Genomic DNA, 70,338 nt, shown 5'->3' with positions numbered 1-70,338 from the left:
CGTCTCTGTGTTGCACTGGGCCCCACAGATTATGTAGCCCGTCTTGGATGGTGTTAATGTGTCAGCATGAATATCCAGATTTTGATGGTTGCACCATGGTTTTGTAAGAAAACGTCCTTGTTTGTAGGAAATACACATTTTAAAATACACGTCAGCAGTGGTCCCGGGCATCAGTTCGCAATCGGCTCGCAAACAGTTCAGAAGAAAAGTGTTTTGTACTGAACTTGCAGCTTTTCTGTGAGTTGGGGAACGTTTCAAAGCGAAATTTTATTTTTAAAAAAGGTACGTGCATCATGGTGCCATTTTGTAAATACTTTCATAGAAAGAAGACTGGAAAGAGATATACCAGAATGTTCCCAGTGGTCACCTCCGGAGCTGGGGCACTGGAGCTTGTTTCCTTCCTTGGTTAGAATGTATTTCCTCCAGTGTCGGTAGGCAGGTGATGGGAGGGACGTTGCGTTTATGTTCACTGGGCCCACAGTGGTAGAGCAGAAATGGAGATGCCCTCCTCCCCACAAGGCGCCCACCCCAGCTCTTCACTCCTCCTGTTTCCTCGTCTCCTCCCACAATTTCCAACCAGCCCAGGAAGTCTGCTCCCTTACCCTGACCAGGCGTGGGCTTCTGCCCATCCTTCCCTGAATTTGTTCTCATGATCCTGCATCTCTGGCCCCTTCTTCCCACCCTTGTCCAAGGTAGGTGCCCTCATTCGTCCCCATAACTACACCCATGCCCTTTCTCCTTCAAGAGAGCAGGCAGCTTTGCAAAAGACCTGAAGTTGCTCATCTAAAACCTGGACTTTTGTTCCTATAATTGGAGTGGGTTGAAAGACTCGACTTCTGTTCCCTTGAGTGGGTCCAGGGCCTTAGGGGAGCCAGAGGGTCTGTGCAAGGTGACATTGGAAGACTCAGCCAGGGGACACCCCTCACAGAGCAGGGGTTCTCCACACAGGCCTCTCACTAGGGCCACCAGGGCCCCGACCCCAGCCCGGCCGCACCCTGGAGACGCAGATGCAGTTGGTGTGGGAGAGGCCCAGGAGAGGAGTCTTCAAAGAACCGTGGGGGCTTCTGATGTGCAGCTGAAAATCACCAAGCTGTGTCGATTCCCTTCAGGGGGGCTCCAGGGGATGATTAAGCTCCCTTCCCCACCACAAAATGTCCTGGGGTTTGCAGAGTGTGCTTCTTGGGCCAGGGGCAGCAGTGTCATCAGGGAACCCAATAGAAATTCAGATGCTCCTGGACTGTGAGTCAGGAGGGCTGGAGTTGGCCCAGTGTCTGCTTCTACGAGCCCCCCAGGGGAGGCAGGCTAAAGCCTGAGAACCACTGACCTACACCAACAAAACAAGAGACATGATGCAGGAGAGTCTATCAGCTGAATGTGTGCAGTCCTCTCACACTCAGCAGCAATGCCACACTGAAAGGTATTGTAGGACATAAGAATGTGGAGAATGAACTCACTAACCTGCTCGCAGGCACCTGGGGGCTTCCCTAGGTCAGGGTCTCGCACTGCTCACGTTGAGTGTGGAAGTGGGGCACCTGGGGAGCCGGGAAAGCCCCGGTGTGGCCTCTCCCTTAGGACGGTGAGTGCCTCAGCAGTTCTCACTGGCCCCTGTTAATAGTGAGGGTTTGCTGGCTTCTCAGAGGCACTGAGCATCCACTGTCATGAGTGTGGGCTCTGACCCAGGCACCTGGTTAGCTCCCCCAGCTGCCACTTCACCTCTGCCTAGGCTTCAGTTTCCCTATTTGTAGGATGAAGACCGATCTTGCAAGCCTGCGCCCAGCAGTGGTCAGGGCGGCCTGGGGCTGGCTCTCCAGGCTGTCTTTCTGCCTTCCTCTCCCTCCACCCATCCTCTCTGCCTTTTTCCATCCCTGAATTTCCTCAGCGTGCTGCCCTCACGACTCTGAGACACGCTGGGCCTGACACAAACTGGACCTCAGAGAAAAAGAGAGAGCAACAACCTCTTTGGTAACAAGAAAATTGCCAGAAAGTAGCCCACCCGTCCATGGGGCATCTGCACATCAGACGTGTGCCAAGGATGCCATCAGATGCCATGTCCAGGCCATTGCCCGCATCCGTCCCTGCTGGGCGCCTTTCCCAAGGGCTGGCGCAGCGGCCAAGGGCTGTAGGAGGCAGATGTGTGAGCCACAGCCCCTACTAGAAGGGGAGGCAGAGTGCCCTCTCGTCATAAGGGGGCTCCTCCACCCACAGATAGGGAGCTGCAGCAGAGAGGTGGGGACTGCAGGCTGACTCTGGCTCTGTGACCTGGGATGGTCTACATGGCCTCTACTGTGTCCTCACCTGTAAAATAAAGATAATAATGGCATTTACCGTCCAGGATTAGGTGCCTAGAGCAATGCTGTGAGCACTTGGTGAGTGTCCGACTTGGTTATTACCATTCCTGTGGCACCATATGTGCTTGCTCTAGTCTCTGCTTTCCAAGATGATAGGTGGTTGTCTGATAAACTCATTACCACTGAGGTGTTAATGGCTAATAGTGAGTTAGGCTAGACCCCTCCCTGCCACACTTGGATTTCAGTGGGGGAATTCTCAGTGATTATATCTGTCAGGATGCTTTTGGATGCAATTAACAGGAGGAAGTGAATTTGTTTTAACAACCCAGATCTTCATCATCTCACCTAACAGGAGAAAAGGGGCAGGAGATGTGAAGGATGTAGCTCAAAGACACTCAGGCCATGGTTTTCTGTGCTGTCTCATATTTGCCTGGCACATCTTCAAGCCGGAGGCAGGAAACGGGGCGTCTCCTCTCATGCCCTCACTTCTCCTTGGCCAGAGGCCCATTCCTAAACCAGTGCTGGCAAGACAAGCTGCCTGGATGCCTTGTTGGATGTTGGCAAGCAAGGAAGAAGTGGGGGCCTCCTTCAGCCCCACACACTGTAACGCCTCAACCCTAAGGAACGCGCCAAGATCAGAGGAATGTCAGCCACCCTGGCGGACAGCACCTGACCTGCCAGTTCTCTGCAGGGGGCCTGGGGCCAGTTGCCGAACCTCTCAGAGCCTCGGGAGCGTCACCTGTGACAGGGGCTGCCAGGACCTGCATGACAGGGTCGCTGCGAGGAGCAGGAGCTTGTCTGTGGAGGGCACTCACGACAGTGGTGGGCACTCAGCCAGTGTGTGGTATGACCACCACCACCTCCTGTTTTCCCAAGGGCCTTCCTCTAGTTGAGCTACTCAGTGTGAATATTTACATGTTTAACTGAACAAATATTAATGTTTTTGATACAGTGGTGCTGCCTTGGACCCTAAGGATTGCAGATAAGGGATTGTAGACCTATGCATATTTTCCAAAAGTGTTATAAGTATAAATAAGATAAAATTTTATGTCTTTCTTGAGTCTTTGTATGAGAGCTATTTGTACCTTTTCCAATTTTTTATTGTGGTAAAATACACATAAAATTTACCATCTAAACCATTTTTAAGTGTACAGTTCATAGTATTAAAGACATTCATACTGTTATGCAACCATCAACCACCAAACATCTCCATAATTCTCTTCACCCTGTAAAACTGAAATTTTACACCTGTTAAATACTAACTCTCCATTTATGCGTCCCCCAGCCCCTGGCACCCACCTTTCTACTTTCTGTCTCCATGATTTTGATGAGTCTAAGTATCACACGGAATCATACGGTAGTTGTGTATTTGTCACTGGCTTATTTCATTTTGCATAAGGTCCTCCAGGTTCATCCATGTTGTAGCACGTTGCAGAACTTCCTTCCCCTGTAAGGCCTAAGAACATGTCGTTGTATGGCTAGAACACGTTTTGCTTATCCTTTCATCCGTCAATGGAAACTTGGGTTGCTTCTACATTTTAGATGTTGTGAATAGTGCTGTTATGACTTTGAGACCTTGCTTTCAGTTCTTTTGGATATATACCCAAAATTGGAATTGCTGCATCATTTGGTAACTCTATTTTTAATTTTCTGAGGAACTGCTATACTGTTTTCCCCATTGGTGCTACCATTTGCATTCCCACCAACAGTGTGCAGGGGTCAAATTTCTCCACATCCTCCCCGACACTTGTTATTTTCTTTTTTTTTAATAGTAGCCATCCTGCTGGCTGTGAGGTGGAATCTCATTGTAGTTTTGATTTGCATTTCCCTAGTGATTAGTGATGTTGAGCATCTTTTCATGCAATTATTGGCCATTTGTATATCGTCTTTGGAGAGATTTCTATTCAAGAGCTTTGCCTGTTTTTTGTTTTTTGGATTTTTTTGAGAAAGATTTGTGAGCTAACATCTGTTGCCAATCTTCCTCTTTTTTTTCTTTTTCAGTTGAGGAAGATTTACACTGAGCAACATCCGTGCCAATCTTCCTCTATTTTGTAGGTGAGTCGCCACCACAGCATGGCTGCCAACAAGTGGTGTAGGTCCATGCCCGGGAACTGAACCTGGGATGCCAAAGTGGAGTGTGCTGAACTTAATCACTGGGTTTTTGTTGTTGTTGTTGTTGAGGCATTCTTTATATATTCTGGATATTGATTCCTTATCACATATGATTTGCAAATGTTTTCTCCCATTCGGTGGGCTGCCTTTTTACTCTATTGATAGTGTACTTGCACAAAGTTTAAAATTTTTCATAAAGTCTAATTTGTCTTCTTTTTCTTTTGTTCCCTGTGCCTTTGGTGTTACATCCAAGAAATCATTGCCAAATCCAATGTCCTGAAGCTTTTGTCCTATGTTTGCTTCTAAGAGTTTGACATTTACAATTTTTTTTTATTGTGAAATTTTTGTTATACATCATTGTCAGTCACCATGTAAGGGCATCTCTTTACCCTCTTCCCTCTGGTAACCATCAAACTGTTCTTTCTGTCCGTGTGTTGGTTTATCTTCCACCTATGAGTGAAATCATGTGGTGTTTGTATTTCTCTTTCTGGCTTATTTCGCTTAACATCATACCCTCAAGGTCCATCCATGTTGTTGCAAATGAGACGATTTTCTCTTTTATGGCTGAGTAGTATTCCATTGTATATATATACCACATCTTCTTGATCTAGTCATCAGTTGAGGGACACTTGGGTTGCTTCCACTTCTTGGCTATAGTGAATAATGCTGCGATGAACATAGGGGTGCATAAGCTTCTTTGGATTGTTGATTTCAGTTTCTTTGGGTAGATACCCAGTAGTGGGATAGCTGGCTCATAGGATAGTTCTATTTTTAATTTTTTGAGAACTCTGCATACTGTTTTCCATAGTGGCTGCACCAGTTTGCATTCCCACCAGCAGTGAATGAGGGTTCCCATTTCTCCACAACCTCTCCAGCATTTGTTGTTTTTTGTCTTGGTGATTATAGCCATTCTAATGGGTGTAAGATAATATCTTGGTGTAGTTTTGATTTGCATTTCCCTGATGATTAGTGATGCTGAATATCTTTTCATGTGCCTATTAGCCATTTGTATATCTTGTTTGGAGAAGTGTCTGTTCATATCTTCTGCCCATTTTTCGATCGGGTTTTTTGTTGTTCAGTTGTGTGGGTTCTTTATATATTATGGAGCTTAGTCCCTTGTCAGATACACAGTTTGCAAATATGTTTCCCAGCTGGTGGGTTGTCTATTCATTTTGATCCTAGTTTCATTTGCCTTGTAGAAGCTCTTTAATCTGATGAAGTCCTATTTATTTATCTTTTCCTTTGTTTCCCTTGTCTGAGTAGACATAGAATTTGAAAAGATCCTTTTATGACTGATGTCCAATAGCGTACTGCCTATATTTTCTTCCAGGAATTTTATAGTTTCAGGTCTCACCTTCAAGTCTTTGATCCATTTTGAGTTAACTTTTGTGTATGGCAAAAGAATATGGTCTACTTTCATTCTTTTGCATATGGCTGTCCAGTTTTCCCAGCACCATTTATTGAAGAGACTTTCCTTTCTCCATTGTATGTTTTTAGCTCATCTGTCAAAAATTAGCTGACCATAGATGTGAGGTTTTATTTCTGGGCTTTCAATTCTATTCCATTGATCTGTGTGTCTGTTTTTGTACCAGTACCATGCTGTTTTAATTATTGTATTTTTGTAGTATGTTTTGAAGTCAGGGATTGTGATGCCTCCAGCTTTGTTCTTTTTCTCAGGATTGCTTTAGCTATTCGGAGTCTTTTGTTGCCACACATGAATGTTAGTATTCTTTGTTCTATTTCTGTGAAGAATGTCCTTTGGATTCTGATTGGGATTGCATCGAATCTGTAGATTGCTTTAGGTAATATGGACATTTTAACTATGTTTATTCTTCCAACCCATGTGCATGCGATATTTTCCCATTACTTTATATCATCGATTTCACTCAATAATGTCTTATAGTTTTCATTGTATAGGTCTTTCACTTCGTTGGTTAAATTTATTCCTAGATATTTTATTCTTTCTGTTGCAATTGTAAATGGAATTGTCTTCTTGAGTTCTGTTAGTTCATTGTTGGCATATAAAATGCAACTGATTTCTGTAAGTTATTTTGTACCCTGCAACTTGGCTGCAGTTGTTGATTATTTCTAATAGTTTTCCAATGGATTCTTTAGGGTTTTCTATATATAATATCATGTCACCTGCAAACAGTGCGAGTTTCACTTCTTCATTGCCTACTTGGATTTATTTTATTTCTTTTTCTTGCCTAATTGCTCTGGCCAGAACCTCCAGTACTATGTTGAATAAGGTTGGCAAGAGTGGGCACCCTTGTCTTTTTCCTCTTCTCAGAGGGATGGCTTTCAGTTTTCCCCAGTTGAGTATGATCTTGGATGTAGGTTTGTCATATATGGCCGTTGTTATGTTAAAGTACTTTCCTTCTACACCCATTTTGAGAGTTTTTTTTTTTTAATCATAAATGGATGTTGGATCTTGTCAAATGCCTTCTCTGAATCAATTGAGATGATCATGTGGTTTTTATTCCTCGCTTTGTTAATATGGTGTATCACATTGATGGATGTTGAACCATCCCTGTGTCCATTATAAATCGCACTTGATCATGGTGTATGATCTTTTTAATGTATTGCTGTATTTGGGTTGCCAATATTTTGTTGAGGATTTTTGCATCTATGTTCATCAAGGATATCAGTCTGTAGTTTGCCTTCTTAGTATTGTCTGTCTGGCTTTGGTATCAGGGTGATGCTGGCATCGCAGAATGTGTTGGGAAGTGTTCCATCTTCCTCTATTTTTTGGAATAGTTTGAGAAGGACAAGTATTAAATCTTCTTTGAATGTTTGGTAAAATTCTCCAGAGAAGCCATCTGGTCCTGGACTTTTGTTTTTGGGGAGGTTTTTGATTACTGTTTCAATCTCTTGTGATTGGTCTATTCAGGTTCTCTATTTCTCCTTGATTCAGTTTCAGGAGGTTGTATAAGTCTAAGAATTTACCTATTTCTTATAGATTGCCCAATTTGTTGGCGTATAGTTTTCCATAATATTCTAATCTTTTGTATTTCTGTGGTAGCTGTTGTAATTTCTCCTTTTTCATTTCTAATTTTATTTGAGCCTTCTTTTTTTCTTGGTGAGTCTGGCTAAAGGGTTGTCAATTGTTTATCTTCTCAAAGAACCAGCTCTTTCTTTCATTGATCCTTTCTACTGGTTTTTGGTTTCAATTTCATTTATTTCTGCTCTGATTTTTATTATTTCCCTCCTTCTGCTGACTTTGGGCTTTGTTTGTTCTTTTTCTAATTCTGTTAGGTGTAGTTTCAGGTTGTTTATTTGGGCTTTTTCTTGTTTGTTAAGGTGGGCCTGTATTGCTATGAGTTTTCCTCTCAGGACTGCTTTTGCTGCATCCCATATGAGTTGTTATGGCGTATTTTCATTTGTCTACAGATTTGATTTGATTTCTTTTTTTAATTTCATCAATGATCCATTGGTTGTTCAGTAGCATGTTGTTTAGTCTCCACCTCTTTGTCACTTTCCTGGATTTTTTCTTGTTGTTGATTTCTAGCTTCCTGGAAAACGTGCCTGTTATGATTTCAATCTTCTTAAATTTATAGAGGCATGCTTTGTTTCCGAGCATATGGTCTATTCTTGAGAATGTTCCATGCGTGCTTGAAAAGAATGTGTAATTTGCTGTGTTTGGATGGAGTGCTCTCTCTATATATATTAAGTCCATCTTGCTAAGTTTGCCATTTAAGTCCGTTATTTCCTTATTGACTTTCTGCCTGGATGATCTATCCATTGATGTAAAGAGGGTGTTAAGATCCCCTCCTATTATTGTGTTGTTGTTAATATCTCCTTTTACATCTGTTAATAGTTGCTTTATGTACTTTGCTGCTCCTGTGTTGGGTGCATATATATTTATAAGTGATATGTCTTCTTGGTGGAGTGTTTCTTTTATCATTATATATTACCCCTCTTTGTGCCTCATTACCCACTTTATCTTGAAGTCAACTTTGTCTGATGTAAGTATGGAAACACTTGCTTTCTTTTGTTTGTCATTAGCTTGGAGTATTGTCTTCCATCCTTTCACTCTGAGCCTCTTTGTCTTTAGAGCTGAGATGTGCTTCCCTGAGACAGCATATTGTTGGGTCTTGTTTTTTAAATCCATCCCACTACTCTGTGTCTTTTGGAGAGTTCAGGCCATTTACATTTACAGTAATTATGGAAATATAAGGGCTTGATGTTGCTATTTTATCGCTCATTTTCCAGTTCTTTTGTATTGCTTTTGTTTCTCGTTCCATGTATTTCAGACTACCAATTCAGTTTGGTAGTCCTGTATGAAGGTTCTCTTAGTTTTCTCTTTATTTATCATGTGTGACTCTGTTCCAATTATTTGGTTAGTGGTTACACTGAGGTTTGTATAAAAAATCTCGTGGATGTGATAGTCCATTTTTTTTGATGGCCTCTTATTCCCTTAGGCTAAGTCCATTCGATCCTTTTTCTCTTCCCCTTCTAAGTTATTGGTGTCATATCTCATTCCATCTTGTGTTGTGAGTTTGTGTTTAAAGTGATGAGGTTATATTTATTTTTGCTGTTTTCCTTACTTTGATATTTGGTTTTATAATTAACTGTTTGCTAATCTATTCTGACAGAGAACTATAATTTTTCTGGATTTGTTGACCTATTTTCCTTCTTGTTCAAAACGTTGTATCTCCTTTCTTTTTTTTCTTCAGGCATTAAGGCCTTCTTGAGGACTTCTGGCAGTGGGGGTCTTGTGGCAATACACTCCCTTAGCTTTTGTTTATCAGGTATAGTTATTATTTATCCAACATATCTGAAGAATATTTTCACTGGATATTCTTAGCTGAAAGGTTTAGTCTTTCAGAATTCTGAATACATCGTTCCACTTTCTCCTAGCCTGTAAAGTTTCTGTTGAGAAATCGGCTGAGAGCTTGATAGGAATTCCTTTGTACATTTTTTTTTTTTTTTTTGTCTAGCTGCTCTTAATATTTTTTCTTTGTCGGTGACTTTTGCCAGCTTTACTACTATATGCCTTGGAAAGGGTCTTTTCATGTTGATATATTTAGATCTCTTTATTTCATTCACTGGTATTTCCAGCTCGTTCCCCAGGTTTGGGAAGTTCTCAGCTATTATTTCTTTGAACAAGTTCTCTGCTCCTTTTTCCCTCTCTTCTCACTCTGGAATACCTATAACTGTTAAGTTGGATTTGTTAATTGAGTCGGATATTTCTCGGAGAGTTTCGTCATTTCTTTTTAGCCTTAGTTCTCTTTCCTCCTCCATCTGGAGCATTTCTGCATTGCTGTCCTCAATATTGCTAATTCTTTCCTTCATATTGTGAGTTCTGTTGCTTAAGATTTCCAGATTTGTCTTTATCTCCTCTATTGTTTTTCATCTCTAAGATTTCTGATTGGTTTTTCTTTACAGTTTCAACCTGTTTTATGAAGAAACTCCTGATTTCATTGTCTATGTCTTCTTGTATTTTGTTGACCTTTTTTATGATAGCTATTTTTAATTCTCTGTCATTAATGTTATACATTACTGTGCTTTCTGGGTTGACTTCTGAGAGCTTGTCATTTTCCTTTTGCTCTGGAGATTTAGTATATTTTTGCATAGTGCCTGTTGGTGTTGGCTTATTTTTCATCATAGTGAAAATATCTGGTCGCAGTTCCTCTTGCTATCGCTGGGTGGGGGTCAAGAGCTGTGTCCGCCTTGATCTGCGGGTGCTCTGCTGAGCCCGTGGCTGAGCTGGGGTGTGGCTGAGCTGAAGAACAGCTGAGCGGAGGCTGTTGGGGCTGGAACACGGGAACAGCTGAGACCGGAGTGTGGCTAGGCCAAAGCAGCTGGGGCTCTGGTGCAGGCCAAAGAAGCCGGAGCTGGAGGGTGGCCAAGCTTCAGCGTGGCTGAGCAGAAGCAGCTGGAGCTGGAGCACAAGAACCACTGGAGCACCCTGAATTGGCACAGCTGGAGCTGGAGCATGGCTGGGCTGAAGAAGCAGGAGCTGGAGCGCCGCTGGGCTGAAGAAGCTGGAACTGGAGCACTGCTGAGCAAAAGTAGCTGGCGCCAAGTCAGTGGGAGCCTGAGTGTGGCCAAGCCAAACCAGATGGAGCCGGGGGTGAGGGGGAGTGTCAAGCTGAAGGAGCTGTGGCAGGGGTGCAGTCGAGCTGACGCAGTAGATGCCACTGTTACCCAACGACAGACAAGGAAACAGCAGACAGGTCACTCAGCTACCCAGTGGCAGATCCAAGTATTAAACCCAGAGCACAGATTTGAGCCAAATCACTGAAAAGCCCTCTGCAGCATGAGGTCACTGCTTCCTCCTTAGTCGGGATCTAATGATCCAGTGCTCCTATCCTGCTTGGGTCGGGATCTGATGATACAGCACCCACATCCTCTCTGTATCCACAAAACCTGCTTTTGCCTCCTTTCTCTCTCTTCCTTTCATTCATCCTCAAGCCCCAATTTTCTCCAATGTTCCCAACGACCGAATGCTTTTTCAGTCGACTTCTTTTTGGCTCCATGTTTCCGCTTCACCTCAGCTTTTCTCAGACACAGGTTGAGGAGCCTTGGAGCCACTTCTGCATTTGCTGTTCATGTCCTCCTACCTCTGAGCCAGCAGGAATGTTTGCCCTTGATCTTGGGGAAAACCTGAATATTCCATTAATCAGTTGATCAACAGGTACCTTACTTTGGCTTGGGAAGCCTTGAGGACCGTGGTCTCTCTCCTGTGGAAGATGCAGGCGAGAACTTGACTCTCACCTCCCAGTGTGGTAAGGTCTGGGCTACAGGTATTAGGGGGAGTCTGCAACCAAGACCTGGGGGTTCACAGAAGGCTCCCTGGAGGACATGGCACCCTGGGTGAGGCAGAAATTAGTGGGAAGAGCACGTGCCACAAAGCCACAGGAACAGAAGTGGCAGTGAGGCACCCCATGAGGCTGTGCATGAGTCTGGGCTCTATCCAAGAGACCATGGCTCCAGGGACATCATCAGATGAGTGTCCCGAGGGTTCTTGGAGAAAGCGAGCCTGGAGGCAGGTGCCAGGTGAGGGGGCTGGGGCTCGCCTCTGCTAGGAGAAAGAGGGGAAGACGTGGAAGGCAAATAGTATTTAGCAATGAAACTTTGACTCTAATAGAATGAACAACTCAAGACAAATGCAGATTCAAAGCTGACTTGGACTGGCAGGTGTCCCGGTCCACAGCTGATGACCGCCTGAGTCGGCCTCATTCTTGGCATCTCCTGCAGGTCCTGGTCTCAGCTCCTCTCTACTGTGGAATGACCTCACGGATTTGATAGGCCCTGACTCCTCCTCCCTGTGTATCTTAGCAGACTGTTTCCAGGACCAAACTTTCCTACTGGCAAAGCCCTGTTTAAATGTGGTTGCACAGACCGTCAGATGACAGGTGTGCATGATGAACACAGGTTGCTGGGATGGCCAGCCCACTGCTGACCTGCACAGGCTCAGAACACACACAGTGAAACCACCAAACCTTCCTTCACTTAAGCCACAACCCTATGGTTTAATAATTAATACTTTAAACCCCAAACGTATGAATTTATGTGTATCTCTGTTAAATTTCACCTGATTGGTTTTGGTTCTTTGTCTCCACCTGTTAAAAGGCAACTTTGAGTTGTATTTTGTCATATACAGTGCATTATTCTTTCCAGTGTTACTTTTTACATAATTTTAATAATCTTCAATTAAGTATTGAGCAAGTTCTGGAGCGAGATTTTCAAACACAGGTCTCCATGCCTCTCAACAGGCTGGCGTTGAAAGTGAGGTGAACAAGGCGTGTGGTGCGCAGGCCTTTCTCGACCCTGTGAAATTAGATGGAGCAATGAGATCTTCCATTTCACTCAAGCTTAGATACATCACAGATTTCACTGTGATGGTTTGAATATACTTTTATGATGATGAAAAGTACTTACTCTCTTTATGTAAAAAAAAATTACACGTATTGCAAACTTGCAGAGAAGATTCCATAAGAAACTGAGATGTTTGGACCTTTATTGATGGGACCTAGAAGGCCAAGACAGACAGAACATTGATTTGAAGAACATGACGTTTCCAAAGACTGAAAAAAAAATCTTTTCCCCCCAGGGAAAGATTCACCCTGAGCTAACATCTGTTGCCAATCTTCCTCTCTTTTTTCTTTTCCTTCCCCAAACCCCAGTGCATGGTTGTATATGCTAGCTGTAGGTCCTTCTAGTTCTTCTATGTGAGCCGCCACCACAGTATGGCAACTGACAGACAGGTAGTGTGGTTCCATGCCTGGACACTGAACCTGGGCCGCCAAAGCAGTGAGTGCCCAACTTGAACCATTAGGCCCTCAGAGCTGACGCCCCACTGTCTTTTGCAGGCAGTGCTCCCTGGAAGCCTGTTGATCTTTCTCTCCTATTAAGTGTTTTCATTTGCTCAATATTTGGTTATTTCCAGTTGTGTTTTCTGGCTGCGCAGACAGTCCTAAGATTTCCACGGTCTGTCCTTGGGTCTCGCTGTCTCCACTAAGTTTAGGTGGTGGGACTTGGGGTCGTATCTGAGGCTCCACATGCAGATCACCAATTTATTGTAAACGGATTTCGGGAACAGCCATAGGGAGAGACATACAGGGCGAGTGTGAGAAGGGGCACACCGCTCCCCCCTCCATGTGTTCACAACCTGGAGGCCCCTGAAGATGCTGTGAGTGACTCAGGTTCCAAGTCCTTTCGTGGAAAACAAAGCTGAACAGGAAGCATTCTTTCTGTTTGGGAAGTCCTGTGTTTTGTTTCTTTTCACATCAAAGACAAAATTAGTCCTTAAAAACGTGCCGAGTGCTGCAGCCCAGTTGCTGACATGGGTGCTATTAATATTTCTCTGCCCCAGTCCACATGGCCACACACCCTTTCACCACTTGTCCCAAAGCACTCAGCAGGAAATGGAAACAGATCCACGTGATTGACTTCCCACCTCTTGTGAACACGACTCCAGCAGCAGCAGCTTCAGGGCCCGTGTGGACACCATCCAGGGTCACATCCCAGTCTCTGTTTGACATGTAAACTTACTTTGCTCCTTCTACTCTTGGTCCAAATACTACATCTGTCTGATTCCTGGCCCCTTATTTTCACTCTACTTGAACTATTATGTGGTGTTTTGTCTATCCTGACAAATTGTCTTAACTCCTTCCTGTAAGAGTGTGGAGTATACACAAAATTCCTTGGGTCTGAAAAGAAAATTTTGTTCCTGCCATTTGTTAATTTTATACAGAGCTTAGCCCTGGAGCACAAACGGAAAGAAAGGAGCAAGCCAGCCTCTTGGACCAGGCTCTCCTACAACCCCCATTCCTTTGACACATGGAAGACTGATGGGGACACCCGCATTTTGCTGTGTACCGACATCACAACCCAGGGCCTGCCACCACTTGCCCCCCGCACTTCCTGCAGTGTGGACCCGGAAAGTGGTCAGTAGAGCAGGCTGCTCACTGCTGTGGGGTCAGTATTAACCATGTTTTTTATTTTCTGTATTTACGTTTTGACATCCTGGGGGTGTCGTTCGCTGCAGTGAGACAGCCCCTCTGAGGTCACTAACTCCTAGACACAGTAGATGGCTCCCCTGTGAGCATGCCTCTCATGTGAGACCAGCCAGTCCAGAGCCAGATCCCCGACCACCTCTTTTACCCAGCTCTTACCCTCCCAGGCCGGCATTTCCTCTGCCCCAACGCCCCCGGGGCCAGGTATAGGACAACCAGAGACCATCCCTATGGTCAATGGCCTGCCAAAATTATTCAGATCATCCAACCCTAAGCTTGCCCAAACTTGCCTCCCTGCCTTGCCCATTCCTTCACACAGAAACCACCATCTGTCCTCTCCACTGCCCTGACTCCTGACCAATCTTGGTGCCTCCCTCTGAGGCCTTGCACAGCGTGGAGGCTCCTGACTCTTGCAAACTGAAGGTAATGAACTCTTCTTTCAAAGCAGCTGTCTCCAAGCCTGCCATCTTACCATCCCTGATTAGCACAAATCCCATGTACATTTAAAACACATCCATCCTCCCTCTGGAGGTTTCTTTGGTCAGGAGGGAGGAGGCTGTATGAGCAACCTGTGCTCGCAAGGAAACGCTTCACACACCAGGCTATGCACATCCTCCCAGGCAGGCAGAATCACACAAACACTACCACACATGCACACACCTGGAGCATCGCAGTGGTCTGCCTGTGTCCTGTGAGGCCGTCCCTTAAACAGGGGCTGCTGCTGTGCTGGCAAAGGCTGAGCTTCTCGGTGCCATATCCCTGCTGGGGCACTGCACCCTGTCGCAGATGCCTGCAGAGGAAGCGGCACTGGTGGCCTGCCAGGGAAAAGGGCAATGCTTTCCTTCCTGAAACTTTACAAAAATGGAAATTCACTCCTGAAAAGCCATGTTACAAGTTTCCTTCCTTATCTTAATAGAGCACCTTTCTCTGATTATCTGAACTTTGCTAACGCCATGTTTAGTATTTCAAGGTTGATGATGCTTGGGAAAAGGAGATGTCCCAAGCCCAAAAGAATGTTCCTCTACATCACACTTAAATAACGGTTTGTTTTCTTCCGACATCTCTATAACACATGTGCTTTCTCTGAAAGGCATGTGACAGCCATCTTGTACTTAGGAAAACTACACGGCACTGCAGCACCATGCTAGGGGCTATTTTTAAAGAGTGAAATCACCATCAAAAGGCACAAAAATGTGAAAAATGCGGCACCAAACATACTGTGAAAAGGACAGCTGTTTATAGTATGAGATGAACCAGAAGGCAGAGGGCTGCCGTGTTTGAACTTAACTGGCCATGTGTGCATTGCATGACTCCAATTTTCACCTCTCTGTGCACGTCAGAGAACAACCGTGAAAGTGCCATGAGTACTGACTGGGTGGTTACAAAGAGATTCTAGTCCATAGGCAAACTTGCAAATATGGAACCTGCAAACAATGAGGATTAACTGCGTTGCCATCCACCAAAACGATTCCTGAAGTTTCCACAGGTCCCCCCCCTCCTCCCAAGAACAAAGCAGTGAGGGAGGGAGGCTCAGAGATGATAACGGATGCACCTCACACCAAGGCTTTCCTGTGGAACGCTAGAAACGTATCCTTTCTCACAGCAGAGTTCCTCTCGCACAGACAGGTCAAGTCGGCAGAGCTGATGCCTCGTGATCTCTAACGGTCACCTCACTCCTTTCTGTTGCCGCCTCTCTCCACCTGTAGTTCCTGCTCTGCTTCTGGGAGCTCCCACCCATGTCCCAGGCTATGTTCCTCCAGACAGGCCCCGCTGTCGCCCAGGTCGTCTTCACCTGCCGTCCCCCACAGGTGGTTCTTGGGGGAGAGGTCCTCGTCAATGCGGGGCTTGGTCTTTTTCCTCTTTTTCATTTGCTTTGTCAGCTCAGCCACATGCTCCAGGCTCACACTCCCATGCGCTCTCTCTTTCCTCCTCTTGTACTCCATGATCTGCTTGTTGAGCGCCTCGTGATTGATCCCACACACAGTCGAGTGCATTGCAGGGCCTGGAGTGTCGCACAGCGATGGGGCATTCTGGGCCTCGGGGTCCCTGCTGGGGAGAAGAGGACTCTTCACACTGAGCACAAACGAGCACCGAGAACACTTCCCACACCCCCTTCTCATGAACCGTCCTAATGTCTGTCTAGGGTAAATTGAGGAAGCAGAAGGAAAGTGGGGTGTGGCTGGGCTTTCTCCAGTCTAGAAGCACTCAGCCAGCTCTCCTGGGGCCTGTGTGGCATGGCCCAGCAGGGATCTGATGTAGCCATTCTGTACTGCCATCAAACGCCTTTTCAGTTTTTTTCCATTTAAACACGGCCAGTGCACTAGGTCAGCTAAACAGAATTATGGGTGGGGTCTTTTAAATCTACTCAGGCCACTTGGTGAAGCAAAAGAAAAGAGAAGACAAGAGTCTACGCTGGGAGCAAAACCAAAGAAAGTCTTTCAAAACCCCAATATGGCCATGTCACCCCTTTAAACCCTCTAACGCTCCACTCTGGAAGTCTCCAAGCCCATGGGTCCTGCTCCCCCTGCCTCCTCGCCGATTGGGACATGCGGACTCTACTGCATGGGGCCCCTGCTCTAGCTCAGTGTCCCCAGAGTGCAGCATCCCTCACCTGGAAGGCTGTTGCCACAGCCCTGAGCTCCTGAAAGCACCCGTGTGATGGTGATGGAGCCAGTCAGACCAAGAGCCTGCCTGCTGGCCCCTGGCCTGGAACAGCCCCCTCCACATACACCCCTCAAATCCCCATGTCACTTTCTCAGACAGAGGCCTACCCTGGCCGTCAGATCTAAACCTGCGGTGCTGTCCCCACCCACTGGCCCTCCTGATCCCCGACCATGCTGTACCTCCCCCACCTAACATTCAATTTCCTGCTCAGTGACATCCATTGCTTCCTGTTGGCCTCCCCTAGCCAAGACCCTGCTGTCTGTTCTGTTCAGGGATGTATTCTAAGTGCTGGAACAGGGCCTGGAAAGCAGCAGGCACTCAATAACAACGTGCCGAGTGAATGAAGAGGATGAGGGGAGACACCTGTCCTCACCTGAAAGGTGCCGCAAGGATGGCAGACACCACAGGCCCCGGACCCCTGGGTGGACCACAGAGGTCCTCCCGACAGCTGCGCTAAGGTGCTGGGTGCTTCGCCAGGTTGCCACTGGTGCTGCCGCATGCTCACGCCAGGCTGGGCCCTGGGGGCACGAGGCAGGGCCTGGCCCACACACAGTCCATGGCGTGTAGAACGGCGCAGTGCTGTGGAAACCAGCAATTCCAGGCCTGGTATCTGCCCAAGAGAACCAAAAACCTACGTCCACCCATGTCACCTGAAATCACTGTGCATAAAGTTGTCTTTTTCATTTGGGGGTCCAAAGTCAGCAACTGCCAGTAACCAATCAACCTGAAAAGGAGAAGAGAGAGGGTAAACAGCAGGCCACACCCTGCGCTGCCTGTGGCGAAGTGCGGCTCGATCAGAACATGAGCATCACGCTTCCCCATGCTGGCTCCACCGCAGGCCTCCCGACGGCCCTTCACATCATGCCTTCCAGATGACGAGACCCGCTCAGTAGCAGGTGCTTTCAAACACCTCTAATTTTAGCAATCATGTTTTCTCTGATAATGAACTGTGGCTTTTTTAAAACTACATTTAAAACTTGTGTTAGTCAAATTTATGAAGAAACTAGTTAAGTATTAGCTGAATTAAATAACAGTTACTGGTTTCTAATGTAGTTTTGTAAGATGCTTCAGTTTTGCCACAGAATTTGTGTGTCTGGGGGAAAAAAAGCCTCCCAGCACAGCAACATGAAAGTCACCCATTGGGGGTCCGGCCGTCAAAAGCAGCTCTGCGGAGGCTGAGGGACTATATCGGGAATAAAAAGTGCTCCTCAGCAGGGCACACACAATGCTGCCCACCCACAGCGGGCCCTGCTCCCCAGACACCGCAGGTGGCTCACACCTGTACTGGCCTGTTCTGACGGCCTCTGGGGTCATCCACCGAGGCTGTGCACTGAGATCCTACCTCGCAGCACTGACCCACTTCAGTGCAAGCCCAGGGGAGCCTGTGTCCAAAACCATGGCCTGTCATTCCCTAGGCAACATAAACCATTATCATGATGGCACAGCAATAAAAATCACACACGTGAAAAGCAGCGGAACCAGGAGAAAAATCAGTCCACAGAAGATACCAGAAACAGGGCTGATGATGCTAAGAAACAAGGACAAACTGGACTTTTCCAAAGTTAAAACTGGGAGAAAATATTCACAATGCACATACCTGACAAGGGGCTCATACCAGATAGATAACAAACCCATACAACTCACCAATAAGCAAACCTTACGAAAAATGGGCAGAAGATTTATAGACTTCACAAAAGAAGGAACGACCAATAGACACATGAAGAGATGCTCAATATTGTTTGTCATCCAGAAAATGCACCCTTTTCATCTCCTCTGGGCACGTGTGGGACGTGGTGAGGCAGACACTGGACGAGCTTAAGGTGGCCTCCAACACAAAACCCAACAGCATAATCTCTGGAGAAAAGACCTGTCCCCAGAAACGCTTAAGCATTACATGCATGCCCCCAATGACTTGTCTGGAAAGGAACCTACAGAGCCAGGTAGGACCTTGCCAGCTATTAAGTCTACCTCTCCAGACAGAGGGACAAGCCACGGCGTGGTAAGAGCGGAGGGCTCATCCTCCCCAGAGAGAGGGACAAGTCACAGCATGGTGAAAACAGAGGGCTCAATCTCCCCAGAACGAGGAACAAGCCATGGCGTGGTGAGAACGGAGGGCTCATCCTTCCCAGAAGGAGGGACAAGTCACAGTGTGGTGAAAACGGAGGGCTCAATCTCCCCAGGGAGAGGGACAAGTCACGGGTGGTGAGAACAGATGGCTCATCCTCCCGAGAGAGAGAGACAACTCATGGTGTGGTGAGAACTGAGGGCTCAATCTCCCCAGGGAGAGGGACAAGTCACGGCATGGTGAGAACAGAGGGCTCAATCTCCCCAGAGAGAGGGACAAGTCATGGCATGGTGAGAGCAGAGGGCTCATCCTCCAGGGGAGATGAGGACTGCTTTCTACCATCCCGACCACATGTGCCGGGTGAATTCCCTGCTAAGCACCTTTGTGGCTCACGCCATGACCTAATTTCTACCCGATTCTTTAAAGAAGACTGCAGCTTCACCCCCTTGTTCCCTTTTCTACTAGCAAGTCACATCCGTCAAGGTTGTTATTTGTATAATGTTCTCAGTACCACTTGTGTAACAAATAATAAAAGACAGAAATGTCCAATTAGACTTTTTTTCCTCTGTGGATCGAAATACTACCTAGTCCTCCAGTGAATAATAGCTACCTAATTATAATACTGTAAACGCCACTTACTGGTTTTTTGGGGTAAACTTTTTAAAGGCATAACATACCTTAATAACCACCAGGTAACCACCACCCACATAAAATATAGGTATATATTTACAGGTTTTAACCTTTATAATTATCCTATATCTAAAGGAAGGAAAACAATTGTAAAACAATTATAGCTACAGGACAGAACACAAACCTTGTAAGCCTTGATAGAGTACAATAACCATCCACGGCTGAAATCTAGGGAGCTGTGAGGAGGAAGCACGAGAGGGCAGCTCTGACTGCTGTGCATTTACAATTCAAGAAATGGAGGTTTGGTTTACTAGTTTAAAGCATAGGCATTACAAAAATTAAAGCCAGAAACAGTGGTCACCTCTGGGGAAATCAGGCAGGACAGGAGCACAAGAGACGCACTTTTCATGTGTACCCTTCCAACCGTTACTTTTCTCAACTGTATACACTGTCTTTTGAATATTTAAAAATTAAACTTAAAATCTTACTCATATAAAAGTTTACATTGTAAAAAGTTAATTATTTAAAGCCTTACCTACAGATGGACAACAGGCACATGAAAAGACGTTCAACATCACTAATCCTCAGGGAAACACAAATCAAAACCACACTAAGATATCACCTTACAGCCGTTAGAATGGCTATAATCACCAACACAAAAAACAATGTTGGAGAGGATGCGGAGAAACAGCAACCCTCATACACTGCTGGTGGAAATGCAAAGTGGTGCAGCCACTATGGAAAACAGTATGGAGATCTCTCAAAAAATTAAAAATAGAAACATCACACAACCCAGCTATTCCACTACTGGGTATTTATCCAAAGAACTTGAAATCAACAATGCAGAGATTTACACACCCCTATGTTCATAGTAGCATTATTCACAACACCCAAGACATGGAAGCAACCCAAGTGTCCATCAACTGATTACTGGATAAAGAAAACGTGGTATATATATATAATGGGATACTACTCAGCCATTAAAAAAAAAGACAAAATCATCTCAGCGGCAACAACATGGATGGTCCTTGATGGTAGGATGTTAAGTGAAATAAGCGTGACAGAGAAAGACAAACACTGTATGATTTCACTCATGTGGAAGATAAACAAATACATGGACAAAGAGAACAGATTAGTGGTTACTAATTAGAGGGGAAGGGGCTTGGCGGGTGGGCATAAGGGGTAAAGGTGCACATATATATGGTGACTGACAAATAAAGTAAAACTGAAATTTCACAGTATTATAAACTATTATGACCACAATTAAAAAAAAAAAGAGCCTTACCTCAGCTAGAGCTGCATTTTCTTTGTCCTGAACAAACACTATCGGTGGCACATTCCTCAGGGTCTGCTGGGACATCAAAAGATGCCTGGAGACAGAGACAATGCAGATTTGCGTGGCTGTAGGTGACGCTTAGTGGAGAGGTGTGACAGTGCCAGAAACAAAAATATATGGTAATCTCAAGACGCAGAAATAAGATCTGCTTATCACATCATCCAAAAATGAAAACAGCCGCCAAGCGCCACAGGAGGGACACAAACGCGTCACCACCACCACGGCTCTTAATCCTCTAAACGCGACTTCTGAGATCCTCACCCAGAACCTGATCTGAACTCAGACGCCCTCCTGCACATCACAGTGGCCTCAGGCTCCACGTTTGGGCACCAACAACCTGTTGGTGTTTCGTCCCTCCCTCCATGGACATTCATGGGCAAGGACACCACAGCCCTCCCCACCTGAGTATCAGACACGGAAATGTCTTTGTGGCATTCAGTCAGGCAACCCAAGCAGATACAAGCTAAATCGAGGTGCGACAAGCACCAGTGACAACGCTGCTGTGACATGTGGCATGTCTGCTCAGTGACACAGATCTGGGTACGCAGTTATGGAGAAACCTTTACACTGAACCTTGGGTGATCAGAAGAGTTGGGAAAAGGGACATTCTGTTTAACAGAATTTTCTGATTACCGAAAAATTAATCAGAAAACAATACTGTTATATCAACACTTGGAAAGCTCTTATTTTCTTGTTTCTTTTAAATGTAAAAAATGAAATAAACTGACCATTCTTTGGTACACAACTTCAGAGACTATCAGGGATTACAGTGATGTGTATCAGTGATCATGACGCAGAGGGGCTGAGGTGAAGGCATATGAAAACACAAGTTGCACACATGACTCTGACTTCTCAGCATCTGTCCCCTCCTCCTAGAAATGAAATCTGACATAAAGAGGAGAGGCGAGAGGGACAGAGAGAAAGGACAGGGAAGTGGCTTAGTGCTGGTTAGTTAGGTGTCTGCATTTTTTAAGACTGAGGAGAAAACCAAAGAGCTTTTTTACTATCACCCACCTCAGCAGTTCTCAAAGTTTTTGATCTCAGAACCACTTTATACTCTTAAAAATTACTAAGGACACCAAAGAGCTTGTGTTTATGTGGGTTATATCTATCAATATTTACCATACTAGAAATTAAAACTGAGAGTTTTAAAAATATGCATTTATTCATTTAAAATAGTAAGTCGACCAAATGTTCACATAGACATTTTAAATGAAAAACTATCTTTTCAAAAAAAACTGAGAAGAGTGGCACTGTCCATGTAGTTGCAAATTTCTTTAATGCCTAGCTTAATGGAAGACAGCTAAATTCTCATCTCTGCATCTGCATTCCCTCTGTTCTGATATATGGTTTTCGTTTTAAGAGGAAAATCCAGCCTCACACAGATCTGCAACTGGAAAAAAGAGCATATGAAGAGCCCTTCATGACAGTGTGGATCTTCTTTGATACTACACAAAAACTCAACAAATGGTAGTTTATTAATGGTTAGCTGCAATGTGCAACCTGAAACCAGATCAGTGAGCATCCTCACTCTGTCACACTGAAATCCACTGGTCTATCCTGCACTTTGACCTTTCCCTGTGCGTAACTGTGTAATCTCATGCACTGCTCACTGGAAAATACTGTTCACCAAGTCATGCAGATTCTCAGAATATGAACACATTTTACTACACAACATTGCATTTGTTAATATCACCACCAATCTCATCAAGAGTGTTTACCAGAAAGCTGTCAAACTCACAGCGGTGGATATAAGTTTCTAAAATTTTGATTTTCACTTGAAAGCTTGAATTTTATCCCTAACAAATACCGTAACAAATATGGTCAGTTGTTTCCCCTAAGTAACAGGTTCACTTTGCTTATTTTGGAGAAAATGTCTGTCAAACACCCAAATCTGAATAACCATAGCTGGTTCACTTGTTCTGTCAAGTGAAAAAGTGTCCTCTTTGGCTCATGATTAGCAGCTGCAGCGCTCTTCCTGAGACAACCATCCTACGTCAGCACACAGCAGTGTTTCACGTACACTTTCCACCACACGGAATACTAGGAAGACACGTATCCAAGCGTTGAGATTTAATAAAACGAGTAGCTTCTGCTTCTTCCCCAAATCAGCACTGTGTGTAACTGTGAGCGTATGGCATGAAGCTGCAACCACCACCAGGACATTGGGCCAGCAATTTTACCCACTGTGGCTTCCGTGCAAACGTCACCAGTGAGGAAGGAAAATAACGTCTTATTGTGAAAATAGCTCTAACCTCACGATGCCCCTCAAAAAGACCTCAGAGGTCCCTAGGACCAACTTTGAGAATTGCTGACCTAGATTATGGCTTACATGAAAATGTAAATTATACCCTGAAATTCAAGAAAATGCTTCCAAAATTTTCCTTAAAACCAAAAGTACTTAACGAGACAGGCTGGGAAATTCAACGTGTAAGAAAAGCAAATTCATTTAGGAAGCAAAGCGTCATCACCTCATATGTGCAGCACTCCTCTGTAGGGCAGCCTCTGTGTGCGCGTTCTGCTCAGCAGACAGCGTTGTCTTCCAGTACACGCGGCAGGCTGAGAAGTCTGAAGTCAGAGAGACCTGAGCCCCACCCACCCCAGCCTCACATCACTTTCAGCTTACATGGGTTTTCCGGAGACAGACAACATTCAGGAGATGAAAAGTAACTCATCAGCAGTCTTCAGCTCCAGGCACCCCTGCTGCCCCAAAGCTAGTGCTCCAGCCCTCTGCTCAGGCCAGCACCTCCCACCGCACACTCAAAGATGAGGGAGTGGGGCCCGGAACCCGACACCTCCTCTTCCCTGACCCCAACCCCACAGTGCTCATCGAAAATGCCTGAACTGTCACTTATGCTCCTCACTACTTCAAATGGCTAAATCCACTCTGAGTGGATAGAGAGCAGCAAGTCACCCCCTTTATCTTTACACCAAGATAACGGCAGACACGTCTACTTCTCATCTTTCCCTTAGACCTTCCAGTGCTCCACTTTTCATCACTCACTGGGCATTTGACAATGCGTTCAGCACCGTCTGGTCAAAGGCCCCACCGGTGTGCAGTGAAACGTCTGCTTTCGCACCACATGTGTGCCCTCTGTCTGCCTTTACTACTTAAATGGCCACACTTAGCATGACTTCTGCAGCCCCAACAAAAGAGGTTGTAAGTGACGTGGTGCCTTCTTTTAACTGGTAAGCAAGACCGTGGCGTGTGGAGGAAGGGCGAGGCCTGCTGTCCTCAGCCCCCGTTTCCTCTTGTTCTGGCCCTGCAGTCTACCTTGGAGAGCTCCACGTTCAGGTCACAGATCTCCTGGCTCACTTCAGGGGTGCACAGCAAATCGGTCAGCGCTTTGTACAGGAGGCCATTCAGGGCCCTCAGACGCACATGGTCTTCTTTCTTGGTTTTCTTTGAGGTACTTTTCGTTAGGAATTCCAACTGGGATGGCTTGTAAGCCTCCATCAAAAAGAAGAACAGACACAAAGGCCAACATTACAACTGTAAATTATACTTGTACTAACAATAAAGGGGGCTGGGAGGACTTGAACACCTCGACACACAACAAACAAACGTTACTCTTAGCCATCTTAGCTTTCATTAAGATACAGTTTATTTTACAGACCTGGATCCTTCTAGATTTTACCTAACATCCCTCAAAGATTAAAAGTACTGCCAGTACATATTTTTTCCCCCCGAAATTTTCAGTCAAATGTAATCCAGACACCATAAAATTCTTCTAAAAGTGTACAATTCACTGATTTTTAGTACACAGTGTATTTTTTTCTAACAAGAGCCATTCGTTATATGAACTTTTACAGTCTAGGTATGCAAGTATGTGTATGTTATATACACACACTAAAAACTGAATGGATATTACCATATGGGAACTTGACAATACGTATGACATTCTAGAAGACTTTAGCATAATTTTTTTTTAAAGATCAAAATTCCATGTTACCAATGCATTTGGTCCCACCCACACAGACACTGCCCCTCCAACAGGGAAATGGAAAGACTGCCAGGCTGGAGCTTTGCTGACTTTCGGAATCTCATGCGCATCAAGATTCTAAAGTAGCTCATCGCTGCTACTCTATACTTACCAAGTGAGAGCCCAAGGAAGGACCTTCATACCAAAACTTTTTTCTGTGGGGAGAAAATAAGAACTATGTTGGATGTTAAGGGCGAATTAAAGAAGAAAAAGTTATATAAGATAACCTGAGTCCACAACTGTTTCTAAGGGGCTAAAAAGACACAGAAACGATATGACTGGAGATCTAAAAATTTAGATATCTAATTGACAACAACACGGACTGTGGGGGAGACACAGACACGGTTTAATTCGACCTCATAATTATCACTTAAAGTCTACTTCTGGTCCCAAAGGTAGAGAAAGACATTCTAAAAAATATACCTACCAATCTGCACGGGAGCACTATACCCTACTTGATACAGCTGTTCCCAGGAGGGAACGGTCACCAACTCTGATACCCCCATACATGTATAACAGGACTGAACAACTAAGCGAATGGGTGGAGGATGGGGGAGCCAGGCATCTCACTGCTGCAGTGGGAGGTTACAGATATGCAAGGAAAAGCTAGAATGATCTGTGTGTAGTAGTGGATCAGAGTCGGAGTTCAACATACACTCAAGTTTCACTTAATACCGACACAGACGGTAACACAGAAATGTTCGTTGATGAGTGTATATGCAGGAGTTAAGATGAACACATTATTTTCTGCTCTGTCAGCTGAAAGGCCCTAAAAGACAGATGCCCCAGTAGCAACACACACACCCAGCTCTCAAATGGTGGTTTCCAATGCTGTTCTCCAAAAAGAGGAACCAGAGCTCCTTGGAGAAACGGCTGATTCTAGGGATAAGGCATCTTGTAGTGCCAGAAAGTAAGAAAGTCTCAAAAAAATTTAAAACTACCACAAAATCCCATAATAATGTGGTACGTCAAAGGGATCCAGAAGCCAACTGTAAGAGTTCCCAATGGTCAAAGCTGGAACGATTTGAGCAAAATAAAGGAGTATGAGTCCCTACTGACATGAATCAATTAATAAATGGAAAAGAAACACATCTCCCACGCAGAATTCCAAATAATTCACGAGTATAACTGCCCACTCCTTAGGTGTGGGCTGCACGTGGTGACTCCCCCCAAAGACCACAGTATGGAAGGCAGAGGGGACACAGCTTCATAGCAAATAAACCTGACAAACAGGACCTCAGCAGTGATCAACGCCAACATCAACACTGATAAACCATGTCGACAGCAAGTGCCCTAGCAATGATGTGATGGAAACTGCACTTTACCTCTGGGGGCTTCTTCCCAAAAACCCATAACCCCAGTACTATTATGAGGAAAATATCACACAAGTACAAGTCCCAACAGAATGGCATCCTATAAAATATCTAACCAGTGCTCTTCAAAACCGTCAAGGTCACAAAAAACGGACAGCTTGAGAAACTGCCACAATCAAGAGGAGCCTAAAGAGATGATGACTAAATGTAATGTGGTTCCTGGATAGACTCCAGGGTACAGAAAAGGGACATTAGGTAAAAACTAAGGAAACGTGAATAAAGCATGGACTCTAGTTAATAAAAATGTATCAATATTGGTTCATTAATCATAGCAAACATGCCACACTTAAGTAAGACGTTAATACAGCAGAAACCTGGTGTGATTATATGGGAACTCTACTATCTTCGCCAATTTTTCTATTAAAACAAAAATAATAACATGTATCTACCATAGTCAAAGTTGAAAGTGGTATGGAAATCAACATATTTTATCATACTTAACGTTAAAAAAAATTATTCTGACAAGCTTTCTTTATTCCTCAAATTAAGCCCACATAGAAAGCATTAACATGGAAAGAAAACTCATATTTTTATTCTTTCCCTCTTTATTTGATGAAACTACTCTCCGGAAAAACCCTTCTGGTAAGAAGAAACAACACAAATGTATACATCACTTCGCTTCATACGTTCACACTGTACTGCTAGTTTTTAACAGACTTAAAACTGTGTCATCTCAACTGTGTAAAAGACAAAAGAGACCGAATAGAAAAAACAGTAAATGTTAACAGAGAGAGAGGCGGAACCACCAGTGATCCTTCAATCATCATTAACAAGCAAAGGCTGCGCTTGCTGCCCTGGCGCTGGGAGCCAGGGGTAGCCCCCGCCCTGTGGCCCGCCCCCCGAGGTCCTCCCCTGCCCTGTACGCCCCCTAGAGTGCACTGCCCCCAGCCCCGCGGACCCCCGCCCCGTGGACCCCTTGCCCAGCCCCGTGGACCCCTGCCCTTCTCCGCCCCCTTGCCCCCTGGACCCCGCTCCGTGGACCCCTGCCATCCTTCGCCTCCTCGCCCCGTGGATCCCGCCCTGTGGACACCAGCCCTGTCCCCCTGCGGGTCCCTCCCACTCGGGGCTCATTACTTAGTTTTTGAGGCAAATTTCTTGAGCAGGTTCTTGCCGCAGGGAACCGGGGAGCCGTGCAGGCCTTGGGCGCCGCCCAGACGGAGCGCCGCGTGACGATCGCCGAGCAGCGCCCGGAGTTTCCCGCGGAGACCCCACAGCCGACTAGCCGCCGCCCACATGGCTGCCGAACAAGCGGCGGCGCGGCGTGCGGCGGCGCGACGAGCGTGCGGGTCGGATCGCCGTGCGTGCGGAGCGCGGTGGGGCGGGGCGCCGTGCGTGCGGGGCGATGTGGGGCGGGGCGGCGTGCGTGAGGGACGCGGTGGGGCGGGGCGGCGTGCGTGCGGAGCGCCGTGGGGCGGGGCGGTGTGGGGTGGGGCGACGTGCGTGCGGAGCGTGGTGGAGCGACGCGGGTAAACTGGGCGGTGCGGCAGGGAGGGGCAGGGTCTAGAGAATGGGTTGGCGAGGCGTGAAGCGGCGGGGCGGGCTGGCGACCTGTGGGCAGGACGCAGGGCGGGGACGGACTGGGCGGGGCCGAGTGCGGGGTGGGCGGGCGCCTGTGGGCCGGGCGGGGCCGAATGCAGCGTGGGCGGGGCCGGCCGCGCCGCTTTCCCACGCGTGGCAGGGCTCGGCTAGCGGCCGCCGAGTGGCAAGGTTGGAACTCGCTGGTGGTGAACCCTACAAACTGCCTGCCTGCCCTGAGCGCAGAATGAGGAACACAGTTTATGCAAACGCAGGAAGCTAACAGACGGGTGCCTTGCAACTCCCCTGCCACAAAGTAGCAAATGAAGAAAGCAGGGAGATGAGCTCTTCGCTGGGTGGCTAAATGCATTGCGGGGGTGGGGAGGCTGGAGTAGAGCCCCTGCTGCCTATACAACTACTAAGGACTCAAGTTTCTTCCTGGCTACACTGCCGATTCCTTTGCTCACGCCAGAACCTTTTCTTCCTGTAATGCCTCCTCACCAGTGTTCCTGGAGAAGGACCACACATTCAAAACCACTCCAGAAAGGAGGCGTACTCATCCAAACCTACTGTCATCGTCATCTCTACAGCGGACCCTGCGTCCAGCACTCTCCTCACCTGTCCGTCCCCCACACACGCTCGTCACTGGCTCTCACAGAGACCGGAACTGTTTGGTCTGCTCCCCACTAGTGAGTAATCACCGGACAGCGGGGACTTTGTTTCCCGCAGTCCCAGCACTTAGAACAGGACTTGGCACATAGAAGATGCTCGATAATCATTTTTTAAATGGTTGAAAGAAATGAAAGCAAGCTATACAATCCAAGAAGCTAGCAGAATTTAACAGGATGGAAAGCAACATAGCCCACTAGGAAATCCACAGACCTAGCCCAGAGTTTTAATCCAAATTCAAATATCTGCAGGCTGTGGGACTTTAGACAAGTAATTCTCTGTGCTCAGTTTCATTATGAATGCTAACAATAGAACTTCCCTCAATGAGATGCTTTGGGGATGAAGTGAGAATGGAAGTAAAGCACTTACCAAGATCTCAACAAATGATAACTATTATTACTAAAGTTTTTCAGCCAAAATAATATTAAGCCAATCTATATAATGGACTGTAACATAAAGTACATAAAATAAGAATTTTTTTTCACATTTAATCTGCCATGTTTTTATCCCACTGAATTCTCAGCCCACATAAATCATTTAAGTAGCACTTCATTAGGAATGGGAAGGCCATTGAGAGAAGCCAGGATGCTTTCAACTGAACTTTCCATCATCTGTCTTCTGGCTTGATGAGTTGCACTTCCGATGTGAGGTGTCAGAATGATGTTCTTTAACTTCAACAAAGGATGATCTCTGAAATACAGATTAATTGAAGAAGACTATTCAGAGTTGTTTGGTCTCTTTAACTTCATATTCTGGTTTCATATCCCCACCTTCTGATAGGCAAGGCTATGAGAGGCCTTATGGCATACTCTACCCCTAGGTATGACCACCATTCATCTAACCCTAGTATGGGGGACCCAACATTTTTGGGTGCAAAATACGTATCTTAACTGCACCCAGGCCATTAGTACACAATGGCACAACATGCATGGTGGATTGAACAACACTGGCCCAGAAGACAGAAAAGGGCTTTAGGGGAAATAGGTGCTGGTCTAGGCATCATGGGACAAACTGAATGCGCCTTTAATGAGGAGTGACATTCAGAGGGAAAATATTTATTAACTAGAATTAGCAGATTGGAAGGAGTTCTCTTCCAGGAAGAAAGCAAATGATGGGAGTCAGCCTGGAAAGATAATAAGGTTTTAGTGAAGTGGGTCAGGTAGACTCAAAGGTAATGATGGATAATGGTAAAACACTGCATTGGGAAAGGGCTGTAACCTGACCCAAGAGGGCCTCTTGACCACTTTAATACAGACAGAGGCCAAAGTAGCCATATGGCAATGACACTCCTTCCTAGCTACCAAGGCTCAAGGAGCACACTTTTAGGAATCTTATGGACCCCCAAACCTATGGAAGTTTTCTGGGGGCACTTGTAATTTATATCAATGCACTATGACTGCCCTCGCCCCCAGGATTGATCAAAGTAAGACATATCCTATAGTATGGTTAGCAGGGATAGGAACTATTCTGAAAAACACTCACATCCTCCTCATAGGAAGGAGGTGGGCCCTACTATATAACAGCACATATTTGAAACCAGTCTCAGTCGAGGCTATGAACTGAGGCAGGGTGACTGGCTTTGTGCCAACTGACTTGGAACTCAGAAATAACTGAATCATGACCAACTGTAGCAATACCTGTCCGTAAAAATAACTGGTGTATAGGCAAGAGCCAATTCTGTTGAGAAGCCATAGCAAATACCTCTGTAATTGTCATTGATTTGTTATGTAATGAAACTGAATCGTACCAGATGGTGTAACACTGGCACTGTTGGTAAGATTTAGCTACCTCATGTAAATAAGTCATATGAAAATACTGATATTGATGATTGGGAGATTGGGTATTGGGAGATTGAGTTAAAGCTTCCTCAAGGTCTAATACCAATGAGAAATGACTGGCCTGAGGAAAAACTGGATTTAGCTAAATATCAGCTCATTTATATACTATATCGTGCTGCACAAGTTCATCATAAGGTACAAAGAGTGGTAGATGAAGGGGGAAACAAGTAATCAAACTAGTACAAAAATACAAAAACGTATGCAATGGCTTTATAGGATGGGTTAGTTGTTTCTTTAAATCTATCCCTGCCCCATATTGGCTCCTCCAAATGTTAGGCATAGTCATACTGATACTATTGCTGTATCTGTCATATAAATATTATAACAAATGTAGATGCTCCAATAAATATCGTTTTGCTGTAAGACAGCATAGACCAAGGGCGGGGGGGGGGGGGGGGGGAGGAGAGGATGGCCTGTGTAGTATAGGATTAACTCAGCAGGCAAGCTTGGAGTGCTCAAATCCTGCACATTCCAAAGACAGGACTGGCCCTTGACCGGCCTCTGGGAGATAATCTCTGACCCCTTGAGATATATTGATATCCTGATAAGAGTGTTTCCTTATAATTGGTGTCTGGGCAAAGCTAGATAGTTTATGCTAACAATGTGCTTTGTAGTGAATGCCTGTTTTTGTTCGCCTGGGGCCCTGGGCCACTCAGTATCAGTTTGACCTCTGAAGGGGCTAGAGACTAAGTAGCTAATGTCAGACTTGTGGGCCCTCCATGCCTACATGACTGACCTCTTGAAACCAAGGCTTGGGTGGTTAGAAATCCTCCACGTGTGATGTCACACATCATTGCTGGAAGTAGTAAGTACTATCCATACAATCTACTGGGAGAGGACAACTGAAAACGTGTGCTTGGCTTCTCCTGGACTCCACCCTAAGCATTTTTTGCCTTTGCTGATTTTAATCTGTATCCTTTCACTGTAATAAACTGTAGCTGTGAGTATAAAAGCTTTTCTGAGTTCTGTGAGTCTTTCTAGCAAATCATTAAGCCTGAAGGTGATCTTGCGGACTCCTAGCACTATTGGCAAATGAATTTTTTCTTTTTAAAATAATCTTGTAGTAAATCCTTTTGTAAAGCAAAGAATACTTATGTAGTATGACTAAATAGCTCCAAATTTCCTACTTTTTAAATTATTTTTTTTCACAGTAAGAATCAACAAAATGTCTTCCCAAAAAATCAAGATGAAAACTCAAACATCTGATAAAGATAATATACAGGTTAGAAATTAATATGAATACCTAAAGATTGAGTTATTAATAAAATACTTGCTAAATCTCTTGACCACAAAAATAATTTCACATGGGACACTGGGAGTGCACCACCTATTAGGATAAAATAAACTTTGGGATATAACTCTGGTATTTGCCCTTTGGCTTGTTAGTGAATCTAATAAAAAGCTCATTTTAGCAGAATAGGCAACAAGGATGATCACATGACTTCTAGGTTTCTGAGTAAATTGAAAACTGTCTAAAATGCTCATGTTTCTTAATTTATATTAAAATTATTTTTGGTTCTAGATTAGTGGTTCTCAAACATTTAGTCTCAGGACCTCTTTACACTCTTAAAAATTGAGAACCCCAAAGAATATTTGTTTATGTGGGTTATATCTATCAACAGTTACTGTATTAGAAATTAAAACTGAGAAAAAAATTTAATACATATAATACAGAAGCACACATTTCATTAGCTGTCACAGTGATGATATAATCACATGTCATTGATTATGGAAAACTCCACTGTACACTTGTGAGAAAACATGAGTGGAAAGGTAAATAACATCTGACATTATCATGAAAATAGTTTTGATTTCACGGACCTTCTGAAAGGATCTCCAGATCACATTTTCAGAAACTCTATTCTAAATAAATTGTTGTTCTTCTCAGAAATGTCTGTAAGTTCTATGGTCAATCTTGATGATTTTAGATATTAAATTTGGTTGTAATGTCAAACATTCAGCTGACAGTGATTTGCTTATGGGATAGAAATCAAAGCTGGAGGAATCAAAGCTAGGAATAGCTAGTTTAATGAATGACAGCACCAAGATTCAAAATAAATGACAGAATCAAGACTCTAGTCCTAACAGGCTGGATCACTGGGTCAAAACACATAAGCAAATGAAATTAAATGGAAATAAATGTAAAATTCCACACAGGTACTTAAAATAATTAAGGGAGGGGCCGGCCCAGTGGGGTAATGGTTAAGTTTGCATGCTCCGCTTCGGCGGCCCGGGGTTTGTGGGTTCGGATACCAGGCACAGACCTACATACCACTCATCAAGCCATGCTGTGGCGGCGTCCCATATACAAGGTAGAGGAAGATTGGCATGGATGTTATCTCAGGGCTAATCTTCCTCAAGCAAAAAGAGGAAGATCGGCAGCAGAAGCTCAAGACCAATCTCCCTCACCAAAATTAATAATAATAATAATAATAATAATAATAATAATAAAGGGAATAACAATTTCAATCTTAGCTGACTAAAACTCATTGAGCTAAGGGTGCAATGAGGCTTACAGGAAACACGTGCCACAAACGCAAGCTTTGTGTCATCTCCTACAGCGGTCAGGCCACAGCATGAATATTGTGTTCAATTCTTGAGAGGACATTTTCAAAGGACCTTAAAAACTCAAGTGCTGGAAGACAATAATAATGACAAGCTGTCTGGAAATGCCATCATTTAGGCTACAATTTAAGGATATGGAGATATTTAGCCTCAAAAAAAAAAAAGACTAAGATGAAACGTAGAGATTGTCTTAAAATACATGAAGGTTTGTAAAAGAGGAAAATGATCCAAGTTATCCTCTGATGCTCCAGAGGGCAAACCAGGGCCAACAGGTCAGGGGGCACTATTTTGGCTCAACATGAGGAAGACTATTCTGTGCAGTCTCCATGTATAGGTCTGCTGCCCAAGTGCCCGGAGCTCCGTCCATGGAGGTGCTGATGCAGAGGCCTGATTGTCCACAGACCTGGACAGGTCACCAGAGGCCTGCTCAGGCCCCTCCAAGACCAAGACCCTACAGTTCTGTGACTCAATATGGCTGGAAAAGCCAAAAGCAGCAATTGTCTGAGGACTGCCCCACCTGTATTGAGAGAACTGTAGATTCTGTCTGGCTTTATTACCTGGGCAGGGGCTCTGGGTACGTCACATCCAGCGCTGCCGCTTTAATAACCCCGGTCTGAAGAGCTTCCACCAGGGCATCTTGATCAACTAACAGACCTGAGTTGACAAGACAATTCCTCTGCAGTCACCGGTTAGGCAGGAAGCAGGAAAGGTGCTTTGGTCACACAAGCTGCTGTTCCAAACACATCCTGGTTTTGTCAAAAGTCTGACAGAGAGAACTCCATTCTGCCTATTCATCATCACAGGCTGTGAGCCTGATGTGTGCCAGGCAGTGCAATAAGCCCCTCACAGACGCTGTCTCACTGAGTCCCCCAATAACCCAGCAAAGCCAATACTCATTTTACAGAAGAGGAAACCGAGGCTCCTACGTTATAAACTCACCCAAGGTCACACAGCTGCTAACACACTGACCTGGATCTGAGCCCAGGCTTGTCTGACCCTGAGCCTGGACAGGTCTCACTTCATACCACCTCCTAAAACCACTGCAGGGTTCGAGCTGAGCCCCAGAGTTTTATATACACATTAAAAAACTGAACAATCACAGATACGATCCGTAAGTCTCATTTCAAATACAAATTAGCAGGGCATGCTGAGCAGCAGAAGCTGAGAGAAAACCCTTTCCTTCCAGCAGAGACCTGCAAGGAGCCCACAACGAGGGCGCCTCCTTTCCGCTGACCAGGTGTGAGTGACTGCCCCACAAGCCAGGACCCAGAGCACCCCTGGCTTGTGTGTGCCACTGGTAGAGAAGCCTCGTCCCAGTCCTTCCTGGGCGTTTGTTTTCCCAGAATCTTGGCCATGTTCACCAGCCTCTGACATTACTGAAAGAACATAATGCACTGTCCTTCCTGCTCATCTGGAGGGTCTGAATTTTCAGAGGACACTCAAGCGTACTAGCTCTACCCTGTGAGGTTTTGTGACAAGCACTGTTTCTCTTGTTTTACAGATGAGAGACAGGTGTGGCTGTTGGCAATGCCGGGTCTCACAACTCTGGCCCCCAACCCCGCAAAGGTGAGCCATCTGGACATCTGACGTCAGCACTGATCCTCACGTGTGCTGTCCCTCGCCAGTGTCCAGAGCACTCTGTCTCTCTATAAATCCCACACCAACCCACCACTACCTCCTGTACACAAACACGTAAAGCACCACGTAAATGTCAACCAAACTAACATTAAGTTATTTTTAAAGTAAAGGCTCAGAAAACTCATCCCCGTAAATTTTGCTTAATTACATCTAGGAGAGCAAACTGTGATGCCCCTACCCCAATTAGATGCCCAAACTTGGATTTGAAAACCCCCATATTGTAGCATTCTCATTCTTTTTGCTACTAATTTGAGGTTCAAAATGATATGAAGACAAACATCAGAAATATTTCTAAACAGAAAGTAAAATCTCTTTAACTCACCACCCCACATGTCTAAGTGGATTTTTCAGACTATGCAGCCATTCAGGAAAAGGTTGACTAGACGTGCCGAGAGAACAGCCAGGGGGTTTCTCCCGCGTGACTTTCCAGCCATGCCAGCCCACACACAGACAGTGGAGCAGGTACCTCTGCCAATGTTGACGAGAATCGCGGTGGGCTTCATCAGCCTCAGCTCCCTCCTCCCTATCAGCCTCTGGGTCTGGGGCGTCAGGCTCACAGCCAACATCACGAAGTCCGATCGCTGAAGCAGGTCATCCAGCCTCTCACAGTAAGTGGCCCCAACAGCTTCCTCCTCCTCCAATTTCCTATGAAGGGAACAAGGAAGAAAAATCACATTCTCTAGTCAGAAATTCACCAAGTTGCCCCAGGAAGGAGTTTCTGAGGGGAGCCAGGGACTCGGTCTGTCCCTCCCTGGGCCAGACCCCCACGTGGGTCCAGGAGGCCGCTGGACCCTGTGGCCAGGACTCACCCATGGAAACCCCGTGGGCACCTCTGGGTTCTGAGGTGAGCCCTCGGTGTCTGTAGGGTGTCCGGACAGACTGGGAGCTCCTTGAGGCCAGGAGCCTCCTCTCACTCGTCTTTGAGCCCCCAAAGCCTGATACAAGCCCAATCGTGTGTCAGACACACTTTCAATGGCATCAGGGCATTGCCGAATGTGGGCAAACACAGCCAAGTTTCCACAAAAACAACCAGGAGAGAGCCTGGGAGTGTTGTCTGTTGAACAGAAAGCAAGGATCCAAGGGTGTGATGCAGGCAGGATTTTGTGTTTTGTTTTTGGTCCAATCTTAACTCCTGCTCTGGCCACCCCAGACAGCTGATTATTCAACAGAAATTCCAAGCTCCAGGAGGTCACAGCATTCCTGGTGGCCACAACTGCCATACAAACATGGAATACAAAATTATACACTCTCTCCTAATACGTGTCTCTGCTGGGGGATGGCATGGAAGAAAAATGAACGGAATGGCCAGCACACCCGGCTCCCTCCTGAACACCCTGCCCACATCACAAACCCTGTCCTGGAAGAGCCCTGGCCTCTGTGTTTGCCCTCTCATTGCACTGAAAGTTGACACCTACCTGTCTCTCCACTGTCCACTGTGCAAATACAGTGACTGAAAACGGAGAACAGTTCTGATACAAAATCTCCCGGCTCACCATGCCTCCATGAATTTCTCATCGGCCAGAAATCTACTCCATGTGCAATGAGAAGTCACTAAATGGGTGAACAATGGCCATCATCTGGCTGGTTTGCAGAGGGGGCTGGAAGTTCAAGAGTGGACGTGAGCAGCCCCTTAGGAGGATGTGTGTTTCAGGTGAGAAAGGATGTGGCCTGAGCCTGGTGGCATTGATGAAGAGAGAGAGAACAGGCAGGTTGGAGGGTTGTTCTAGAGACAGAATCAACAGGACTGCGTGTTGGGCTGAATGCTGCTAGTGGTGGACAGAGGAATTGCATGTGAAAGGAAGTGGGTTTCAGATGGAATAACTGAGTCCATGAGCATATACCTCAGTACTAAAGAAGCCAAATTGCTCAGTGGGTGTGGATAGCATATCCCATGATCAAAAAAATCACTTTAGAAATAAAAAAAGAACACAACTGTGAGTTAAAATCTCTTTTCTTTCTGTTGAAATTTTTTCAATAAAAAGAAGTCACATTCTCAGGTAATCATAAAAATACTACGATCTCTTTCTTGACCATGAATCCTACTTTTGGAGAAAAAGAGTAGGGGAGTCTTATGAAAAATGGAGGGATAATATATCCAAGCCCTATTTAAGGAAGTGATAGTATAAGTTCCACTCAGTTAATTTCAAGTCCATTTTCTGAATTTTACCTGCATTTCCGATTGTGATACAGAATCTTCATTTCAAATGCTTTGGCCCTCTGAGCAATCTTATAGCCAATGCTGCCCATGCCGATGATTCCCAGAGTGGCTCCCGTCACTTCTTGACCCATAAAGTTTATATAAAAGTTCTCTGTATCTGGTGAAATAGCCAACTGATAACCTAAAACATACAAGGTGCAGAGAGGGCAGTGGGGACGGCATCACACACAGAAATCCCACAAGCCTCACTGGGACCTTTTGACCAAGTGACGAGATGCCAGGATGCCTGCAGTGGACCATGGGCACTCATGCATCTCGACCTGACAGCAAACAAACGTTCCTGCAAGGGATGAATGAAAGGAGCACACGGCAGTTTCCTCATAACAAAACCAGCCTACCAGCCTCCTGATAGAATGCTTTAAAATAGCAATTTCTTTCACACTGAGGAAAGATTTCTGGTTAAAATTTGTTGGTTTTGGCATGTGTGCATGTGTGACCATCTGTGTGTGTGCTTGTGACCATCTGTGTATATATGTGTGTATGTGTGTGAACCAGGAGCCAGAAACACAAAGAGCCTGTTTCTTGCTACTCTTTCCTCAAGCCCCTTCACACTGAAGCTCTGTCAGGAGGGTGGGCCGAGTGTTGAATTGCTACACTGCCTTTCCTGGAGACGCCCCCTGAGATGTCCAGTGTATAGGAGTCTACCTACTCACTTGTAGGCCTACACCCCAGGGTAGCATGCTGACCGGCCAACGAATGACCCCAAGGGCTTTTCTAAAGTGGTGCTGAAGTTACTTCACAGCACACATTTACCACCTGTTCCATGAGTGGGTGGAATTCGGTGGGGGAGAACATGGCTGCCTTAAGACAGACTGTGGGACCACATGTGCCTGGGGTGCCAGGCTTGGGCACGAAGTAGGCTGCAAATGACCAAGAGCAGCTCCAGTTCCCAAGTGCAATGAAGTCCTGGATGCGGTGTGAAGAAATCAGGGCCAGGAAAAGACTTGGGGTTTGAAGGCAAAATTATTTTATCATGCGTGTTATTAAATACCTGTCATCTGATCTCTCTGGAAAACCAGCGTCTCCAATGGCTGCTTACCTTCCACTACTCTCCGAGCAGCCGCCAGCAGTAAGGCCATCCCCAGGTCTGCCGTGGGGTTGGAAACAGCGTGTGGTGTGTTGGCCACCTTCACACCAAAGCTGGCAATGAGCTTCAGGTCAAGGTGGTCTAGACCTGCTCCTGAACTGGCAATAATCTTCAAGGAGGGCAGGCTCTGCAGGAGCTCCTGGTTAATAGCTGGCTTTCCACCCCAGATATATACAGCTTGGATCCTTGGGCCAAATTGTATTTTATTTTCTAAAAATTCTTGCATGGTAATGAGATTAAAGTGTTTCTGCAGATCTCCAACATGATCCTCACATATACAATATGGCCCTTCAAATCCGGACACCAGAACTCCAGGTAGGTCCTGATCTCCCATGGCCTGCAGAAAGACAAACATGATTTCTGATGTCACAGAGGAGAGTCCTTGAGAGCACAACTCGCATGCTCTTCAGGTTTTCTACATTACAACAAGAGAGGAATTCATTTTATTTCCTGGATAAACTCCTACAAAACCTGAAAGGCAATAGACCCAGAGCCCTGAAGGAACCAATGTCTCCATCACACCCACTCTCCTCTCTGTCTTACCTGGGGCTTCATTTCTGCTCTTCAGCTGTGCTGGCAGCCTGTGTGGTGGCAGCCTGCGAGCCAGCCTCCAATGACCCCCTCCCGGTAATCCCACCTTTGGGTGACCTCAATCCTGGAGTGCACTTCTAGTGACCTGAAACATGGCAGAAGTGATGGGAGGTCACTGCTCTCACTTGCTCTCTGCCCCACTCTCCTGGAGGAAGCCAGGGCCCTGCTGGAGGTGGCCCGGTGCAGAGGCCCAGGCGAGCGAGCCTGGAAGCCAACGCCCGGTGAGCCTGGAGAAAGCAACCCTGGCCGACACCTTGATGAACATTTTGTGAGACAGCCTGAGCCAGAGACACCCAAGTAGCCACTCATGTCCTCCTAACCCTAAGACCTGGGAGATAACAGATGTTTGTTGTTTCCAGCTAAAATTTAGGATAATTTGCTACGCAGCAATAAATAACTAATAAAACTGACCATTTTTTACTAAGTAAAAGATATTTGTTATTATCTGTCAAATGAATTAAAGTTTTATGTTCCTTGTTCCTAATTAAAAATAAGATATTTTAAACATTTTATAACTTTCCTCCAAAAAGAAAACCTGTTGCTTTTCAATAGTTGAGGCTAATGAATACATTTTATTTTTGGGTCAAACTTAGCTAAAAATGTTTAAAAGTTTTTTAAAGCTCAGAGTGTAATTGGTTAAAAAATACTTGTGTTTACTTTTTGGACTTTGAGTAAAAGACTGAGAGCGCTTTATTCAAGATAAGAAGATTTAGTTTATTTTCACAGAGAGGAGGCTCAATTCCTGACTGCTCTATCTTTGACTTTCCTAACACTGGTTATGGAGTGGTGGTACACGCCCATCACCCCATTATTGTCAGTGGTTGTGCGTGGAAAAGACCCAAGATTCTCCAGGTGACTCGTGGCTGCTCCAAATGCCACATGGGAGTAAGATTCCCGGTCAGGAGAGATGCAGGGATAGTGATGGGAGCGCCGGGCGGATTCAGGAGCTTACTCCTTTCTCCATCTCTCTTCACACACACCAGGCTTGGACCATCAGCAATCACAGGCCAGGGGTCCAGCAAAGGAGCATGACACAGGAAGTCAGACCCCATCAACAGCTTCCTGAGAAGGAGCAGAAGGACTCTTTGCTGCTGGTGCTCAGCCCTGTGCTCAGAGGGGTGGACTTTGGCTCGGGCACAGCTCTGTGGCTGGGCCGAGGTCTCCCAGCCTTCCTGAGTTCTTGGTGAACCTGGAGTACTAATAACAGGGAGTGATTTCGAGCTGCACCCTAAGAGCACATTTCCCTCTCTTCCCCTAATTTCTGCATAGACAGAGCTAAGTGGACATGCCTCTGGCAGGTGTCCTTGAATGGACAGTATTAACATGACGGGGAGGCTGGGAACATTCTGACAACGAAGGAACACTCAACCAAGTAGGTGTGTTATTAGGCACCTGCATTTTGTCCAACTCAAAAGAAATTTGGAAAAATCAAAAATTTTACAGCTGTGTTTTTGGCTAACAGAGTGATAGCTCAGATATGTACATCTTCTAACTGCCATGTGCATTTTCCTCATGTTATTCAATTTGAACTGTTAAAATAGATTAAAAATTAGTTATTTTCTTCTTATAAAATGATTGCTTAATTTAAAAAAGAAAAGAATATTACTTTTGTTGAAATTGCCTTCAACAAACCCAAGGCTCTAAATTCAGGATATTCTTTTTTTAAAGTCCCTGTAAAATTGAGACCCAGAAAGAAAAATAAAGTAGAATGAACTTCCAATGGCTTCGTTCAAAGGAAAGTCAGATGACATTTATACAGTACTCAGGAGAGAGAGGTGCGGAGGGAGGCGCGCAGATCCGCTGACCCTGAAGCAATGGGTGCTCGCTTGTGACTGCTGGGGACTCTGGGTACAGTGAAGGATGGAGGCGGGAGGAGGGGGGGCTACACGAGTACAGGCTCAGTCGCTCAACGAGGGCTCTGAGAACTGCGTCGTTAGGCAATTTTCTTATTGTGCTAACATCAGAGTACTTACATAAACCTAGATGGTGTAGGCTACTACACACCTAAGCTATGTAGGGAAGCAGAATTTGCCACCCCAAATACGTCTCTTTGGCATAAAAATTGTTTTAGGCTGGTTATTTTTTAAAGAAACAGCAGACATGGGAGAAGCTCTGAAAACCAAGTAGAAGTCACCCTTTTGTAAGAGACATTTACATTTGTAAGGGAAACCACGTGTACCAGTAAGAGGAGGATGACTCTAAATCTCTAGGAACTCTCTTCATCAATGGAGAAGGCAAGGACTAAAATCTGAATAACAACCTTACCCTTGTTTACTGTGCTTTTCCTGGTCACCTCCCATAACTGACTCCTCACCCCGACATCAGCTTTTGTCTTTAGCTGAAGATGGTATTTAAGGTGATGGCTCCTGCCATCTTGGCAAATTATGGGTCTCTCCCAGGTATACAGGAGGTACACACGTTATTAAACTTTTGATTTTCCCCTGTTATTCTGTCTCATGTCAATTTAATTCTTAGACCAGGCAGAAGAACTTAGAAGGGTAGAAGAAAATTTTTGCTCCCTGACAGCTATATGGTGCTAACCTTATGGGACCACCATCGTACACGTGGTCCGTCACTGACCAAAACGTCACTGACCAAAACGTTGTTATGCGGCACACGACTGTAGAGAGAACTAGTTCAATTCGCAGAAGACAGCGGGGTCAGAATAAAGAATGTATTTTTAATTTAAAGATTTTATTTATGTATTTATTTTCCCCCCAAAGCCCCAGTACATAGTTGTACGTCATAGCTGCACATCCTTCTAGTTGCTGTATGTGGGACGCGGCCTCAGCATGGCCGGAGAAGCAGTGTGTGCCCGGGATCCGAACCCAAGCCCCCAGCAGTGGAGCGCGCACGCTTAACTGCTAAGCCACGGGGCCGGCCCATATTTTTAATTTAAAAAGCAAAAACGAGAAACATAAAAACCAAATGCAACCACTAAAAACATGTTTTAGTTTTTGAGACACAGAGAAAGAGAAACAACAAAGATGGAGTGAGGGCAGGACCAACAGACGAGAACAAAGCTGGAGGAAGTGCAGATGAGGAGCTGGGCTCTGCTTGGCTGTGCTTCTCTCTGAAACTCACTTTCCTCCAACGTAAAATGAGGGTAACAGACAGCCTTGCACGGTGGCCCTGATGGTGACACAACACGCAAAGCCTGGAGAACCAGCTGTAAGCTTTCAAGAATGGGAGTTACTAATGTTTAAACCTGAACAATTTAGATATTTACCCAAGTCTTTAAAAACGAACAATACTACACCAAAGAGGGGGACTGGATTCATAAAACACAGTAAAATTTCTTAAAATTCTATTTCCTCATGCCTCTTCCTCTCTTAATATTTGACAGGTGACTCCAATACCCCCAAATCATCCTTACTTCCCCAATGTGCCAAGACTTGCTTCAAACCAGCACCAGCTGGCTTTTATCTTCCCTTCATGCCAAATCTGTCCTCTTCTCCTTTCTCCAAACCTTTCAAAGTCTATTCTCGTCCCACCTACCAGTTCTCTGCCCGTCCATGAGTATAAAATCAAAGTTGTTTGTTCTCTGCCCTCCACACAGACCCCCGGCCCCGATTCTGCACAAAGGAGGCTCAGAAAACAGGCTGGAAAAAAAGAATTTTCCATAATGAGGGGTAAGCGATGCCATGGTTACCACTCTGCTTTCTTATCATCCTTAGCATGATATTCTAGATTTGACAGAGAATGATCTAATCAGCACATGACTAGATAAGGGGACCTCAAATATTAAGATATGCCAAAGGGCTGACAGAGTCCAAAGGCCTGTTTGCACTTTTACGTGAGGTTTCTCCAGTCACCAGCTATCAACAGACCCAATATAATTTAAAACCAGTACTATCACAATGCATCTCAGCAAAAACAGGGGTTACCCTCCTAAGAAATGGATTGTCAGGGCTTGCTGAAATTAAAGAATGGCAAGCTAAAAAACCAGATTCACGTAAGGGTGTAAAATATGAACTAGAATCTGACTTGGGAACCCGAGCTTAGGAAAATAATACATACCGGTAGACGTTTAGGTTCAGGCAGAGTCCCTGGAGCTGCCTTAAGTCCTCTCTCGCACGAGGCACCTATAAATAATACCGACGTTGGGTTTTTCCTTGTTAAATCCTTTAGGATCATGCAATGCAGGTCTGGACGAGTCTTGGGATTCTAATACGGCCCACCTGTCCCAGGTGAGGTCCGAGGTCACAGCCACACCCACGCGGCAGAGCTCGGCCCAGCCCACGCCGCAACATGTTAGGGGCACACTGACCTTTTAAAAGGACCCCAGATTTAAGGGACGCTCTAGTGGACCGCAGCCTTTTGGGCACGTCCCTGACAGTGAACGCCGGGGTCAAAGAGCGCGGCGACCTCGCGCCTGCCGACCCAGCACCTGATTCCGCCGGCCACGCCCTCTGTCCCGCCCCACCGGGCACGCTCCTGCCCCGCCCAGCCCCCACCCGACGTGACCACTCTCTCTGCCCCGCCGGCCACGCCCTCTACCCCACCCCACCCGCCACGTCCCTACCCCGCCCCAACCCGACTAGACTACACCCTCCGCCCTGCCGGCCACAGCCCCTGCCCCCGCCCAGCCCTCCCCGACTAGACCACGCCCTCCGCCCCCGGCGCCGCCCTCCGCTCCCACCCCGCCGGCCCCGCCCCGCCTCCATCGGCCCCGCCCACACCCCGCACGTTCACGCCCTGCTGGCAGACACGGACGGCGGAAGTCGCGGCGGCGCGCACCGGAAGCGTGCTTGCATGTGGCGGCCCGGAGGAGGTTGGTTGCGGTGGTGGTGGCGACACGGGGCGGTGAGGGGGCCTGAGGTGCAGCCCCCTTCGGGACGTTCGGGAAGCCCTGGGCCGCAGTGGGGTCGTCGGTGTGTGAGGCCTTTGCGGCGGGGAAGGTTGCTGGCCTCCGCCGCAGCGTGACGGGCGTGAGGACGCGCAGACGCGCAGACGCGCGCCCGGGGTGAGGTGGCGGCGGCGGGCTGGCGGGTGGAGGGGGCGGGGCCGCGGCGGCGGCGAAGAGCCTGTCTCCGCGCGGCGGGACCGCCCTCTCCCGGGAGCGCCGCCGCCCTGCGCTGAGTCGCCCGAGGGCTCAGTCTCGCCGCGTCGTCCCGCACCGCCCGCGCCGTTACTGTTGTCTTCTCTCCTGGTTGAACGTGAACTCGTGTGTCCCTGCCCAGGCAAGAGCGCTGCTATCCCGGGAAGGCTCTGGTCTTGGTGTTTTTGATAGGAGGTCGCGGGCCTCTTCGGGACAGCGTCGTCGGGTGTGCCGGCCTCCGCGCGGCCCTGCCTTTCCCGCAGACTCGGGGAGCCAGCGGCTCGCATCACCCCGCGCCTCGTCCCGGCTCTGCTCCCTTGACTGCTCCGTCTGCCGCCCTCCTCCGTACGCCGCAGCGAGGAGCCTGAAATCTACAGGATCCTACCTGCTAATCCCCCGCTTCCGGCGTCCCGGCAGCTGGCCTTGCTCACGTGGTCAAACCACACTCCTGAGCGCAGCCTCCGAGCGCCTGGTCTGGCCTGCCCACTCGGCAAACCCTGTGTGCGCCCATCGCTTGGGCTGCACGTGTTCTGTCAGTAGCCCCACTGCCGAGCCTCAGGCCCTGGACTTCTGCCGGGCTGCCTGGACCGCACCCCAGCCCTTCCCCTAGTTCGCAGTCGTCTTGCAGGTCCTCACTCAAGTATCACACCTTTAGGGAAGCCCTTCCTGAGCTCCTCAGAGTAAGTGTGTCCCCCTGAACTCCCCGCTCAGTCCCAAAGGGCTTCGTCACGAATCCAAGTTATGTCTGTGATTTCCTGGGCAATGCCAGGCCTTCTGCTGGACTGCACTCCACGAGGCAGGAACTTAGTCTCGTTTATCGCTGTTTCCAGCACTTAATATCTCTCTGGCATCTGCTCAATATATGTTTGTTGAATAAAGAATGAATGAAATGCAAATAAGGGGGGGAAGCTTCCCAAAACAACTCTGGAAAGTGTCTGGAAGAAGACATAGAGTTTTACTATTTCTGTCTCAAGACCATAAAAAATCTGTTGAGCAAGCATTGCCTTGCAAGAAGTGAATATTACCCGTAGTCACAAAAGATTATTTGAAGTTTTATTACTACCTACTACCAACTACCTACCGAGAGGGCTCTATCGAATTCAATCCAGCAAAGAGAATCCACAAATTGCCAGAATCCCTGCTGTGTTCAGTTGGAAGTCAATATAATTGAAAAAATAAGAATTTGATAAAACTGGCTTTAACTTTTTAATTAAATGCGCACAGAATATTTGTGACGTGTACATTATAAAAATAGCAATAAAATGAGCCCCTGTTATGCACCACCAACCCTAAGAAATACACCATTACCAGTACTTTTGGCGTTCCTTGTGCCACTGCCTGCTGCTCCAGAGGTAACCCCTATCTTGAATTTTATGACACAGATATAAAATTTGCCTAAGCAATATATTGTTTGCTTTGGCATAGTTTTGCATTTTACGTTAATAGAATTATACCTTATGTAGTTTTTGGTGACCTGCTTTTTTCTAAGCTTTTCAGTATGTGAGCTTCATCCCTGTTTATACACGGAGGTGTAGTCACTCATCTTAACAGCTATATAGTGTCAATGAGTACACCTCAGTTTATCTATTTTTCTGCAGGTGGATATTTGCATTTCTCTTAGTGTAAATAAGGCTGAGCATTGGCCACTTTCAAAGAGAACATACTCTGTAAATTTGAGGGTTTCTCCCAAGAGCTCAACTCTGGTGCCTTTAGCAGGTCTGGACATAGAGATTTCTGCAGCTAAGTAGACTTACAGTCCTGGGTGACAGGGTCTTTCCCTCCTGACCATGCCCCACCCAAATGAGGGGTTCTTTTGGAACTCCTTTGCTTGGCTCGAGATGGGATGGAAACACCTCCTTTCTTCCCCAAAGGGAGGAGAATGAGAATGGGAATGTACATCACTCTACAACTTCCTCCAAGGAAATGACGTCACAAGTTTCTCCAAAGTATTTTCTCACCTCCTCTTATATATCCTCAAGAGTGATGGACAAAGAGTGTAAACTATTCTTTCCTCTGCAAGATCTGGAGAAAGCTGCTCTGGCTTCTTTCTTTGGAAGATGTAGGCATTTTAACATTTATTTTTAATTTGGGGTCTCTGCTGAAATTTGAGAGGAAAGTCTCACTTTAACATCATCCTACATTTAACTTAAAACATTTTTTCTGTTAAAAATGCAAATTCTGGGAGCCAGCCCGGTGGCGTAATGGTTAAGTTCACATGCTCCACTTTGGCAGCCCAGGGTTCACAGGTTCGGATCCTGGGTGCGGACTAACGCACCACTCATCAAGTCATGTTGTGGCGGCATCCCATATACAAAATAGAGGGAGATGGGCATAGATGTTAGCTCAGGGCCACTCTTCCTCAGCAAAAAGAGGAAGATTGGCAACGGATGTTAGCTCATGGCCAATCTTCCTCACCGGGGGGGGGGTGGGGGGGGGTGGAGCAAATTGCTCTGGAAGAGTTACAAGGCTTTCCATTTTTCATTAGTAACAATTAGTTCAGTCAAATTGCTTTCTTCCTCAGCTTAACTCAAGCCAGTTCTGAAGGAATGGGCACTCTGGACATGTGTATCCTTTCCTAATGAGGCCACATAGGGACACCTTCTCCCACCAGACATCTGTCTTGCTCTTGCTTGAGAATTCCAGACTGCGTTATTTGATACTTATGTTTAGTCATATTTTTTAATGAAGAACTCAATTTCTAAAGATAAAATGTAATTCAAGATGTTTGACTCACCCAGAGGTGAGTTAGTCTGTTGCCCTTTTCTGGATGTTCAGATACTTTTTGAGGGAATGGAAGGAGGGATGGGGAGCTTGGCCAAATAATCAATTTCCTTTGGCTATTTTGGTGGTTTTTCACCTCATTCTATGAAGCCACTATTACCCAGATCAGACAAAGGTACCACAAGAAAACTACAGACCAATATGTCTTATGAATAATACACAATCTTCAATAAAATACTAGCAAACAAAATCCAGCAACATATTTTTAAAAATTGCCAGGACCAAGTAGGATTTATCCTAGGAATGCAAGGTTGGTTTATCATATAAAAATCAATGTGGTACACCATATTAAAAGAACAGAAAACAAAACCCACATGATGATCTCAATAGATGTAGAAAAAGCATTTGACAAAACCCAACACCCTTTCATGATAAACTAGGAATAGAAGAGAATTTCCTCAACCTCATGGAGGGCATTTGTGAAAAACCCATAGCAAACACTATTACTTAGTAGTGCAAGTCTGAATGCTTTGCCCCTAAGATCAGGAACAAGACAAGATGTCTGCTCGTGCCACTTGTTTTCAACATTGTACAGTGGTCCCGCCTTATCCATGGTTTTGCTTTCTGAGGTTTCAGTTACCCGAGGTCAACCTTAGTCCAAAAATAGTAAGTGGAAAATTCCAGAAATAAACAATTTATAAGTTTTAAATTGCATGCCATTCTGAGTAGCATGATGAAAACTCACACCATCCTGCTCCATGCTGTCTGGGACATGAATCATCCCTTTCTCTAGCAGATCCACGCTGTATATACTACTTGTCACTTAGCAGCCCTCTTGGTTATCAGACTGACTGTCGTGGTACTGCAGTGCTTATATTCAAGTCACTCTTATTTTACTTAAGAATGGCCCCAAAGTGCAAGAGTAGAGGTGCTGATAATTCAGATATACCAAATGAAGCTGTAAAGTGCTTCCTTTAGGTGAAAAGGTGCAAGTTCTTGACTTAATGAAAGATAAAAAAAATCATATGCTGAGGCTACTAAGATCTACAGTAACTTTTTTTTACAGTATAATTGTTCTGTTTTATTATTATTGTTGTTAATCTCTTACTGTGCCTAATGTATAAATTAAACTTTATCCTAGGTATGTATGTATAGGAAAAAACATAGTATAGATAGAGTTCAGTACTATCTGTGGTTTCAGGCATCCAATGGGGGTCTTTGAATGTATCCCCTGAGGATAGAGGGGGTTACTATACAGGATTTTTTTTTAGCTAGGGCAGTTAGGCAAGAAAAAATAAAAAACATCCAGATTGGAAAGGAAGGAGTAGAACTGTCTCTATCTGCACATGACATGATCTGGTATATAGAAAATGTAAAGGAATCCACTAATTATTACTATTTGAAGTAATAAATAGTTCAGCAAGGTTGCAGAGTGCAAGATTAGCATACAAAAATCAATTGTATTTCTATACACTACTTATGAATAATCTGAATATATTTAAAATAATTCTATTTAAATAGCATCAAAAAGAATAAAATACTTAGGAATAAATTTAACAAAAAAAAAAGTGCAAGATGAGGGGCCAGGCCGGTGGCATAGTGGTTAAATTCGCATGCTGCACTTTGGCGGCCCGGGGTTCGCAGGCTCGGATCTTGGGTGCAGACCTGCACACTGCTTATCAAGCCATGCTGTGGCAGGCGTCCCACATATAACATAGAGGAAGATGGGTACGGATGTTAGCCCGGGGCCAATCTTCCTCGGCAAAAAAAAAAAAAACAAACAAAAACAAACAACAAAAAAACGGAGGATTGGCAACAGATGTTAGCTCAGAGCTAATCTTCCTCGCCAAAAAAAAAAGAAAAAAAAGTGTAAGATGTGAACACTGGGAAATGTAAAAGTCACAGAAATTAAAGAAGACTTAAATAAATGGAAAGACATCCCATATCCATGGATTGGAAGACTTAATATTGTTAAGATGGCAGTACTCTCTAAATTGGTATACAGATTCAACACAATCCCTATCAAAATCTCAGCTGCCTTTTGTGCAGAAACTGAAAAGCTAATCCTAAAGTTTATATGGAAATGCAAGGGACCCAGAATAGCCAAACCAATCTTGAAAAGGAACAAAGAAGACTCACACTTCCTGATTTTAAGACTTACTACAAAGGTACACTAATCAAGATAGTGTGGTACTGACAAATGGCTAGACATACAGATCAATGGAATAGAATTGAAACTACAGAAATACATACTTTAAAGTCAATTGATTTTCAAAAGGCTGCCAAGGCAATTTGATGGGGAAAGAATAATCCTTTCAATAAATGATGCTGGGACAACTGGACATCCACATGCAAAAGAAGGTATATGAAAAAGAAGTACATGGAAAGATGCTGTATATCACTAATCCTTAGGGAAGTGCAAGTCAAAAGCACAATAAGACATCACTTCACGCCCACCAGGATGCTATAATAAAAAAACAAGTGTAGGCAAAGACGTAGAGAAATCAAACCCCTCACATATTGCTGTTGGGAATATAAAATGGTCCAGCCACTTTTGAAAACAGTTTGGAAATTCCTCAAAATGTTAACCATACTCACCATATGATCCAGCCATTCCACTCATATATACCAAGAGAAATGAAAATTAAGTCAATACAAAAACTTGTATACAAATGTTCAAAGCAGCATTATTCACAATAGCGAAACAGTGCAGATGTCAAGTGGTGGATAAATAAGACGCAGTGTATCCATGCAATGGAGTATTAATCAGCAATATAAAGGAACTAAGTACTGATGCCTACTACAATGTGAACCATCCTTGAGAACATGACGTTGTCAGTCACAAAAGACAATGTTACATGCTATGTGTTTCCATCTATATGAAATGTCTAGAATAGGCAAATTATAGAGACAGAAAACAGATTAGTGGGTGCCAGAGACTGAAGGAGTGGGAGGGAAATGGGGGTAACTGCTAATGTATACAGAATTTCTTGGGGGTGATGAAAATTTTCTAAGATTGTAGTGTTGATTCCACAACTCTGAAAAACTACCTCGCTTTAATGGGTGAATCCTATACTACATAAATGACATCTCAACAAAGCTTTTTAACAAAAAGAGGTACCTGGAGATGGTATTAGTGATGGTTGCACAACCATGTGAATGTACTTAATACCACTGAACTATATGCTTAAGTATGGTTAAATGGGTAACTTTTACATATATTTTACGATAAAAAATGTTTTAAAATACTGGTTTCAATAAATTATTTTGGGGCATTTGAGTCTTATGCCTTAGCTTGGAGTACTCTTCCGTTAAAAACTGCTTTTGACAAGTAAAGCAACTGTTTGGAAAGCATGACTGCCAAAATGATTAATTTTAAGGACTTCGTGTGGGAGGGAACAAGACGAGCCCTTCCTCAGCGGTGACTTCCTCTCGGTCCAGCCCTTACTCCTGCCTCCCGGGGTCACGGTGGTCCTCTGTCCACCTCCCCGCCCCTCCTCTGCCCCGGGGTCACGGTGTCCTCTCTGTTTTAGCACCCCCCCCCCCCACGGTGGTCCTCTCCGGTCTGCCCCCCCCCCCCCCGGGGTCACGGTCGTCCTCAGGTCTAGCCCCCTCCCCTCTCCAGGGTCACAGTAGTCCTCTCTGCCCACCCCCCACCCCGGGGTCACGGTGTCCTCTCTGCCCACCCCCCACCCCGGGGTCACGGTGGTCCTCTCCAGTCTAGCTCTTCCGGGGTCACTGTGGTGCTCAGGTTTAGCCCTCCCCTCCACAAAGTCACCGTGGTTCTCTCTGTCCACACCTCCCCTCCTCCCAGAGTCACGGTGTCCTCTCCAGTCTAGCCCTCCCGGGGTCACGGTGGTCCTCAGGTCTAGCCCCCCCCCCGGGTCACAGTGGTCCTCTCTGTCCACCCCTCCCCCCCCCGGGGGTCACGGTATCCTCTCCACTCTAGCCCCACCACCCCGTGTCACAGTGGTTCTCTCTGTCCACCTCTCCCACCCCACCCCCGGTCACGGTAGTCCTCAGGTCTAGCCCCCCCCAGGGTCACACCGGTCCTTTCTGTCCACTCCCCCTCGAGGGGCACGGTGGTCCTCGGGTCTAGCCCCCCCGGGATCCCAGTGGTCCTCGGGTCAAGCACCACCCTGGGGTCACGGTGGTCCTCTCTGTCCACACCCCGGGGTGACGGTGGCGTCGCGGGCAGCTCGGTCCCTCTGACGCCCTGACTGCAGCGACAGCCGGTCCGGTAGAACCGCCCCTCCCGACCGTGGCAGCACCCCTCCCAAAGGCCACCCGTGCCGCCCACCCAGAGTCCGCCTCCCAGCGCCAACGCTCCGACTAGGGACGCGCACGCACTGCGCACACACGCACGCACGCACGCGTCAGCGCGCAAGCACACGCCGACGTGTGTCCACGCCCGGCGGAACCGCTGCCCCGGAGGTCCATGTGTTGGCGGAGGTGAGTGCGTGCGGGCGGGGCGGGGCGGGGTGGCCGGGGATCCCGGGAGGAGGGGCGCGGGGGCGAGGGGCTGGGGTGCGGCCCGGGGTCCCCTCGCCCTGGGATCCTGGCTGCGGGGCGGGCGGCGCGCCGGGCTGTGGTGTTCCCGTGGGGGCGTGGGCGAGTGGACGCAACGGCCCTGGGCCCCTTCCCGCGCTGGACTGACCTGGGCCCGTGGGGGTAGGGGCGGACCCGGGTCCGTGCGGCAGCCCTTGCACTGCAGTGGGACTGACCTGGGCCTGTGGGGGCGGGAGTGGGGGTGGACCCGGGCCCCTGCGGCAGCCGCCTCCTGTGGGAGAAGCCCCCGGCGAGGGGTCTGCGGTCGAGCTGGAAGGGCTGGGACATGGAGGCCCTCCCTCGCAGGTACCATCGGCCTCAGGATGTCGTACATGCTTCCGCACTTGCACAATGGCTGGCAGGTGGACCAGGCCATCCTTTCGGAGGAGGACCGAGTGGTCGTCATTCGGTTTGGACACGACTGGGACCCTACCTGTATGAAAATGGACGAGGTTCTCTACAGTATAGCCGAAAAGGTAACGCGGCCCCGCTGCTTCACGTGGCGTTCCGTTCTCGGCTGGGTCATTTCGGTGTGTGTAATTTATTTTACTTGGCTCGTTGGCAGTAGAATTTAAAAGTGAGATTAAAAAACTGCGTCTGTACTCATTTTTCATGGCTGACTTTCCAGTGTGCAACACGTTCACCAAATAAAGAGAAGCAGCAGGATTGATATACGGACAGAGTCTCTGAAATCGTGCGGAATAGCTGGTGTCTCTTTCTGGTAGAAGTTTCCATAGACTTTCAGATTTTAAAGAGGTTCGTGATCCCTCTCCCTAAACAAGTTAGTTCTTATTGGTAGGGCTTTTTTCAAAATTTACGTCATAGTGCTGTGCACAAAACAGATTTGCAGACTTTGGCAAGAGCTTGGAGTTTAAAAGGATTGTCCTTATTTTGGTATCACGGTTCATTTGTTGTATTTATAAAACAGAATGTTTATGTTAATAACATAGTATGTCCTATTCTTTTCTTTTGGTTCTTTTTTTCTTTACTCCACCATGTATTTTGTGCGTCACTTGGTTTATAGCTTAGAATGATTCAAATGCAGGAAACATCAGGAGAACACGGAATTGTGCTTTGTTAGAGCTGGTTTCCCTAGTTTTTAATATTAGTACACTGGGTTGTCTGTGGCCATTGTTTGCTGACAATGAAAGTGCAATTGCGGGGCACTCTTATATAACCGGGGCCTTAATTCTTCTCTATAAATGATTTCCCAGGGTGACTTGAAGATAGCTTTGATTTGAGCTTTTGCAAATGTAGCAATAGGGAAAAGGCAAATATATTAGTGTTAATAAAATATTTAACTTATTAACATTCCATAGATAATTTGAGAGATCAGTTGTTTTAATGAAGGGTAAAACTAATGGAAACCTTGAAGCTGTCTTTTCTTTCACAGGAATAGGAGATGCTGATATAGGTTGGGTTAAAGTAATGCCTTGGAGTAAATAGTAACAGCTGTAAGGATGTATTTTGTATTCAGGAAAGGACAAACATTGCTAATTTTTACTATCTCCGATTTGGTAGGTGAGGCAGAGCGAGGGGTGGTGGCAGTAGGGATGGTCCTTATATTTCAGTTGTCATGAGTGTCACTTGGAATGCTTGCTTCTCAGGTGCATCTCAGATTCTGATTCTCTAGGTCTGGGCTGAGGTCCAGAAATGGCGTTTTTAAGAAGCTCCCCTGGGGATTCTGATGTGACCTCTGTGGAGGTCGGGGTCAGAGCCACTCACCCTCCTCTCTCTCTTGGACCCCAGACGTTGAGGACCTTGCACAGCTGCCTGGGGAGCTCCGGGGAGCAGCAGTTCAGTCACACTGGGGTCCTCCCAGTCAGGGTTGGAGGTCGTGGGTGAGGTGGTGCCAGGGAGTTGTTTATGCATTACTTAGCTGTAGCGGTCAAGGGCAGGTGCTGCTGAATTCAGTGGAGAAGTGACCAAGAGCACTTTTCCAATAACCAAACTGTTGCTGTGTTGACTTTGAAATAACTTGGGGTGTGTGTTCTGGATTCTGCCTTGCAGGTGGCGGCATAAACACCAGGTGATGTCGAGATCCTGCTGGCCTCAGCACGAGGCTAGGATGCTAGAGACGTGAGGGTCGTGTGGCTCTTCATGTCTGAGCAAAACTCAGCAAGATGCTCTTAGCTAGGAGACAGTTTGTGTGTTAACGTAAGTTTTTAGGGGCTTTTACCAGAGTGCTTTTCTGATCCCTTTATGTGTAGACTGATCACTGTATCACTTGTAGATATGGTCTTTGGTATTGAACATATTGATAAGAACAGTTTAATTGGGCTCACTTTGAAAATTTTTTTGGTCTTTTAAGTTACTCTTTTTCTTTTGTCCAAAAATTTGGCTTTCTTTTTTTTGGGGAGGGGGGGGGGAGTGGTGAGGAAGATTTGTCCTGAGCCAATATCTGTTGCCAGTCGTCTTGTTTTTGCTGAGGAAGGTGGTCCTTGAGCTAACATCCGTGCCCATCTTCCTGTACTGTATATGTGGGACGCTGCCACAGCATGGCTTGATGAGCAGTGTGTAGGTCCGAGCCCAGGATTTGAACCTGCCAACCGTGGGTCACTGAGGTGGAGTGCGTGAACTTAACCACTTCACCACCCAGGCCTGCCCCTGGATTTCTATTTTAATAAAGTTTTAATGCTGTATTATAGTATGGTTACTGAAAATGCAAACTTCAAATGCTTTACAAGACTATTAATATTTTATTTTCTTGTTAGTATAAGGGGAAGATATGAGTTTATAATTCTGAAAGCCCTTGCTGGGGAAGCTCAACAGGAAATTTTGAAGTTTAAGGTTTTAGTATAAAGAACAATTTAACTCTCTATTTAAAAATCTCCCTCTGCAGAAATGGCAGATAATGGGGGATCTTCCTCATCTTGTTCCGAGCCCCGTTTGGATTTCCCAGCTGTTTTAAAGTGAGTAAACTTTCCAATGTGCAGGCTGGACTTGATTATACTGTTTCTCCTGGAATGTGGTGTGTTGACTTGGTGCTTGGACAGGGGCAGCCCCACCTTGGCTGGATTAGTTGTGAGCTGTATTGAAAACACTGAGATATGCTTAAAGATTTTAAAGATGTCTGGAGTTTGGTAGAGTGATAAGAACAAAGTTTCCTGTTTAGTAGCTGATTTTATGCACAGCTTCAGAGAGAGACTGTTTCAGGTAGCTTGAGCTGTCTTCCCATTTTGTAGGAACACAGTTTGTCACAGCTCCTGTTAGCTAAATCCCATGATGGGTAAGAGTAAATGGGTTGTTTAATTCTGTGTTAAAAAGCCCATACAAATAGAGTTTGAAATACGTAAAACCTCAGTGATATTGACTCATGATTGTACATTCTAATTAAATTGTATGTAAGGCCAAATATATTTATGGGACTTTTTAGGAGTGATTTTAGGGGATCATTTTCAAGCATCACATATAGTCAGTTGAAACAGTGGAACTTCGATGCTCAGTCAGATGAGGAATCTCATAGGAACCAACAGAATGCATGTATTTTTGTATTCACCATGGATTTGTGTCTCTGGATATAACAACCTTGTAGCTAGCAGCAAGCTATGAGGGACAGTATGAGCAGAGGTTAGGGGTGCAGACCGAGCTATATTCTGCCACTTACTGCCTATATGGTCTTAAATGGTTTGTCTCTGTGCCTCATTTTACTAATCTGTAAAAAGGGATAATAGTCCCTGACTCATAGGGTAGTTGTGAGAATTAAGTTAATATAAAAGGCTTTTAGAACATTTTCTGTCACATAGCAAGTAGTGTATTCAGTAATCATTAGCCAATATTATTATTACCCTTGTCTCTCTCACATCACAATATTTGCAAGTGTTATTGTGAGTAGAGAATCAGGGCACATAGTAGTTTTAGAAAAAAAGTTATGCAGTTTTTTGGTGGCTTTGAAATGAATTACCTAAAAATGTAAAAATTGACACTTCAGAAATATATAGTGCCAATTGACAGTCTAGAACATTTTTTTCTGGAATTTTGGATGGGTTCTTAGCTGGTGGAGGCGCTCCATACAAAAGGGTGGCATGGTGGTGGGCGTCCCGGCTGTCAGTCGTAGTGGTTTGCATGAGTTACTTTAACTTGGAGATGGATTTAGTGGCGTGCAAAGGACTGCTCAGCAGCTGAATCCCTGACTTGCTAAGAAAAAGAAAGTGTCTTTATGAAATATGCAGGCAACAGGGTCAGGAAGGGTGTCTACTGTTGCGAGCGAGCAAAAGAACGTGTGTGATACAGAGCAGCCTGATAAGAGAAATGAAATTGGTACATGTGGTTCTTGGTTTAAAAAAGTGCTAATCAATAGCCGGTTAAGATTATTACACATAGAGTAGGCAAAATGTTATTTTAGATGTAATAGACTTTTGCAAATAAGTTTAAAGTACCATTTAAGAAGGTAAGACTCCCATGGGTAAATGGGCAAAGAACTTGAAAAAGAGGAAATTCCACTGGTTAAGTACACTTCTAAGAAACACACGTTAAAACAGTGCACTGTCCTTTTTTGGATATATCAGAGATAAAAAGATGTTGAGTTATTGCGGTGTGGTGAGAGTCGATTTAACATTCATGGAGGAGTAAAACTGTTAACATCCTCTTGGGCAGCAGCTTGGCGTTGTGTGAAAAGCCTTAATAGTCACGCCTTACGCCTCTTCGGTAGGCAAACTTATGCTCCATGAGACCTCTGCTGTAATTTATAGCAAAATTGGAAACAACTACAATGTCTGGTGATAGGAGAACGTGGTAATGACCATAATCTCTGGTTTTTGAGGACTCGGGTCAGTTACAATGCGAGGTAGGAAACTGACCCTGTGTGGACCCCATGACAGCTCCCTGAGGCTAGCAAGTAATTTGTCCGGGCTCGGAAATGGAGAAGTTTGGGTTTTAAACTGGGAACATCCATGCCACTGAATGGAATATTATTTGGCCATTAAACATTATTTTCTAAGAGCTTTATTTAGTAACGTGGGGAAACATTTGTTATAATTTCAGCTGGAGAAAAGCAGAATGTATAGGATCTCCTCACAGGGAGCATGTGTGTCTGGGGAAGAGGAAGCAGTTTCCACTTTAAAACACTAAGATACTATTGGTTTATTTGATTCATATTTTTTTTAATTATATAACTTGTTTAAAAAATACTGGACTGGATACAAAGCAGTGGTTTTTCCATTCCATTTTATGTTTTCAAAATGAATGTTTTCAAAATGGAGGAAAGATAAGTAGACACCCTATCTTAATTTCATTTTTATATAAAAAATATACAGAGATTTTGTTAACTGCAGATTCGTTAACGGATGTGAAATGTTCCGGAGGAAAAGTTCAGACCATGTGGAAGGCATCACGACAGAATCCCTACAACCTACCTTAGGAGAAGCTTTGACAGATGGGAGCTTCTCCAGAGGAGAGAAGTGGGAGGGCTCAGGAGAGCAAGGCCGCCCGGCACTGTGTTGGCACAGGCTCATGGCCGCGTAGACTGGTGAACGACGTCCATGCTGGTGGTCCCTTCCTTCCCACAAGTGTTCCAGCTGCAGCAATTGAGAACCCCTGTCAGGGCACTGCCTCTGAAGGAGAAGATGGGTTAGAGCTCAGTATCATATCAGTAAGCCCATACTGTCCAAAAACACATTTTTAGTGACGATAATATGTTTCTTGAGTTTTGAAATAAAAGTTTATTGTTGAAGTTCATTCGTTGAGTAAATATTTAGTCGTGCCGTGTGTGTCAGGTACTCTGGGGACACCCCAGAAAAGACAGCAGATGTGGCTCCTCGCCTTGGAGGCTTCACATTTATCTGAAGCACCATAATGTAGTTTATGTAGAGAGGAAGGGAAAAAGTACTGTGGTGTCACTTGGTGGTTTATTTTACTTTGAATGAGCTACAGTTTTCTTATCATTGAGGGCAAAGGGAAATAAGGCCTTTGTTAAAGTTATCGAGCTATGAAAACCAGCATTTACAGTGTGAAAATCTTATGACATTGTTTAGTTGGGGTAGTTGAATGTCCTCATATGAAATAGATGAGATGTATTTTAGTCACTTTTAAGAGGATATGGTTTCTCATGTCAATTTCTGCTGTAACTTGGGAGATGTGGAGGTTCCAGGAACCAGAACCAGTTAGCTAAATCATTCACGTTGAATCTGAAAGGCGTCTTGGGCTTTCATTGGAGTGGCAATTTCTGCTTTAGGAGACAGGTCTGTGTGTGTGTTTGGTTATACTCTAATGTTAATATCTATCATTTTAAATCATAATGTCTTTGTTTTATTATGTGAGAAGTAATAGAAGAAAGTGTCTCTGCTTTCTAGTGAAATTTGGATGTCGGCAGAACCCTAAAAAACTAGGGGGGTGACTTTTGCCGAGATACAGTTGTGCAGCGGGTTGAGTGGTTGCTTTTCCCCCGTCACCTGAGTGGCCGTGGTGACCATGAAATTATTTCAACAGGTTATTTGAACATTTGGTGCTCAACTCACGTTCCTGCAACTCACTTCTTCTCTCCTTTGCACAGACGCCTTGCCTTCTTTCACTGGGAAGAGAGGGAAGTGGGGTGGCTGGGAGAGACGTCTTTTCCTCCCCTGCCTCAACACCTAAGTCCCTCAGCGGCTTCCCTCTCCTCATAGCCAAGCTCCTAGCAGGAGGTGTCCATACTTAACGCCTTCTGTTGGTCAGACCTCTGCATGGCTTCCGCCCTGTGCTGTCTTGCCCTGCCACTCGTGACCTTCCAGTAGCCAGAGTCACAGACGCCTCTCAGGCCTCACCTGACTTGACCCCTCTGTGGCACTTGACCCAGCTCTCTCCTTGGAGGAGTCCGTCCTCTCGTATTGTGAGTGTGCCTTTCCTGGTGTGCCTCTCCGGCCATCCCTTTCCTGCCCTGGGCTCTGCTGTGGGCTTCCGGCTGTCCACATCTTGGCTTGGTCACTGTTGGATGCGGACGGCAGTGGTGTCTGGTCACTCCGTGTAGGAACGTTTCTCTAGACGCTCCTTACTTTTCTCAGGTTGGTTTGTATAAAACTTAGCTCTTCAACTCTCCTTCCTTATAGGTAAATAACTGACCCCGGCCTCTTAAGCCTGCAGGGTCCCTGCCTGCGTTTCAGGCTCCCCTTCTCCCTTCTGAGCCACTGTTCCAGGTGCCACCTCTGCACTGGGCGTGTTCTTTCTTTTCTTTTTTTAAAGTATTTTATTTATTTATTTATTTATTTCCTGAGGAAGATTGGTCCTGAGCTAGCATCTGTACCAGTCTTCCTCTATTTTGTATGTGGGACACCACCACAGCATGGTGTGTAGGTCTGTGCCCACGATCCGAACCCATGAACCCTGGGCCGCCGAAGTGGAGCTTGTTAACTTAACCAGTGTGCCACTAGGCCAGCCCCTGGGCTTGTTCTTTCTTGCATCTGTGTCTTACACGTGCAGCTCTGAGCCTGACCAATTCCCCACCCTCCCAGGCCTCCTGCCCCCTCTGGGCAGGCTAATTCCTTCTCGACTTGGGTAGGAAATCTCATCCAGAGGTTGGGGTTGGAGCCAGACTTGGTGAGCCTCAGGTTTGCCGTTTGCGTCCCCTTGTGGCCTGGAGTCGCTTCACCTTCCGAGCCTTCACTTCATCACACACAGAGCATTAGTAATGTCTCTGTTTAGGGGTGTTGAAAGAAACAGGAGTGAGGAGTGCCTTGCGTGGAGTGGATTCTCGGGTGTTCACTGGACAGTCTGTGGACTGGGTGGAGTAGGAGCGTATTCAAGTCCTGTGGTGAGTGCACTTAACCTGGTTCTTTGCTTCTGTTAGGGTTCAGATGAGGAGGTAGCTGCCACGGACCAGACGGAACTGGAAGGCAGAAGGAGATAGATATTTGCAGCTTTAAGCAAGTTTCATTTATTCAGTTGTCTTGTGATTGTTAAATTTCAGTATTTATGTTACTTGATATTGTTCACATACACGAAAAAAGGATGATACAAACTTGTGATTCTACTTTTTTCTATAGTTCAAACTTACAACCCTGTTCGTTTGAGTTTTAGAATAATTGAATATTTACATGGTGATTCCATAAGTTCATATTTAATGTAATAATCGTTACTGGTATTTATTTTGTACATTTGTCACTGAGCGAGGCATTGAAGGGACAAAAGTGAGTCCAGGTGTGACCTGCTTTCCGGCTGCCTGTGACCGTGTATAGTCTTAACGTCTGTGGTGCAGTTTTTGTTTTGTTTTTAAATAAAACCAGAATGCAATTTGTGAGTTCACCATGAAAATAAAGCTGGTTCAATTGACCTGACCGACACATTCTTACTGTGGGCACCACAGGAAGCCAGAGTTTCAGAAACATGTTCTCAGGGCATGAGATCAGACCAAGACGAGTTCAGGTGATGTGGACATGCACGGACGCTGCCTTGAGGCTTTTGAAAACGGCCTGGGGACAGTGGGGACTGTGGTGGTGTCAGAGCACTCACACACAGCCAAGCGTGAGGCTTTTGTTACGGTTTCCTCCCTACCAAGGCCATGGGGCAAGAGGGGTCCTCGTTAAATGTGAACTTCCTTCCTTCCTTCCTCTTTGTGGTGGTGGTGGTGGTTTAAATTTCCATACTAAATATTTTTTAATGTTCTCAAACGTCGAGAGGAGAGTATAGTGAAGTCCTCCTTACCTGTCGCTCAGCTTCTACAGTCTTGTGCCATCTCACCCCTCAAGCATTTTTTATGCTGCGGTATTTAAAGGAAATCCCAGATACCATGTTATTTCATCTGTAAATTACAGTCAGATTTTTAGACTTAGTTGTATATGAAGAGGCTCGTGTATCTTGTATGAGTTTTCTGGGGCTGCGGTAACAAAGCACCACAAACTGGGTGGATTAAAACAACAGAAATTTATCATCTCACAATCTGGAGGCCAGAGTCCGAAATCAAGGTGTCAACAGGGCCGGGCTCCCGGTGAGACCTGTAGGGGAGAATCCCTCCTTGCTTCTTCCAGCTTCTGGTGTTGTCAGTGGTCTTTGGGGCTCCCTGTGTGGCCTATAGATGCATCCCTCCAGTCCTCTACGTTCACGTAGCTTCTCCCTGTGTGTCTGCCCTCACGTGGCCGTTTTCCTATGAGAACACTGTTCAGGTTGGATTAGGGGCCCGCCCAACTCCAGAGTGACCTCATCTTACCTTAATCAGTTACATCTGCAAGAACTCCATTTCCAAATAGGGACGCATTCTGAGTACTAAGGGTTAGGACTTCAGTATATCTTTTGGGGGATGGGGGAGACACAGTTCAACTCATAACATATAAATGGGTATAAGCTTTCTAGAAGGCACTGAGACAATATTTGTAAGGAGCCCGTAAAATGACACGACCTTTGTTCGAAGATTCTGTTTTAGGAACTTATCCTTAGGAAATAACGAAGTATGTACACGGATTAAGGGTAAGAATGTTCACAGGTGAATAATTGATATTAATGAAAAGTCTGAATTATTCATGAAAAATCAGAAAGGAAATAACAAAAATGGTGAAAAAATGGCATAGCCATTTGATGGACTATTATGTTGCCATAAAAATTGTGTTTTGGGAAAGTATATAAGAGAATGCTTGTTGTTAAAGCAGGATACAAAATATTGTAGTGTGATCACCATGTGACTGTATTTTGTTAACGCAGTATAGTCACACGTCGCTTAACAACGGGAGTACGTTCTGAGAAATTACTTTGTTGTTGTGTGAACATCACAGAGGATACTTACATAAACGTAGGTGGTATAGCCTGCTACCCACCCAGGCTCTATGGTAATAATCTCGGGACCACCATCATGTATGCAGTCCATGTTGACCGAAGCGTTGTTATGCAGTACATAACTGTATAAACAGATTTTTATATATATATATATATATTTATATACACACACATATATACCAAAAAAGGGGGAAAGAATATACTAAAACTATATTCTCAGCAATTAACTCTAGGTGCTGGGATTGGAGGTGATTTTATTTATAGTTTTCTGGGTTTTCTAAATCTTCTCTGATAAACTTGCGATTAAAAAAATTAAAGAAAATTTGTTGTATACAATATTATTTGGGGTACTAGTATATTAGTATTTGCAAGTTTTCAGACCTAAATAAGTGGAAGAAATAAATGTGAGGCTGAACTCTAAAGACATGTTTTAGAGCCGTTGTTTAATGCACTTAATTAAGTATTTGTAAAAGTTCAAATTTGGAAAAGTTCGTATAGATTATTACTAGGTTAGCATGAATAATATCTCTGTGGACATTTTCTACAGGATTCTCATAACTTGCTATTCTGAAAAATGGTAAAGTGAGGTGTAAGTGACCAGTTTAGGATCCTGATGGTGGTGTTATTTTCCTGTGTGTTAGCTCTACTGGGAAGAATGTTGGAGAGTTAGTTTGAAAATTGTCCTGTTATACACAGTTTCTTGATTTTGTTTTTTAGTGTGCTTTTACAGAATAAAAAATTGATTTATTATTTCACGTTTTTTTCCAATCTCCTTTTAGGTTAAAAATTTTGCAGTTATTTATCTTGTGGATATTACAGAAGTTCCTGACTTCAACAAAATGTATGAGTTATACGATCCGTGTACTGTCATGTTTTTCTTCAGGTATGTTCTCTTATCTTCAAGTCGTTAATGAAATTGAATGTTGTTGTTCTGGACATTTAATGTAATCAAGACATCTTCAGATTCTTCTATTTAGAAGGAGATCAGTTATGCAGCCCTATCACAACACAGTTTGTGTCTCCAGGCAATCACTCTGGTCTTCTCAATAATTTTCAAAGTAAAAATTCTAGTTTTAGCATTTACTCAGTAACAAATTACCCTTTTGAAATAACTTTGCCTAGAAACCTAGCTGAAGTGTAATTAAGTGGAAGACATTCTTATTGAAATTTAAGATACCTTTAAATAAATCTGTTGTGGGCCGGCCCCGTGGCTTAATGCTTAAGTGTGTGCGCTCCGCTGCTGGTGTCCCGGGTTCGGATCCTGGGAGCGCACCGACGCACCGCTTCTCCGGCCATGCTGAGGCCGCATCCCACATACAGCAACTAGAAGGATGTGCAGCTATGACATACAACTATGTACTGGGGCTTTGGGGGAAAAAATAAATAAGTAAAATAAATAAATAAATAAATAAATCTGTTGATAAAAATGTCTGTTTTAAAATAACTCCTTTTTAAAATGATATCAGTGACTTTATTTATCATCCTTCTGTGATAACCCAAGAGGAAAACCTGTATTTAGTGACTTTTCTTATAAATATAAGATTATTTAATCAGCTGAAAAATTCTGTTGTGGACCCTAGTCAGTCAGTTATTGGCATGAGGAATAGAATTTTCATAATTGCCTCCGATTAATGTGTGTCCATGACTTACGGACTTCGCATCAAAGGAAAAGGTGAGAAAGGTGTCTGATGTAGACAGCAGATACGGTTGATGGTACTTATGTAATAAAGTTACATCATGAGTAAAAAAGAAAAATTTCTGTTGTGGGGTTTACCTTGGAAAGAAATCACCGTTTGACGTTGTTTTTACTTGTCAGAATTTCTTACTGTTTATTGTTACCACAAAAATTGGTAAAGAGCAGTGTCAGCATTAGGCTGTACCCGAAAACTGAGCTCCCTCGTTGGTGAGGAAGGTCTGGGTGGACTGTGTAGGGTGTGTGTTAGCTTTGTATTCTGGGTAACAGATCAGCACAAACTTAGTGGCCGAAAACAGCACCATTTATGAGCTCGAGGTCCTGTGGGTCCAAGTCCAGGTGGGCGCAGGGCATTCTCTCTCACGGCCTCCCAAGACCACAGTCACCAGTTGGGATCTTATCTGGGCAGTCGGTCAGGGAAGAATCCACTTGGCTGAATCAGGTTCCTCGTGGTGGTGGGTCTGAGGTCTCTTGCCTTGCTGGCTGTCTGCTGGGGCCCTCCATCTTCGAAGCCCGCAACAGTGAGTTGAGTCCTTTTCACACAGTCTCTCCAATTTGCTGTTCTGCTTTTAGGGGGCTCTGTGATTGGATTAGACTTGCCCAAATAGTCCCAGATTATCTCCTTATTTTAAAGTCAGTTGATTTGTAACGTTAGAGACATCTGCAAAGTTCCCTTTGCAGTATAATGTAACAGATAATAGTCATGATGTCATATCACAGTCCTGTGGATTAGGGCAGAAAATCATGGGGTTGTTTTAGGATTTTGCATTCTGCCTTCTGGCTCCCAAGATTCACAATCCCTCATATGCAAAATCCTATGAATGAGGCTTCTTAGGGCAAGCTGTAAGCATAGCTCCTGGACACCACTCCTTATCTGTGGCCCCACCTCTCCCAGTAAGTAGTGTGGGACAGGCATCAGAAACGGATCCACGTGGGGGACAGGACGTGAGGAGGAAGGGGGCTCTGATGGAGGGCTGGATCATCCTCCTAGCCTGATGCCCCTCCTCTGGGAGTGCTCCACCCTGGTGTTCCTGGGTTTTTCATGAAAGGCATTTGCAGCTGGGTTGTTTTCCATGCTGCTTCCTGCCAGAAGCATTTTGGGGTTCCATCAGCTCCTTTCACTGCATCCTCTGTCCCTCAGCCCGAGCTGGCAGTGTTTCTGTCCTGGGCATCAGGGGGATGCCTTCTGCCTGGCCACGGCTTCCTGGGGGAGGATCCATGAGGCATACCTTTCCTTCTTATGACTGAGTATTCTGACCCTTAGGTCTTTCCTGAGTTTCAGGAGAAGGTCCCATGGCCTCTTCCTTCTCTCCATGGCACGCCTTCAGCAGCCATTTCTGGGTTTCAGCATCTTTTGCCATCTGGAGAGACTGAGAATTTCTTCTTTTTGTGCTAACCGTTCTTACACCAGTTTGTCTCTCTTCTCATTACTCTAAGCCGCAAGAAGAAACCAGACAGCATCTTCAAGTCTTTGCTTGGTTTTTCCTCAGCTAAATATCCAAGTTCATCACTGAGTTCCCACAGGACTCAGGACATGCTGTCGCTAGTATTCTGGCGCTGTGTAACAAAGACGTCCTCCATTCCCTACTTCCCTCCGAGCCCTCACCAGCAGTGTTCTTAAAGTCCACAGCTGTTTTATGCAATGTAGGCCTTTTCTATCATGCTCCTCAAAATGCCTCCAAAATCCTTCAGGTGGGAATCGTGAGGGCCATCTCCTGCTCTCTGGGGCCAACCTGAGAGGTGGGAGATGCTGTGATGGGGAAGGAGGTTGCAGAAGGAAGTTGGGATGGTGCTGTGGCAGATTGTGTATTTTGATGTTTTAGGACTTTTGCTGCACTCAGAAAAGGAGATGAAACCTCCTCCTACTGTGTCTGTGACCCAGAATTCTATGACAAGTAGTATCAGTACTTTAGTTAACTTATTCACTAAGTATATCTATGGAGTCCCACCAGGTTTTATGGTCTAGTGCTGTGACATTAAGTCCAATAAGGCAGGGTTCCTGCTGTCACAGTAAATTAGCAAAGGGAAATGGGGAGGTGCCAGAGGACAGGTATTTACAGAGACACAAATAGCGAATCAAATAGGGTGGTATGAGTGCCTAAAGGACAGCCAGAGTAAGTTCAGAACAAGCCACTTGCATGCCACCAGGGGCAGACCCATGGGCGAGGGCACAGAGGCACAACAGCATATCGTGTTTGGGGACCTGCAAGAATGTGAATGATTGACAAGGGACAGTCGGGAGAGGGTAGAAGGTGAGAGGAGAGAGCCGGGCAGCATCCAGATCCCCAGATTCCTGGGACAGTATGAAGACTTGGAAGGTTATCCTGGAAGGGAATGTTTGCAGCAGCGGAGTAACGTCACATTTGCCTTTTGGAAGTTCGCTGGTTGAAAGGAGGGCAAGCTGGAGACTCCAGGATGGGGGCTTTCTGTGGAATAGTGGGCTGAAGCCAAATGTGTGCTCTTGTGGAAGCGAAAAGCTGATAAAAATCGGTCTTCAACAAACCAGGGAAAATTAGTGCAGGTACAACAGGGTTAATGTCTTTATTTTATAAAGTGCGCATATAAACTCATTTTAAAAGTAGCCTCTTGAAAGATAAATTTGTAAAGAATCATCTGCTTCCCTAATCATAGAAATGCAAAATATCATATTCATTTCACAATTAGTAGGGCTTTTAATAAAATTTACACAGAAGTGCTCACAAGAGCACCATGACAAACCGTGACTTTGCTTTTTTCAGATAAATTAGTGCAACCCTCTGGAAAACAACTTGGCTTTCCAAGTGACTAAAACTGTGTCCTTTGACTCTTGGGTTACCCAGTTGGATATTGGTCCTAAGGAAATACAGACAGAGCTCGGTGGACAGTGCATTGTGGGTGGTTGGTTGGTTTGTTTTTAATAGTATTCGGGTCGTTTCCAGTCTTCTCCTCAATCATGGTGTATCCTCTTGATTGTGTGTGTCCTTGTCTTCAATGATGTTTAAAAAAGATTGTAACAGTGGGGAATGCAAGGTGTTTTTTTCATGGGATTCTTTTTTAGAGGACTTTTGAGGGCATTGACCCCTTTGCTCTTGGCAGGAACAAGCACATCATGATTGACCTGGGCACTGGTAACAACAACAAGATCAACTGGGCCATGGAGGACAAGCAGGAGATGATTGACATCATCGAGACCGTGTACCGAGGCGCCCGGAAAGGGCGTGGCCTGGTCGTGTCTCCAAAGGACTATTCCACCAAGTACAGATACTGAGCTCTCGTCCTTGTCTTGCTGCTGTGTGTGAATGTCATGGAGTCATTTTCATGTGGACATATTTTAAACGCTGTAAGGCCTTTGAGAAAGTGTTTGGGAAGGTACACGAAGCTCAGGGAGCTGGAGGGTCTTTGCAGGGAGAGGGTGCAGCCTCAGCTTTCGTTCTGCCTGGCCGTTGCCTTTTACATTAGCAAATATCTGTCAATATCTGGCTTAGGTCAATAAAATACCTGGTGATGGGAGCAGTCATACTGGTTTATTTCTTAAGTAACTTGATGTATAGATTACTGATTTTGGTCGTCAAAACTTCTCCTCTTGAGCCAGTGGCCTAGTGGTTAAAGTTCCACGCCCTCCACTTCGGCAGCCTGGGTTCAGTTCCCAGGTGTGGAACCACGCCACTCATCTGTCAGTAGCCATGCTGTGGCGTCAGTTCACATAGAAGCACTAGAAGGACTTACATTTAGAATATACAACTATATACTGGGGCTTTGGGGAGGAAAACAAAAGAGAGAAGAAGATTGGCAACAGATGTTAGCTCAGGGCAAATCTTTCCCTGCCAAAAAAAAACACAACTTCTCATGTTTACCACCGGAGTGAAGTATGAAGTTGAGGTCTGTGTCCTGTGGGCTGCAGTGTCCTGCACGCTGGGCAGTGGAATCGGAGTTTCTTGGGGCTGCTGTACAAAGTCCCATAGACTGGAGGGAGGCCGAGAGTCAGGGAGAATCTGTCCCTACCCTGACACGGCCTTCTCCCTGTGTGCGCCTCTGCGTTCACGTTTCCCTTTCTTGTGAGAACACCAGTCATTGGAGAAGGGCCACCCTGCTGCAGCATGACCTCATCTTAACTGATTAATCTGCAACAGCCCCGTCTCCAAATAAGGTAACATTTGGAGGTCCTGGGCGTTAGGACTCCCAACATAGGAGTTTTCAGGGGGCATAAGTCAACCCACAACAGAATCCAAAGGCTTGAGTTCAGAAAGAAGACATACTTAAAAAAGTATTTTTTATTCTTCCAGTTATAAAAACTGTGTAGTAAAATAATGATTTTTGGAGCCTTCCTTTTAATTATGAGGAGTAAGAGCTGTTATTCCTCCTGAGATCGTATCTAATGTACTAAAACTATCTTTTCTGCGGAGTCTGTAGACACCACGTCCCCGCAGTCCGTGTAGCTCGACAGTCTCCTTACACAGGCCTGTGTTTCTCTTCCACATTTCCTGTCCCAGCAGCATGTTGAGGGTGTTTGGGGTCTTCTGGCACTTCTCATCGCAGACTGAAATGCAAGTAAGTGTGAGCATGGAGGCGGCACAGGGGGTGTGGGGACACACCCTGCAGCCCCCATCTGGCTTCACAGCAGCCTCTGCCGCTTACTGAGGACCTCGACAGGTGGCCTCCCGGAGCTGCGTTTTCTGTCGTGTGGTGGCGTGGCAGTGTCTGCTGTCTGACACAGGGCTGGTGGGCCCACAGTGGGGTCAGACGGACTGACTGTTGCTGAAACATGGGTGCCTACCAAAGATGAAGCCACCAGACGGGGGCTGTGCCATTACACAGATTTAAAATGCAAATCTGCAGTTCAGTCTCTCCAGTTCCCACTTACAAAATAGGGAGTATAATACCGTGTAGTGAAAAAAGTCAGTGTGACCCCAAGCACCTGGCATATAGTACACATCAATATTTATGACATTTCTCCAAGAAATAGCCAGTAATCCCATGAGAGGATGCTCCCATCGTGAGTCACCAAGGAAATGCGAATCAAAACCAGGAGATGCCAGGGATGGCTCAGTGACGCAGCGGTTAAGTGCTCGCGCTCCCCTTTGGCAGCCCAGGGTTCACGGGTTTGGATCACGGGTGTGCACCAACACACTGCTTGTGAAACCATGCTCTGGCGGCGTCTCAGGTAAAGTAGAGGAAGATGGGCACAGATGTTAGCCCAGGGCCAGTCTTCCTCAGCAAAAAGAGGAGGATTGCCGTCGGATGTTAGCTCAGGGCTAGTCCTCACACACACAAAAAACAGGAGATGCTGCTTCACACCCACTAGGATGGGTGTGAATAGATTCAGAAGGTCAGATTATTACTAGTGTTGGCAAGGATATGGAGAAATTGGAAGTCTCACACACTGCTGGTGGGAAGGTAAAGTGGGCAGCCACTTTGGAGAACAGTTTGGCATTTCCTCGAAAACAAATACCGTTTGACCCAGCAGTGTCACTCCTAGGTCTACACCCAAGAGAACTGAACATGTGTCTCTACACAGAAACTTGGACTTGAACATTTATGGTAGCAGTATTCATAATAGCCATAGTTGGGAAACAAATGTCCATCAGCGGAATGAATACACAAAATGTGGTCCACCCATGTGATGGAATACTGTCTGGTCCTAAAAAGCCGTGAAGTAACTTCTGTAGGCTACAATGTGGATGAATTGTGAAAACATGAGGGTAAGCGAAAGGAGCCAGTCACTACCCCTCCCACGATTCCATTTACCTAAAATGTCCAGAATAGGCAAAATGTCCATAGAGACAGATAGTAGATTAATGGTTGCTTAAGATGTGGGGATGGGAGAATAGGGAGGTGATAGCTGTTGGGTACGAGGTTTCTTCTTCAGGTGATGAAAATGTTCTAAAATTGTGGTGATCAGTGTACTTATCTGTGAATGTACCAAAAACCATTGAATTGTATGGCATATGAATTATATCTTAAGCTTTATTAGGTGTTAACAAAAAAATAAGCAAAAAAAAATTACACTACACATTTGTAAATTTACTGTGTATTTATTGTAAGTTTGGTGTATTTTTAAGTTGTAATACAAGTTCATTCACATTTGACTTTAGTAATTATCTTTTTGCTGGTGCTTTTTGGCTACGATGTAGTTGAATTTATAACAATTTAGTGTCTTCAATCCAAGTTTATCTTACTGTTAGGTACCTACTGTCTACCTCGCCCTGAACTAAGTGATTCACAGTCCATTTTCTCAAGTCTTTCTAGCCACTTGTCAGGTAGATGTTTGCAGAGGAGGAAACTAAAGTTTAGATTGCTCAAAGTTACAACTAGTTGCAGAGGACATTAATTCAAAACCTAGGTCTGCATGGCTCCCAAACCTTGCCTCATTGCTGTACCATGTTGTTTTAATCAAGTTGAAATTAACTGATGGAGATAGTATGTGGACGCTCCTGGTTCTCTGAGTGTTTGATTTCTGTCTCCCATCCATCCCAGGATGGCTTTTAGGCAAAGTCTAGAAATTAGTCACGGAAACTGACACAGAGGAACAAGCCTAGGAGGTACAGAATATATTCAGGAATATTGTAAGTAATCAAATGCCCTAGAGAAACTGACATACAGGAGATATGCAAGAATACTTGTCGCAGTATTATTTGGAAACAATGTTAGTCACATGGAAAATAGATAATGCAAAGGACTATCACACAGCAGTTAGCGACTGGATGAGAGGAGAGCCACACGAATCAATGTAGATGAATCTCAAACTACTGAATGGACAAGCAAGGTGTGGAAGGATGCTGTGGTCTCAGGCCATCTACATGTAGTTTTAAGACATTCAAAGCAAACATCTGAAACATTAAAACCCCTAGTATCCTTGTGTGTTTGCAGTAGACTGTTCTGAGGGCTCCCTGGGGTAGACTGCCTTCTGACTGTGCTGAGCCCACAGAGAGAAGAGAGGAGCTCAGTGCAGAGTCAAAGAATCTGCCATCTACAAGTAGCCCCAAAAGCGCGTTGCTGATGTTTCCAGAACCACACCCAAAGTGTGGTTTCTCAGTTAAAATGCAGGATGTATTCATGGCCTCACCAGGTTTCTTATCTGAAAGTTCAGGTGCTAACTGGGAAAGTTTGAGGTCTTGAAAATCATCAGAGTGGGGACCATAGAGAGGACTTGTCTTATGTGGGAGCCATTTTGGATGCCTTCCCTACATCATTTTTATTAATGGCTTTTGATTTTATTTATTTTTTCCCCCCAAAGCCCCAGTGGATAGTTGTATGTCATAACTGCACATCCTTCTAGTTGCTGTATGTGGGACACAGCCTCAGCATGGCCGGAGAAGCAGTGCGTGGGTGCGCGCCTGGGATCCAAACCCGGGCCGCAAGCAGCAGGGCGCAAGCACTTAACCGCTAAGCCACGGGGCCGGCCCAATTAATGGCTTTTGAAATGCATCTGATCCTAGCATTCTTTTGTGGCATCTTTACATTGATCATCGAAAGCTCTACAAAGAGCACCTCCAGCGTCCTAATGAGATCCCTGCTGCCTTGATGCTCTGTCACACTCGTCTCCCCAGTCACTACTCAGCCCAAGTCCTCCCTCTGGCCTTTGGTTTTCTTGGTCAATAAAGTGGTCAAGCTCTCACACATCTCCTTGGACAAAAAGCATCATAAAAAGATTGCAAAGTATTTTGACACTCCTGAAACTCATTCATTCAAAAAAATGTTTGAGTAGCTCTGGGTCCCAGAGATGGTGCCAGTTTTGGGCACACAATGGTGAGTAAGGTCAATCTGGTTCTGCCTTGTGGAGAAGACAATCACGCCATCACATAAAAGTAAAGTTACAACTGTCGTAGCCAACAGGCGGAGCCCTGGGAGGTCACACAGAAAGCAGAGCTGACCCAGAGTGGCCGACGGGTGGAGCCCCGCGAGATCACACAGGAAGCTGATCTGACCCAGAGTGGCCGACGGGTGGAGCCCTGAGAGATCACACTGGAAGCAGATCTGACCCAGAGTGGCGGACGGGTGGAGCCCCGCCAGGTCGCACAGGAAGTAGAGCTGACCCAAACGGGCTCAGGGAAAGTGTCTCAGGAAATTCAAGCTGAGATGTAAAGAGAGCTAACTGCGTGGGTAGGGGGATCCGATGCCCTGTCAGGGGAGGGAGCTGGGTCTTTCTGAGGACTGGGGAGTGTGGTGCAGTGGTGGGATGGGCTGCAGAGGAAGCCAGGCAGGGGTGGGCAGCCATGGGAGGCTTTGCCTTGGGAAGGAGAAGTAACATGATAGAATTTTAGTTCTGAAAAGATCTTTCTGGCCCCAGCTTGGAGGAGCTAAGAGGAGATTTGGGGAGACAGTAAAAGTCTATGGTGATTGATCATGCAAAAGACCATGGTTGTAAAGAAAAGTAGATAAATGTGAGAATTTAGAACTTCAGACAATTGCACCCAGAACTTCTGCCTCACAGAGTCAACCCTTATGATTAAGCTTTATGTTTTCATAAGTTTCATAACTCTGTGTTGAGTTTTAAATTACAAGTAAATGAATATAGCATTTGATAATGAATTAACTCTATTTTACTTAAGTATTCTATGAATAAACTCCTTTCTACTCAAGTTTTGTATTAATCTAGTTTACAGTAGAATTAGAGTATTTAAATACATGTAACTCTGTCTACTATT

The 70,338-nt window shown here is 45.5% G+C and overlaps 3 protein-coding genes across 12 annotated transcripts; 1 reads left to right on the top strand and 2 right to left on the bottom strand.

The window, feature by feature from the left end:
• Nucleotides 1-12,349: 12,349 nt before the first annotated feature.
• RBFA (ribosome binding factor A) lies at nt 12,350-27,188 on the bottom strand. Of its 3 annotated transcripts, XR_015554339.1 has the most exons (8): nt 26,990-27,188; nt 24,655-24,697; nt 23,834-24,010; nt 23,031-23,143; nt 20,509-20,593; nt 17,179-17,252; nt 14,525-15,913; nt 12,350-12,378 (listed from the first exon to the last, which is right to left on the bottom strand). XR_015554339.1 is itself a non-coding variant. In XM_087439392.1 (7 exons), the coding sequence occupies exons 1-7, from the start codon at nt 27,148-27,150 to the stop codon at nt 15,535-15,537; spliced, it is 1,032 nt and encodes a 343-aa protein (XP_087295518.1). In that variant the 5' UTR covers nt 27,151-27,188; the 3' UTR covers nt 12,350-15,534. The 3 variants fall into 3 exon arrangements, 2 of the variants coding, with proteins under 2 accessions (XP_087295518.1, XP_014637003.1); XM_087439392.1 differs by having other exon boundaries at nt 12,350-15,913; XM_014781517.2 differs by having other exon boundaries at nt 12,350-15,910.
• Nucleotides 27,189-28,475: 1,287 nt separating this feature from the next.
• On the bottom strand, nt 28,476-42,947 carry LOC101400495 (uncharacterized). Of its 5 annotated transcripts, none has more exons than XM_087439389.1 (8): nt 42,777-42,947; nt 42,057-42,121; nt 37,989-38,121; nt 37,398-37,782; nt 36,308-36,479; nt 34,607-34,785; nt 33,060-33,156; nt 28,476-28,789 (listed from the first exon to the last, which is right to left on the bottom strand). In XM_087439389.1, exons 3-8 carry the CDS (start codon nt 37,998-38,000, stop codon nt 28,633-28,635), a joined length of 1,002 nt encoding a protein of 333 aa, XP_087295515.1. In that variant the 5' UTR covers nt 38,001-38,121; nt 42,057-42,121; nt 42,777-42,947; the 3' UTR covers nt 28,476-28,632. The 5 variants fall into 5 exon arrangements, with proteins under 5 accessions (XP_087295515.1, XP_087295514.1, XP_087295516.1 ...); XM_087439388.1 differs by lacking the exon at nt 42,777-42,947 and adding an exon at nt 42,307-42,433; XM_087439390.1 differs by lacking the exon at nt 42,777-42,947 and adding an exon at nt 42,218-42,273.
• A 7,193-nt stretch (nt 42,948-50,140) lies between these two features.
• TXNL4A (thioredoxin like 4A) lies at nt 50,141-69,833 on the top strand. 4 transcript variants are annotated; one of them, XM_087439387.1, is made up of 5 exons: nt 50,865-51,102; nt 52,357-52,503; nt 53,189-53,258; nt 60,801-60,904; nt 64,790-65,210. In XM_087439387.1, exons 4-5 carry the CDS (start codon nt 60,861-60,863, stop codon nt 64,959-64,961), a joined length of 216 nt encoding a protein of 71 aa, XP_087295513.1. In that variant the 5' UTR covers nt 50,865-51,102; nt 52,357-52,503; nt 53,189-53,258; nt 60,801-60,860; the 3' UTR covers nt 64,962-65,210. The 4 variants fall into 4 exon arrangements, with proteins under 4 accessions (XP_087295512.1, XP_004422712.1, XP_087295511.1 ...); XM_087439386.1 differs by lacking the exons at nt 50,865-51,102; nt 52,357-52,503; nt 53,189-53,258; nt 64,790-65,210 and adding exons at nt 50,141-50,250; nt 50,653-50,822; nt 69,520-69,833; XM_004422655.3 differs by lacking the exons at nt 50,865-51,102; nt 52,357-52,503; nt 53,189-53,258 and adding exons at nt 50,145-50,250; nt 50,653-50,822.
• Nucleotides 69,834-70,338: the final 505 nt, after the last annotated feature.

The sequence above is a fragment of the Ceratotherium simum genome, chromosome 14, assembly GCF_057802395.1.
Source record: "Ceratotherium simum simum isolate JZ-2026a chromosome 14, ASM5780239v1, whole genome shotgun sequence".
NCBI lineage: Eukaryota > Metazoa > Chordata > Mammalia > Perissodactyla > Rhinocerotidae > Ceratotherium > Ceratotherium simum.
This window is presented reverse-complemented; position numbering and strand designations above follow the sequence as displayed.

Coding starts and splice junctions, on each gene's coding strand:
- LOC101400495 (XM_087439389.1), bottom strand. Junction 34,786..36,307: donor TATCACAATCGGAAATGCAG/GTAAAATTCAGA, acceptor TTCCCTTCATAG/GAAATTGGAGGAGGAGGAAG. Junction 33,157..34,606: donor TCTCGTCAACATTGGCAGAG/GTACCTGCTCCA, acceptor TTGTCAACTCAG/GTCTGTTAGTTGATCAAGAT.
- TXNL4A (XM_004422655.3), top strand. CDS start 50,670: ATGTCGTACATGCTTCCGCACTTGCACAATGGCTGGCAGGTGGACCAG. Junction 50,823..60,800: donor TCTACAGTATAGCCGAAAAG/GTAACGCGGCCC, acceptor ATCTCCTTTTAG/GTTAAAAATTTTGCAGTTAT. Junction 60,905..64,789: donor ACTGTCATGTTTTTCTTCAG/GTATGTTCTCTT, acceptor TGCTCTTGGCAG/GAACAAGCACATCATGATTG.
- RBFA (XM_087439392.1), bottom strand. CDS start 27,150: ATGTGGGCGGCGGCTAGTCGGCTGTGGGGTCTCCGCGGGAAACTCCGG. Junction 24,698..26,989: donor AAATTTGCCTCAAAAACTAA/GTAATGAGCCCC, acceptor TTCTCCCCACAG/AAAAAAGTTTTGGTATGAAG. Junction 15,914..17,178: donor TTTATGCACAGTGATTTCAG/GTGACATGGGTG, acceptor TCTTCTCCCCAG/CAGGGACCCCGAGGCCCAGA.